This window comes from Lytechinus pictus, chromosome 5 (assembly GCF_037042905.1).
Source record: "Lytechinus pictus isolate F3 Inbred chromosome 5, Lp3.0, whole genome shotgun sequence".
NCBI lineage: Eukaryota > Metazoa > Echinodermata > Echinoidea > Temnopleuroida > Toxopneustidae > Lytechinus > Lytechinus pictus.
The window spans coordinates 21,622,564-21,694,652 of record NC_087249.1 but is presented as its reverse complement, the minus strand read 5'-3'; the positions used below and the strand labels follow the sequence as shown (position 1 = coordinate 21,694,652).

Genomic DNA, 72,089 nt, shown 5'->3' with positions numbered 1-72,089 from the left:
ATATTAAAGGGGGGAAACATTGCATAAAATGTTGGCATTTTTCTTTTCTTCACAGTCCTGTCAACTTACTGGACTCGTATTCCGATCGGCTTGCCTTCGTGTGTGCGTTCGGTATCACGTGTATAGGTATCCTTGATCTCTTCACCGGTAATTATTACGTCGAACCCAACTACGATGACATGCCCGAGATGGTACGAGGTAAGCATCGTTTACGGCCACCTCAAGGGAGTTTCACAAAGATTTGGATTTAAATACAACGAAAAAAAATCAAACGCAAGTATAAAAATGCGATTTGTAAAAATGATGTCAACTTTTGACAGTTGCAGTTCAAACAGTCAACATGGTTAATAAGCCATGTTCAGGGGGACATTGATCACCCCTCATAATATGATTTCCATGCAGTACAAAACAAGATATATTTATAAAAAAAAGGCACAAAATGAAAGAAATAAGGGTGTAAAAAGAAAGGTATGAGTTGTGTAACTTATATCAAATGATCATAATAACGTCTTATGAACCCAGGGTAGCCACTTCAGTTAGAAAACTGCTCTACCAGCGGACCTTGCATAACATATCTTGTTATTATTACCCTTCTCCAATCTAAATTCTGAGCGCCTCGCAAGAAGGTATAAGGTCCCATTTGTATAGGTCCTTGGTATGACTCGGCCGAGGATTCTTGTTATTAATTCAAACATCACGACACATTTCATACCTTTAGGTCATAATGCCCCCCTCCCATCTATACCCTTGTGCCGCCCATTGTCATTTCCGAATAATTTACTCGACAACAAAATAATGCAGTACACTTGTTTCTATTGACGAAGCAAGGGGAATACATTCAGTTTTTTATGCAGAGAAAACTTGATAATAATTAAAAACAAAAAATATCACAATATTATATCGACAGAAGCGAATGATTTTGTTAATCATCAATCCTATCCACAATAATTTCATCAGGTGCTGTACGTAGCTGCATGGCCTATGTAAACGTGTTTGCCATTGGACTAGCTCATTATCCAATCATGATATGTCTAACAGTACAAGCCTGGGTGGTTAGTGACGTCATCGGAATACTTTACACATTAGAATGGTAATTCTTATTTTCTGAAATTCATGTCGCTTAATGCATTTAATGTTAATGAGTAAAAATTAAGTGTGACATATTACATGTATTTACTCACAGTACTGTTCGTAAGCTTATTTTACTTTCGTTTAAAAATGACAGGCCTAAATTAATAATTGCAAATAAACCTTAATTTCGGACGTGATGATTAATGAATTGAATTAATTGAATATAAAATAGGCAGTTGAATTTTGTGCTGAACTCAAACGTTTCATATATCAATATGTATCATAATTTATGCTAATGTATACAGGGCTAAGTCAAACCTTGAAACATTGCCTAATCATGATGCTTTCTCTATGCAATATGCATGGTTTCAACGTGAATTTCATGATCAAATGATTGTTTATAGTTGTGTACAGCTGACACTAAAATGCTAATGTCTCCAATACCATTATTTTGTGGTTAAAATGTATTTTTGAATTCATGAGAAAAGTTATGATCACGAAGTCAGAAAATACTAACGGTTATGCACTTTTCTCAATTTTTTTTCAGGGCATTTTTCTATTACTACTCTTTGGCGGAATGCCCGTGGGGAGTGAGTATTTTCTATTCAGATATATTTAATTTCTTTTTTTTTTGCTGTAACGAGTCCTGTAGCTCGTTTTGCATAAAGGGAAATAACGCCTTTTTTTAATTTGACAATTTTGAAAGCTATCGTTGAGTTGAGATTTGTTTCACCTTCAAACGATTTATTTTCTTGTCCCATATTCTCTATTCCTTTAAAAAAAAGCAACATAGAAATTGTATTTATAGTGAAATCTATTTTGCCCGAAATATTCATGTCAAAGTCGCGAAATTGCACCTAAAATTACGAAATGTCCATAAGATATTGAAATGATAATACTTATTACTGAATTTTCAACATTAGGAATCTGACGAGGGCAATGTGAACAATCTCATTCTGTTACCAATCTATCTCTGTTACATCATTCTACTGGTTCTCTTCATCAAGAGGATGTACAAAAATTACACGATCAGGAAAAAGGTTAGACAGGTAGGTAACACAGATCTGAAGATGAATGAAATATTGATGATGATGATGATGATGGTGATGGTGATGATGATGACGATGATGATGGTTTTGATGGTGGCGATGACGGTGATAATGATGATGACGACGAGAACCAATGACGATGATGATGATATCGATAAGGATGACGGAGATGTTGATAATCTTCATAATCATGATGACAATCGATCTTTCATAGGTTATCTTGTTAAAGCTCACTGATATGTTATTCGTTGTTGCATAAATCCACTGTTGTGTTTTGGAGAGTTGACAAATCAATCAAGCAATCGATCAAACAATTTCAAAATTTATCAATCAATCAATCAATCAATCAATCAATACAATTAATTCTATTTTGATGATATAACGGTAATGATAAGGGAACGGCGACTCCAACGATGACGACGACAGTGATGATATTGATGCTGATGATGGTTGTGAAGGTGGTGGTGGTGGTGATAGAGATTATAAAGATGATGATGAGATGGGGGAGGAGGAGCGCTAATGATTCTGATCATGTTGATATTGAAGATGGTTAGAGCGATGTTGCTCTAACCATACATGATGCTTTGTGGAATTAATGCAAATTTCATAAGATGTTGATAACGATGATAATCATGACGACATAGGGTTATGTCGATTATGTTTGAACCTATGGTATCGATAATAATGTATTTCGTACTGAAGTTAGTGTATTTAGTTCGTTATAACAAAGCACCATTTATGTTCAATTTCTTGTATTCCAACAATCAACATTAATCGTATGTTTCAAGTCTTTTTTCGATTATTGTTGGTGGATTAATAAAGTTTCGAATTGTTGAAATTCATTTCAGAATGATTTTCTCCTTTTCCTGTACAGGGTCTGGAAGTAGAGATCCATGATTATGAAGAAGACTTCGTGAAAACACACTTCTATCAGCGAGTCAAATATTTACTAACACCAAAGGATGAATGGGAAAGGTGTCTATTCCTTACGTTTCATTTTGACAAAAGAAGACAAAGTACAGAAAGAAAGAGAGCAAGATGGGAGAGAAGAGAGAAACAATGGATATTGTGACAGTGAGAGAGGGGGAGGGGCGTGTGTGTTTATGTGTGTATGTGGGGGGGGGCAAAAAGGGAACGAGTTTGGGATTTTTAACCAAACGATAAGTTACCTTTCGGTGAGCGCAACGTGCATGCTATGTACATTTATATATTATATATGTATATATTATCTATCTACATGTATTTCAATATAAACAAAGCAGTCTTTTCAGAATTGATTTTTCGTATGTATGACATCTAGGTTTTTCGCGATTTATTTTCAGAGACAAGAAAGAACCTGGATCATGCCGGAAGTTTTGGAACAGATTCTATGAGGATGAACCAGGTAGGCTTGTTATGTATATAAGTAGTGGTCTTGGGTCTACTGATAGTTTCAATGCAACTTCAATGGTAAAACGCAAGCCCCCATTGCGTGTTTCTAATTGCTGAAATTTGTTTATGCTTTATCTTATTATTAGACTGTTTGATGGTACAGTGTAACTCCAGACTAGAGATGCTGAATAACAAGTTTGGACCTCACTTTCATTTCAGTGGTCATTGAATATAAAATAAGCCTTGACTGAAAGATATTGTGATTTTGTTATTATTAGTGTGTGAGTGAGATTGTGAGAGGGTGAGGGTGCGTGTGTATGTGTGTGTGTGTGTTTCATTCCTTTACCATACGGACCTAAAAATGACAAGACGAAATATCTGAATGAGACACACGCTTCCCCAGTAATTTGCCTCTATCTATAGATGTAAAACTATCTAATATATTTTCTTTTCCCCCAGGTTTTCGATTTTCCCGTCGTATCATCTGCACCATAGCCCTGAGTGGACTGTGTTTATTTTGTGTAAGGAAACATTGTCTTCTTTTTATTTTTCATATAGCTTAAATCATCTTGATGCTGTATATACAGGGAGCATTATTACAGAAAGGACACAGCTATGGTTCCAAAAATATTTGAACTCTAACGTCCATATTTCTCCTTAATTTTTTTTCTTGAACCAGCAGTAAATGTTATTTGAAATTATTCTACTCATTTTTCACAGCAAAAACTGTGGTGCTAACCGGTGTACATAGAGGACCACACCAGTTATTTTACACCGGTGTTGAATTGGTGGTGTTAGTTTTACACCTATAGGTGTCATTACAACACCTTTGGTTGTTACATTTACACGCTTTGGTGTTATTTTTAATCTCTAGGGTGTAATTTTAACACCTCGGGGTGTGGTCTTCTATTAATACCAACTGGTGTCAGTTTTAACACCGCAGTTTTTACAGTGTGCGGAAAACGGAAAAATCTTTGTAGTTGAACAGGCCTATACCGACAATCGGTCAGTACATTCTCTCCTAGTTGTTCTTGTTATCCAAATGTTTTGTCATCATTTTTTTTTCATATTGTTTTTTTTTTTTTCATTTTTCATTCATATTGTGTTTTTTTCTTAAAATTCTTTTAAAGATGGGACAGCGATATTTTACTCACCGTATGAAACCATCATTATTTAATAATCATTTCCTTTTTTATTCTTTTATAAACAAATAGGTTGGAATTATTTATGAAGCCAGCGGGGTTTACCTGGAACGATGGGCTGCTGAAACATTTGTAGAAAACGGATCACTGTATAACTACCTCGTTGAAAGCAATAGCACCGATTCTTTCTACACGTTTAAGGAAATTGCAGATTCATTTGCCTGTAAGTGAATGATTTAGCGACTGATGATTTGTTAAAACAATATTGTAGGTCATTGGTTAGTGGTTGAGTAAGCTAAACCTTATATATCCCCTTTGGCAAAACATTATCGTACATTTTGCCCCCCCCCCCCTCCTCCCCAATACATAACTCTTTTTTCTACAGTTTTTTTTTTTGGAGATATGAATAAATGCTTTACAACGATTACATGCTTAGAAAAAAGTTCGAATTTTCGCCTTTATGGTTTGGGAACTCCTTTGGGCTTGTGGAGGTACAATTTTCTACCTTCCAGATTTAAAAGGTGCGAAATTTCACCTTTACACTCTAAACATCAAGGATTTGAAATAAATCCAGATCGGCTGTGGATAGTGACCAGCCGAATGTTGGATTTATTTTCAATCTTTAGGATTAACTTTCAAATCTCAAATCTTTTAGCTTTATATTAAAATCCACAAGGTTGAAAATTAAATCTAATATTCGGCTGGTCACTATTCACAGCCGATCTAGATTTATTATAATTCCTTGATATTTAGAGTGTAAATTTACAAGTTTTCAGACAAAGTGTTATGGAGAAGATCCTTTGCCCGTGTTGCCCCTTCACTTTGGGATACCACCGATTAATATCAAGAACTCTTGTACACCCAAGTTAGAATCCACATTGAAAAAATACTTATTTCAAAAGGAGTTTTGAATGAATTAGTGCAACGATTGCCAGCAATTTTTTTTTCTTTTTTCTTGCTGTTAACGTATTCTTCAAATAGCTTGCCAACCCTAACGATAAATGCATGAAATTGACATAAAGGCATGACATTAATCATTTTAATTCATGCACTTCAGTAATAAATTTAAATACTTATACATGCGAACCTGGAGAGTATATAGGCCTAATAATTGTTTATCAATTAACAAATCAGTTTGTTTTGTGAAAAGTGAGTTCAATCTTTTGTTTGCATCAAAGGGCCTATAATACAAGCAATGTAATGATTTTGATATCTAAGCTATATTTCACAAGTTTTTCATGATACTCTGGTTCTGAATTATTTCCATGCGAAACCTTGTTGCTGTGGTTGTTATATTATCATGATTATGATTCTTTGCATTTTTTTAAAAAGAAAAATCAATAATGGACATATGTATTAAAATCAAATTAAATCAAAATCTCATTCATGTCACTCTTTTATTTCTACAGATTCATTTTCACCGACAACATTCGTAGCGATGGGGGTGATGATCTGCTATAATATGGTTACATTTATTGCATATAGGTAAATATATTTCTATAAAACAATTTACAGGACTATTCTGTAATAATGTTCCGCTCAGTCTGCATGATCTTCTCATATTCTTAACAGAAATATCAGTTTGCATTTAAAGACCACTTTGATTGGAAAATCTTCTGATGAATACGTAGACGTATGTTTCCCTCAGCCTCGGGATACCCTTTCGATCGATCTTGATTTGATTTGATTGATTGATTTATCTTGTCTAATATTGATTTATTTGATTTATCTTGTCTAATATTGTAACATTGTTCAATACAGGAGAAACACTCTCAGGTTATGGCGAGGGGATAAATCATTTTGCCCGAAAGAGGACTTTGGGAACACAACCTTAGTGGTAAGCCGAAAACTGAAAATGATAAATAAAAACGTGAATATATTATTATCGATGAACAACTGGCGGATCCGGGGGGGGGGGGCACATTCGGCCCGTGACCCCCCTTTGAGAGTCATAATCAAAATTTTAAATGTAAATATGCCGTTTTAACACAAGTGTGCCCCCTCCCATTGAAAGTGAGGTCTTGTTTTTTTTTTCTTGTCAAATGTTCATTGGGAAAATGTGCACCCCCCTTGGAAAATCCTGAATCTTCCCCTGTGATGAACAGGTGGTTTGTAATATGGAAATGATGTAGTTTTATTGTCTCGCCTGCATAGCAGAGCGAGACTATAGGCGCCGCTTTTCCGACGGCGGCGACGGCGGCGTCGTCAACATTGAAATCTTAACCAAGGTTAATTTTTTGAAATGTCATCATAACTTAGAAACTTATACATAAAGGTAATCAAGTATTACTGAATAACCTGCCTGCGTTTCAGGTCACATGACCGAGGTCAAAGGTCATTTAGGGTCAATGAACTTAGACCATGTTGGGGGAATCAATATCGAAATCTTAGCCAAGGTTAAGTTTATGAAATGTCGTCATAACTTCGAAAGTGTATGAACCTAGTTCATGAAACTTGGACATAAGGGTGATAGTGTATCATTAAAGATTCTGCCTAAGTTTCAGGTCACATAATTAAGGTCAAAGGTCCCTTAGGGTCAACAAACTTTGACCATGTTGGGGGTAGTTGTGGAATCGTCATCATAACTTTGAAATGTTATGGATCTAGTTGATGAAACTTAGACATAAGAGCAATTATGTATCCCTGAACATCCTGTGCGATTTTCAGGTCACGTGATTAAGGTCAAAGGTCATTTAGGGTCAACAAACTTTGATAATGTGGGGGTATTTTTGGAATTGTCATCATAACTTTAAAAGTTTGTAAATCTAGTTCATGGAAACTTGGGACATAAGAGTAACCATGTATCCCTGAATATATTGTGCTCGTTTCAGGTCACATGACCAAAATCAAACGTAATTTAGGGTCAATGAACTTTGGTCGTGTTGGGGGTATTTGTTGAATTGGCATCATAACTTAAAAAGTTTATGGATCTACACATGAAGTTCATGAAACATAGACATAAGGGTAATCGAGTTGTTTTGCACATGTCTGAGGTCACATTATCATGGTCAAAGGTCATGTTGGGTAAATGGACATAGTATTTTATTATCATATGAGTGTTTTCTTTTATGAATAATTATTTAATAGTCTTTTTCAAAGTCAGCACTGCTGGTATATCAAATCGCGTAACGCAGGCGAGACTTCCAGAGGCGTTCCACTTGTTATGGATTTGTCCCCTTTGTGATGGGAGGGATGAAGGATGGCTGGGAGGGAGGGAGGGATGCAGAGAGCAGGGGCCGCGGAACGGTTTTCAAAGTGGGGGCTGAGCCAAAAGTGGGGGGCTGACCATGCAAAAATCACAATCATATGGTCATTTTTACGTTTTTGTACACAGTTTTGGAAAAAAGTGGGGGGGGGGTATTATAGAGAGTGGGGGAACAAGAGAGCATTAGATATAGTATGATATAGAATGAAATTTAGAATGTAAAAGACGAGATCTTACCCCATTTTTACCACCTTTCCTCTCTCAGGTCTGTAGTCTGAAGTATTCAGGGTATCACATCGCGTTTGTTCTATGGGGTAAGTCACCATCCAGGAAGCTTTCTTTTAAGTGTGTAAGTATATAGGCCCATTTTCCCTATAATTGTAATTAGAGTGTATACATGGCTATTGTAAGAACGTAAGTAAGTCCATGACGGTTCATTTCCAGTAGATCGAGAAAACTTGAATGATTTTTATGTTAGTCCAATGAGGATTTGGTTCGTTTTTCATTGATTTATAGCAATTTTGTTTGAAATTTCGGAATATAGATTACACACAAGGTGGGTCCGCCAATATTTAACTTTGTAAAAGAGATGGAATGGTTGATTCTTATATTCGTATAATCAATCATTTCCCTCCTTACAGTTTCATTTAAACGAATGACACAAACGTATCACGGAGTTGCTATTTCCGAGATAGTAACTCATTGGACTGATATATGCTTTGGTTCAGTGTAAAAATGGCAGAGGTAATAATGGCAGAAGAAAAATTGGCAGAGGTAAATATCGCAGAGGTAAAAAATGGCAGAGGTGTATAATGGCAGGGGTAAATAATGTTAGGGGTAAATATGGCAGAGGCATAAATGACTTCTCTATCAAGAGTAATAGTAGTTATTATTCCACTGACATAATTTTTTTCGACTAGTGATGTTGTACACATCGTTTCGGTTTCGTTATCGTTAATAAACACGATAAAAAGAAAATAACACATACAGCGATATGAGGTGTTTTTTAATTCATTATTTGCCTGAAGTGCATGTTAGGCATTTCATCATATAATGTCTCCATCGGCCTAACAATGCTGTTTGTGAATTCGGAGGAGGTGTACCGTGAAGGCTTTTGAATATAAATCAAAGGACAGATATTTTATTTCATTCTATTCATCAGAAGCAAAATGAAGCTGCACCGGTCCAATTCTTTTATAACATTCATTTCAGTCGGGCTGGTTCTGTTGATCCAAAGCTTTGAGATATGACAGAAACCGTTTTTTTAACAGAAGAAAAAACTTTGTTTATTAACTGATTATTATCATTTTGGGGTTGTAATTTTTTCTGACCTGAATGAACTTCATTGTGTTGGAATAAATCTATTTTGTTTTTCATGTTTCCCCTTCTGAACAAATCCCCTTTCATTTTGGAGTGAACACTTTTTTCATGGCTGTTTAACAAACCAGCACCCCATATCTCTGTCATTTTTGCCTCTGCCATCTTTACCTCTGCCAGTTTTAACTCAGCCATTTTTACCTCTGTCATTTTTGCCTCTGCCGTTTTTACCTCTGCCATTTTTACTTCTGCCATTTTTACCTTTGCCACTTTTACCTCTGTCATTTTTACCTGGCACCTAAATGTATGCTTTAACACTCCCACTTTCATTGTACACAGACTGCATCATGCATATGACTTGTGTATGAGAATGCAGTCCCAAACAGGATTGTTGTGATGTTTCGAATTACAGTTCTATCGTGAATATAGTTTGATATTTCCTTTCAGTAAGGAGAAGTTTTATAATAACCCAATCCTTTATACAATATTATATTTTCCAGGTTTTATTCTGCTCCAGTTGACACTATGGCTTTTAACCTTCCTAACCATCTATCTTCTCGTCCTACCTATCATTAACAAGGAACGAAATTGGGCTTGGACGCTTATCAGGAATCAATGGTAAGGGAAAAAAAAAATCAGAAATATAATTATAATGATAAGTATAGTTATTAGTATAAGTGAATGTACATGTATAAGTATAAGGATTAGTATGATGTATAAGTATCTGCATAAGTAAAATTAAAGTGTCACTACGGAAGCATTATTAGCATTAATATAAGTATTAGTGCAAGTGTATTATTAAGCGTACCGTAAAGCCTTAGCATGAGAATAAATGTACTTGAAACTTGAATCAGACGAATGTGTAAGTAAGCAAACATGTATGAAATAGTATCATGTATAAAAAGTAGTACGTTTAAAGAACATCAAGATCATTCATCAGCGTGATTTAAATGAATATGGTTAAAACTTCTGGTTTTCAGGCAGATTGCAATAGTTAAGGACATATTATTAGTTGAAACTAGTAAACCATACTATTAGAGTGACTGTATAGGAGATCAAAATGATTTTTTTTTACTGTTCGCTGATCTTTTTTGTCCGTAGGTTGTCCGTAGTTGTATATATGGTTGTGTATTACAGTCAGGTGATCTCAGCGAAATTTCTATTTCTTCAGCAGCGAGGCAAAGAGCTCAGTATAGATAATAGGTGAAACATTTCATTTTATTTTTTTTGTCATATTTTCGTTCACATACTATCTTTAAGAGGGGTGGGGGAGGAGGAGGAGAAGAAAAGGACGAAGAAGAAGAAGCCGCAGGAGAAGAAGAAGAAGAAGAAGAAGAAAGAAAAAGAAGAAGAAGAGGAAGAAGAAGGAAAAAAGAAGAAAAATTAGGAAGAAATTAACTTGATCTATACCAGGATTTTGTACGCCAATTAAAAAAACATTGCGAAAGTTTAAGTAATATTTATAATGTCCCCTATTAAGAAAACGAAAGTTGAGCACTTTAACACTATCATGATTGTTTGAATTTGAATGTATTATAATGTACATTGATTTACAGACGACTTTTCCATGTCCAAGTGTATTTCTTCTTCTTTGTCAACGTCATCATCGGTTTGGCATCCTGCCTTCTTCGGATATTCAAGTCGGTCCTTTTCGGTTTACTATTGGTTGGGCGGATAGACCGGTGTTTATTGATGAGGGGATTCGAGTTATATGACTCAGGTAATCAAATGCCTCTTTAACTCTTAACATACGACTTTCACCAATTGGCACAAATTAATGCACATAACATAGAGCTGCAGTTCCTTTGATACGTTAAGAGTTAATAGACCATTAATGATGATAAGACAGTTTCAATCATTCCAGTGAGGTATCTCAGGAGGGGGCAAGTGGTTCGTGCCACGGATTCCACTTCCAGTGGTCACCCCCCCCCCAAAAAGGAATTTAAAGAGGAAAATAAATAAGGGGGCTTAAAAATAAAGTGAAAAGAAGTTTATTCTAACTAACAGCAAAAGAAGCATTTGGAAGGGGTACGGTTTCAGTGCTTTTCCCCTGGTTAAATGATGAAGGGGAGCAATCTTAGCGTTTGCCACTGAGATATTCCAGGACGTAACAAGTTTTCGTGTATTTTTTTTTACTTCTTACATTAGGTTACAAGGCGTATTTAGGATTTCTACAACTGGAAGTAGCTCACACTCATCCTATTGTGATTACATTCTGCCATTATCTTCTAAAAACCCAGAGGGATAGGAAAGAAAAGGTCTTTGAATTCACTGAAGATGAAGAAGGTAACTGCATGGTTTCTGGTTCTTTCGCAAGTAGCGTTTAATTTATTATTAGTCCTACCTAATAAACGATTACCTTTAAGGTCATCAATTCTGACTGTGCGATGATAAATATGTGACCCAAAGCCGGACCTGGGACCGTGGCTGAATCGGTTTATAACAGTCGTTGTGTTGCAGTTACACCTACTAGGAAACCGACTGGAAACCAACCAATGTGTAGTTTCACTTAAAGTTGGTAGTCGGCAAACGCCATAAAACCCATAATCAAGGTAATGGAATGAGTTAAATTGATCAAAGTTTAGTATAGATAGCCAGCGACGCCATAATCTGTCGTCTAAAGGCAATGTGCATGTCCGTCAGTGTTATAGGCAAGCTAGGGAAAGTACACTGGTGCGTGCATCTTGTCATTTGACCACAGAGTAGCACTGTTTGTTTTTAAATAAAGGTGCATATACCCTCGAATATAATAGTGATTTATTATTTTTTTCTTTGATTTTCCTTAACTTGATTTTTCAATTATGCAATTCAAAGGAATTGTGGGAAAATTATGGTCCATGAAATAAATCAATCTTTATTGATTAGTTACAAACATTATATTTTTTTAAAAGATCACACGCTATCTCCTTCATTTACTGACATATATTAATATCTTATTTCTTTCAGTTGATATTCCGATTCCAAAAAGAGTTAATGTAAGAGCGCGAAATCGTTGGTACCTTGTCTATACCTTAATACGTAACAACCGTCTGCTTGCCGAACGATTCGATGCCATACTCATCGCAAAGAGAGACGAAGTCAAGAGACAAATCGAAGAAGAGAAACAGAAGAAGGATGAGAAAGTGATGAAGGAAGCGGTGACAACGTTCATCAATGATGACGTCGTCAGCAGCGACGGAGTTGGCGAAGAGGTGAGAACGGGCGATGACGGTGGCGATGCCGTAGATGAGGTCGCTTGCATGAACTCGTCAAATTTCAAGTTGAAAGATATGGATAGTACAAGAGATGGTGAACGATTGGCGCTTTTAGATAATTCAGCCGCCAATTCAAGGACTAGCTATAATGCAATACATCCGAAATAAAAGGTATAAGCTTGGAGCTAATATACACTAAAATACATTGGCCCGTATTCTGAAGTCGGGTTTAACTTAAACTCAGGTTTAAAGTTGTGGTTTAAGTATGGACAGCCAATTGTTACATAATCACTAACAGTACAGATATCATACTTTCTACTCATTCGGCTCTCAAATCATTCATAATTGTGTAGGAAGTATAAATAGATGATTGTCTTCACCATCGAAGAATCAGGAAAGAGCACAGTAAACATATGAAACATACAACGTAATAAAAATTTTGATACTTTTGGCTTCCCATACTTAGACCACAACTTTAAACCTGAGTTTAAGTTAAACCCGACTTCAGAATACGGGCCATGGACTCTACTAGGCTCCATGATATAAGGGTTAAGCGTATAGATCGAGGCCTCTGAATTCATCTTGCTCATGAAATTCATGCAGCACTATAATATCATCGTGCCCATCACCAACATCATGACATTCTATATGCACCATCATGTTGCAGTGTTCTTTAAAAACTTGTTTTCTGTTTTTGCGTTAACGGGTACAGTTTTGTGAACATATACACTTCATCTTGTGTTGTGCGTTTTGTTGTTATGGTCATAATTGTTTTATCACTGAAATGTAAGCATTTGAGTATTATTTCATGTTGTTAATTGTCTATTGCTTGAATCGGCGTCCGGGATCGGCGTACCTGTATACCATTTTCATGTTTATTGTTACGTTTTTATTTGATTAAAGGGATGGTCTGGGCTGAAAATATTTATATCTAGATAAATAGAGTAAAATTCACAAAGCAAAATGCAGAAAATTTCATCAAAATCGGATAACAAATAACGAAGTTATTGAATTTTAAAGTTTATCAATATTTTGAGAAGACAGTTATATGCACATCGTCATGAATATTCATTAGGTGAGCTGATGATGTCACATCCCAACTTTCCTTTTACTTATGTTATTACATGAAATCACAAATTTTTCATTTTTTTCTTAGATGTGTATAAATGGTGTGTCATATGATGAAATAAGTTGCAGCAATAAATAACTAAAAAAAATAAATAACTGTATTTAATCAGTTGTCAATCCAATTATTTCAATTCTCTGTAGAAAAAAATTGAATAAACCTAATTTCATATAATAAATACAAAAGTATAAGTGGGGATATGACATCATCAGCCCACCTAATGAATATTCATAAAAACATGCCCAGCACCGTTTCATCGGAATAATGCATATCTTAAAAAAATCATTAACTTTGTTCTTTGTTATCCGATTTTGATAAAATTCTTAGCATTTTGCTTTGTGAATTTCACTCTATTTATTGAGAAATGAATATCTCCAGCCTGGACCAACCCTTTAAATTTGAATAAATCACAAATAGGTTACTTAGGTTTCTCTGAACATGATTGATTTGATAAAAGGTCCATCTTTTAAAAGTCCGTTCACTATCAAATAGGATAGCATGCACCTATCTAACTGCTACGGGTCAATATTGAAAAGGAGTCCAATGTTAATTGTTAATCTGACAATTTTAAGCATGTACTGAGAGATTTCGATTCGGAAACTTCCAGCGCTGTATGGTAAACGCAATTACAACATCATCATGACCATGGAGGGTATGGATGCCAAGGTTATATCATATTTTCTTTTAGTATACTGAGATATAATGCAGATATATTTCAAGCATTGACAGGACTGGAGTAAAAATGGGGGTGGTGGACTTGACGGTTCTGCCCCCCCCCCCCAAAAAAAAAAGTAGTTCTCAGTACGACTAAAGAAAATCATAAAAGAAGGATAATAGTAAGGAAGGGAAAGGGAAAGGGTAAAATATCATTTTGTTAAATAATAAAATCATGCCAAAATCTGTCACAAAATTGGATTTTCAATTTAAAAAAGTAAGTTTTTCGCTGTCTTCACTCGCTCACCACATCAGAATGTTTTCCACATTCGCACAGTTGTGCCGTCTTCAAATGTTTGACTCCTTACGCTACTGACAGAAGTCATTGTCGGTAAAAAGGATATGATTTTTCAAGCAATTAGAACATTGACAAAAATGATCTGAAAAGGGATTTAAAATATACAGAATAAAGAAGAATACTGAAAAGAAAACAGTGTTTGGTTATGCACTTTTACAGTAACTCTGAGAAGAAAGTTAGGTCACCCCTCCCCCTTATCAAGACTTATTATGGAGCCGATCCTGCTTAAGCTCATACACTATTGATGAAAAAAAGTTGTTACTGTTCTACCATGAAAAATGCCCCGGGAAAATGCTAGCGTAACCTAAGCGTAGTTAAAATCATGCGTAATCAACGTAGTGTTAACGTTGCCGTCAGTCTTGCCTTAATTTGTGTTAACATGGTAAAGTGATAAAGTCGATGCAATTGGTTTCATTTAAAATGGCTTCTGAACAAGTGAGGGATCAGAAAGAAGGGTTGACAAAGATGAACATGTTTTACAAGAAAATATGAAAGCAGTTGCATTTCATAATTGCTCTTGTACAGAAAGAAATGTCTTACATGCAATTCAATTAATGACGCATTTAATATACTAGAAGATTATTGGTTTGACAATCCATAAAGAATTTATGGCGAACGATGGGACTATTGTTTTTTTTGTATATGGTGACGACATCTTTTACTAATTTGATAGAATCGTTTAGTATCTAATTTAAGAAATCAAGATAACATGAAAGAAATCACCTGCTTTTCATTATTTTCACCAAGGTATATCGGGCGAGTGGTGCAAAAGATGACATATTGGTGACGTCATCTTCCTCAATAAAATAATATGGACATATGGGCTTCGATGACACAATTCTGTAGTTCACAACCTATCCCCCTCTTTCAATATTCTTCTCACTTTCATTGTCCCGTTTTTATTCGTCTTTGATTATTTGTTTTATTTTATCCCTTGGGAATCTTTTTTAGGAGTGATCCCATACTCCCTCTGTTGGGCAGCCCCGCACATGTGGAGAAATCTTATAGGCCTTTACCTTAATCAAAATTTTATAGATATTTTTGGTTTATTTCCTTGTTTTTTTAAAGAGGAAGTTCACTCTGACAAAAAGTTTATTGTAAAAATAGCAAAAAAATATTGGTGAAGGTTTGAGGAAAATCAATCAAAGATTAAAAAAGTTATTAGAATGTTAATATTTTGATTTGTGTCGTCATATGCGAGCAGATTTAAATGTATCATATGACTTAAACATTTCAATGAACTGTCATTTTCTCAAATAATTGAAAATGAGCTTTATTGTACCTTTGGTATATCAAAGGGCAAATTATTTCACATCCGATCCTGAAAGTAGAAACATTTTTGTCTTCATAAACCATTACAAAATTGAAATTCATGCATTTTATATTACATAACATAAAGCAGCTGCTCGTATTATGACGTCACAAATCAAACGTTTAAATTCTAATAACTTTCTTAATCTTTAAAGGATTTTCCTGAAACCTTCACCAATATTTGATTTTTTCTGCTATTTTTACAATAAACTTTTTGGCAGGGTGAACTTCCCATTTAAATTACTGTTGATTCACTTCATTACATTGCTTGTTTCATGTGCAGGCCTATAATGATTTTATGTTTTCATTAAAATATGCGTTATGTGAGTCAATTTATGTGTCACGAGTATTGTCTTCTTCAATTAGTTCCACATTACATGTTATATGTGTGTTATTTGTCTCAGAATCTCATTCATATAACTGGTATTGCAGTGCCAAAGTACATGTATACCACGGTAGACCGGTGGGCAGTTGTGTGTAAAACAAGAAATAATATCTGCATGCCAAGCAAGAAGAAAAAGTAAAGGGAATATAGGTCAAAAGTCACTACCATCGAAGCATTTACCCCCTTCTCCTAAAAAAAGAGTGGGCAAAGCCCCCTTGCCCATCCGCCCGTGATCATGGTGATGCTGCATGCTCACTGGCATATCTCAGTCGCATCTGTCTGATCACCATGATCAGAGAGAGAGAGGGGGGTGGAGTGGGGGGGGGGGGGGCGCGTTGAAGGTGAGGATGGGTTTGAATGAGCATGTAATGGGTGCAGGTTTGTGTGCGTGTATGTTTTGATATTTTACTAGTTGATATGAATGACATCCGCGCTCCCATATTGCAATTGAAAAAAAATAACTGAGGAAGGTGTGTTTTGTGTGAATAGGTGGGTGTTTGGGGGTGGTGAGTGAGGGTGTGTGTGTGTGTGGGGGGGGTGAAGGAAATGAAATAAAGGACTGTTACACGTGGCCGAATAAGATGATGGTTCACGACGGTTCTCAAACTCAAACTGTTTGCATCTCCGAGGCGGATGTTTGATAGGGGCGTCCCTTGCCAAACTCATCAAAAAATCTGACCAGTTGAAAAAAGTGGTCGAAAGTCGGAGGTCGAATTTATATCCAGTTTTCAAATTGGTCATGGTCTGGGGCGCTCTGCCCTATATCCCGTAGGGTGGGGCGGTGAAATAGGTTAAGATCTAAACGTTATAGATCCTCCTTAAACTGACTCAAATCAGTATATCCATACAAAATTAAAATGTCTAAAGGCACCCCAAAAAGGGGGAAACAAGATTTATAATAAAATGAGATTATATTCAAGTCAAACTAATTATTTTACCATTAATAATCGGTTCTTAAAGAAATAAATGTTAACTGAAGTATGCAAATGAAAATAAAAGCTAGTGATAGAAAACTTCCGTTTAGATATTTCAACGTGATTGATTTGGCGATTTACCCCCCCCCCCAAAAAAAAAAAAAAAAAAATAATAATAATAATAATAATAATAATAAAAAATAAAAAAAATAAAGAATATTTCATTCATTTCATTTCGTGTATTTTCCATTCCAACATTTACAATTTCTGTCGTACATATACAAATTAAAACAGTAAAACTTAATAGCAAATTTCTATGTACAATAATCATAATAAAAAAATAACATATAAACAGGTTGGAAATGGAGGAGGCTGCTAAAAAAAAGCGCCGAGCTTGTAGGGTGCTTCCTCCTAATCAAAATATTCTAGTAGATAGTATAGAAAAAAAATTACAACTTGAGCATTAAACCAGTTAAATGGATAAATGAAAATAGAAAGAGAAAACTGGGAAAGAGAATTAAAGGTCTCCAGAATCTAATTGCCCCGGCATTCACAAAACGCGTAAGTTTTTACATGTATTCAGAGAAAAGGTGATAATTATTGTTTTTCATTAATTCATGAATACAGAATTCCAAGGCAAGGGTCGTATCGGTTACATCATCAACAGCTAAAATCGAAGACGAGCGGGAAACGAACTTGACGACGACGTCGGATTACGATCCAAGCTCGGGGGCGTCACACTCTGACTCGTCACCGCTGCCGCGTTCGGGATCGCCTACACAGACGTGGTCGACGATCAGCATACTAGAAAGCCCCCAAATCACACCATCGCCATCTCCTGTGAATGAGACCAAGGCTGACGACGGCATCAAGAAAGAAAATGGGAATATGTCGGATGAGACTGGGTCGCCTGGTTCAAATGGATCGCAAGTGAGTTTAATAAAACATGAAGATGAAGTCTCAAACTCTTCGGCCAGTTCTCTCGTCATTGAGGATGAAGAGATGAACTTACCAGGCACACCTGTACGAGAACAAGAACAACACATAATGATAAAGAATGATTGATGATTTGAAATTTTGCATTTTATCATACGATCAACAGATGAAGGATATATAATAACTGGGATGAGAAAGCAAAATACTTAATGTTCGCTTACTACGAATGTGTAAAGTTAATGCAGAAATGGCGAGTCATGTTTACGGTCTACACCGGCGACTTCCCATAGAGCTTTCCCTGTGGAATATTTCAGCAATGCAAAATTGAGTATGATAGGGAAAAACATGTCGTAAAACCGACCGGCGCTGGACAATGTCAATATCCATTTATTTTCTGGGCAGCATTTTCATCAACATTTTTCGTCCGACAAGTTATCAGATGAACAACTTTTTTTTTTTAATTCGATTGGCGGAGAAGCACTGTTACTATGGGAACTGCCTAATAAATTCTTGTCAGATAAAACATCCGACAAGACCTTTTATGAAACGCTGCCCTGATCATGAATTTCATGTAATTTCAATCGCATTCTACGCTGCGGTGGACATGGTGGATTATTTTAGGGGCCTATAGACCACAATCTCGCAGACTACGGACTGATGCTAAAAAAGCGTCCATGAATTTATTTTCAGGCAAACTAAGTTAATGTTGCCATTTTTAGTTGCCGTGTACATACTGATTGAAGAGCATGGATCATCCGCAATATTAGTATATTTAAATCAGCCACAATCTACGTATTGACATTTTCGTATTTGTGTGTGTTTTTTTAACATATGAATTTATATACGACTATAATTCTATTTTGTTCACTATCATATCAGTGAACAAAGTTGGATTCACTTCTTTTGGATTAAGTGCATGGTTTGTAGCCCCCCCCCCCCGTTATAACGAAAAAAAATGTCTGTCTTTTACGTGAACCTACATGTATCTTGAAAGAGTTTCAGACAACTTTATGAACTTTTATCCGATGCCAATTACTCTAGAAATATAATGACAATAAAACAGTCACTGTGCATTGCTGTGAGATGTGAATTTTCAGAAAGGGACGGGTCGACGACGTATAGGAGTGCAAACTGCAAACTCAACTTTTGCAGCAGCTGTGTCATTTGTGATAAGTATAAATAGTTCCATTCAAATTATAGTCATGTCGAAGCTGGGGCTGACCGGTGTTTTCATTCAGTTTTATGTAACGCTGAGTTCATACGCTGCGATTCATTCTTAGATCAAAATATCTCAAGATATTGTGCTAAAATTCACCCTTTTCATACTTTACACGTTTATAACGTGTCTTAGGTTCATTTGGTTTATTTCCTCTGAATTGATTTGTAGTTTATATAGTGATCCAAATTTCAAAAAGAAGATGGAGTAATAAGTTTGATAATAAATCATTAAGTTAAAAGACTGTCACTTTTATTGTGTTCTTGTGTAATTTTGTTCGCTGACTCTTGCATGGGTGGTGCCATGTGTACATGGGAGGGGGCCACTATAAATTTCCACGTAAGTTTTAGCTCGCGCTTCGCGCTCCCATTATTGAAATATGTACCGTATTCGTGGGTAGCTGTAAACAGTCTTTAACAGGTCTGTTTCCGATCATGCTAGAACATTTATTAAAAATTTCTGCTCGCGCTTCGCGTTTGCAGTAATTATCTACTTACAAACACATCATGTTCAGGATCACAACAGTGCCCAGAATGTTGAATTTTCAGGACAAAATAAATGATAGATATAAAAAATCGCTCGCGCTTCGCGCTCGCACTTTTTTATATAAGGCTTATGAGATTATTTCATATTTAGGTTGTTTTATAAGAATAAAGCTAAGAAGTGACTGATCGGGGAAAATATAAGTGAAGATAATTTCGGGCCCCATCCCCAGTCGGATCTGCCCTTGTGACATAGTATATACACACACACAGAAAAAAATGTTGCCCCCTGAGAAAGCAAGGACCCCCCAGTGCCCCCCCCCCCCCCAGGAAAAAAATCCTAGCTACGCCACTGATACGGCGGGGAAGAAGATAAAAAGTGCTTGATTGTTGATTAGCGAATCCTATACCAATTTTTATAGGGTTCTTTCGACCACCTGTGAGATTCTTTGCACGACCAACAAACCAATATTTGTAAAAAGAACCGTAAAGGCCACCGCACACCTTACGACTGTTCGCGATCCGATTTTGGAACAAATCGCACTTTGCTCATTTTCTGAAAATGTGAATGGAACATATCATTCTATTTGAGGTTAAAATTAATTGAAAGAATAATAATATAACCATTTTGAAAGATTGCAAACCTTTATTTTGGAGTAAAGGCCAAATTAGTTTCAAATCGTAGCCAATCGTACGACTAGATATTAAATTCGCTTTTATTCTAAGAAGGATGATGGCATAGTCACAGATTTAAACATAGGTATTCGTACGATGATTTCGAACATTACACAGTAAGATATTCCAAGTCTAGCATCAAATTCTACAACATTATTCTGAAATCGGGTCGCAGACCAATCGTAAGGTGTGCGGTCGCCTTTAGGGTTCATTGGTGAAACGAAAACAGTTCTACAGGACTATACAGAAACCTTTCTCTTTGTTTTAGTTTATTTATAAGTCAGATACGGCAAAACAAAACAAAAATCTCATGTTCTAAGATGGTATACCGTTTCATTCAGAAAAAATACTTTGCAAAGATCCCCATAAAAAAGAAGAACCATAACAATGTTAACTGCCCGAGAGTGCTGGCCGGTAAAACCTAAGACTGTTAGCTCTCTTTGGAAGACAGGCCTGAACCAGAGGCATTGATCAGTAGAGGGGGGGGGGGGTGGCGGTCCTTTTTCTTAAAAAAATATGTGATGAACAAAATGTATCACCCTCCACGAGAAGCATTTTCCCCGGCCCGTGCAGAGAGAGAGAGAGATACATAAATTTTTTTTTTTGGGGGGGAGGGGTGAGAGGGAGTCAGATAGGGGGAGAGGTTTTTATTAAACATCTCACTTAGCTTTCATAAATGTCAACTCCCACTCGAGTGACTATCTATAGTATAACGTTATTATAAGCACTTTTTTATAGCTTTGATACATCTCTCGCTCTTATTTTCGAAATTTTATTCAATTATTTTTCCTTTGTTTTACTAGCTATGCCTTTTTGTGTTCCTCGTATTTCTCGCAATGGCGGCACCAGAGTTTTAAAGGGGGGGGGGGGGTGGAGAGCAAAAATATTTTGGTAGCGTGGGCGGAGAAGAACGCAAAATCGAAAGCGGCATTGTGCGACTCAACAATTTTTCCTTCATTTTTGATAATTTCACAAAAAGTAAATATTATTGTTGTCACAATATTTTGTTATCAATCCAAGGCGTATATTGTAGAGTGTGAAACCGTGACACGACAATTAGTCCGGCGACGATTGCTCCGGGCTTTATTTCGTCTAAAATAGGGTTAGGGTTGCAATAGAGTTTTATGTATATAGGTTTGGGTTTAGCATTAGGATAGGGTATAGTATTAAATCCAGGGCTGAAGTTGGTTATTCAGTTAGTGTGTAGAATTTGCAGTAGAGAAATTGTCGCCGGAACAAAATGTCATGGAAACATGCAAAACAATCAACAGTTATCAACTCACTTTAACTGACAAGGGGGAATATTGGATATAGGGTCTGCTTTTTGTCACGAACTGGATACTATTTTATATCAAACAAATACGTGCATATTGAAATGCACATCTTTGATCAGACTTCAGTAATTTATCAAGCTGATTTGAAATGATAAATGAGCTGAAATCGGACATAAAAAGCACCATTCATTTGAACTCGTGAAAAGCGTGCTGCCTAAAATGAACTAAAAGGGTTTTTAGCCTTTGCTGGAAATCATGAGCTGAAGTGTTCAGATTCTGCCCTGAAAATGGAACATTTCAACTTCGGAACTATTTGATATACTAGTAACGTGTATGAAATGTATGATGCATGTAACTAAAACAGCATAGTGACCGCGCGAAGCGCGAGCTGAAATATATATTTTAAAATGTAATTTGACTTGGCGATGATACATAATTTAGAACGCCTTGTAATCTGCATGAACGGGATATAATTCGAAAGTGCTGAAATGCTGAAAGTTTTGCTATTGCCGATTATTCCCTTCCCCCTTCAAATTCCTCGACCACTAGCGTAACTAAGGGGGGCAGGGGGCAGACTGCCCCCATGACGAGTCACAGGCAAAAAAAAGGGAAAAAAGCGAAAAAAGGGACATAAAAAAGAAAAGAGGAAAAAGGAAAGAGAGAAAATAGAGGGAAGGGGAAAAAGAAGAAAGAGTTTAAGAGAAAGGGGAAAACAAAAACTGGCCTGCAGACTGTCGGAAAAAATGATAAACTGTCGGGCACACGGGGCTGTTCCAACTGATTCGGTTGTTTAGTTCCACCATCTTTGTCGGTAAATGTCAGTTAAAGTAACTGTACACTTATCGGTAAATTGTGATTTTTACGCAATGCGACTTTTAGAGCTCTCTGTACCGATAGTGAGGACGGACTGGGCTAACCAGGGACAGAAAAAAGGTAGAGAACAACTATTAGGTAACATAATTATAACAATAAAAATTTCGCTCGCGCTACGCTCGCATCAATTTTTTAGTTGGATACCTAAAATAAATGTCTAGTTTTCAGGTTGAAATATCAACAATTTTCAGCTCGCACTTCGCGCTCGCGTCAATTGATTTATAGTTAGAAACCAATTTGTTCACGGTTACAAAAAGTGCTTATAAGATCAGTTCTTAGGCCGGAATATCAAAAATTTTAGCCCGCGCTTACTTATAACTATTCAGGTATGTCCATCCTGTTCATAGTTAAATGAAGTGCTTAGAATGGCCGGTTTTCAGGTCGTAATATAAAAATTAAAAATATATCATTAGAAACCAATTTGTTCACGGTTACAAAAATTGCTTAGAATATCAGGTTCTTAATTAGGTCGGAATATAAAAAATTTCAGCTCAAGCTTCGCACTCACATAAAATTCCATCCTGTTCATAATTAAATTAGGTGCTTAGAATGTAAAGTTTTCAGGTCGAAATATCAAAAATTGTCAGCTCGCGCTCACACCAATTAATTGTCTTTAACTCCAATCTTGTTCATAGTTTTAAAAAAAAAGGTGCTTAGAATGTCCACTTTTCAGGGGGAATATCTCAAATTTTCAGCTCGCTCTTCGCGCTTGCATCAATTAATTATACAGTTAGAAACCAATTTGTTCATGGTTACTATAAAAGTGCTTAGAATATCCAGTTCTTAAGTCGGAATATCAAAAATTTTAGCTCGCGCTTTGCGCGACTGTTCAGATACCCATGCTGTGAAACTGTTTAGAATGTCGAGTGTCCAGTTAGGAATATCAACATTTTTAGCTCGCGCTCCTATAATTTTGTAAGGAAGATACCCATTCTATTCATAATTAAGTGCACAAAAATAATGTATCGTTTTAGGTCTAAATTTTTAGGAAGAAAATCAACTCGCGCTTCGCGCTCGCAATCATTATTTTTATTTTTCAATTTCAATTCCCTCAACCTTCTGACATTCCTGCCAGTAAGTGAGTGATTTTCCCCACATCTAGTGATATATCATGTTACTGTCGCATATATTTTCACGCTCATATTTATTTTTTATGAGTAAATGGATGCATTTATTTTTGTTTTGACTGTGTATATGGAAATAAAACAAATGCAAATCAATACATGAATACAACTGATTTCAATGTCGAATACTTCTTTTATAACGTCTCCAAATGAGCAGAATTGGGAACATAATGTAAACACCTTCAAAGAGTAATAAAAGAAGTATTTTAATATAAACATTGCAATTACCCGCCGCCGCCCCCCAACCTCCCCCCCCCCCCCCCCCCCCCCCCTTGGTCGGCCAGATAAAGCGGTTCGCCTTTTAGTTTTTCGGATTTCGATTGTTGTTAACCGATAACCGGCGCGGCGCGGCCGGCCCGAAAAAAGGCCCCGATCATATGCGTACCGTACCCCTACCTGTAATTCGCTCTGGGGTTTCTGACTGATTTGAAAAGACGAAGGCGCCTTGTAAGGTAGGTTAATCTCCTGATTTAAAGGGAGAAACTCGATTTTGGATTTCAGAAAATTCACCTATATATTTGATAGATTTAGTTATTCATTCTTGAACGATGAAATGTGTATTGAAAGTATAAAAATTTAAAATGTTCTTCTCCGAGCCAAGCCAAGGCCCGCAGGGCAGGCGCTCCGCGGGCGAAGACGGGGGAGCTCGAGAGCTTGAACCCGGTCCGCTGAAGTGTAGCAAGGCCGGGGAAATAAACTTTCGAGAAAGTGTTATTTTTCATGTAATTACTCTGTGAATAAAACCATACCTTAAATTTAGGTGAAATGATGATAAAGGGCCAAAGAAAAACATTTTCGAAGCCTTTATTTTCTCAAAACAACAATGAACAACAACTGAACAAGGTCAAACAACGTAGGCCTATATATCCTAGTCACGTGACTCACGTATTGTAATTTGTATGATGGTGGGCCCCAAGTCTGCGCACCTAACAATTTGAGTTAAGATTTAACATGAATTTCTTCTTATTTCACAAAATCTTTTGGTTAATAGTGTTCCTTATATTATTAAGAGTAAGTGTACCAAATTTCTCATTAAAAAATGAAAGAAAATATAAGATTTTCTTGAAAAACCTTTGGGCAGTCATTTTCAGATTGAAAAAAAAATGGTACCCCATGTCTGCGCACTCATTCACTTTGCACACGATTCGGGGATTTTGATGACAAAGGCTGCATTTTGACGCCGTCACATGAAATGCCCTGAATTCATTATTTTTCCACCATTTTGAGTCGGATTTTTTTATGAATACCTGTCTATGTAATGCATGTGACATGTGTAAAGTTCGTGCTCGTTGCGTATCTTCTTTTACTAGAATCGCGCAGATACGCAGGTGCGCAGACTTGGGAGACCGCGCAGACATGGGGGAACTGACCATACTATTACCGGACACTATTATGATTCCGGACGCGCATATTACTGCGTTGGAAAACAATTTCGTACCGTAAGACTTCCGCAATTCAATTTCACAGAGCAATACATAGAACAAGATTGCAAAAACAAGGCGAAAAAATCCAACTTTTACCTTATTTATCTCTTAAATGACAGAAAATGCTTAAAATATATAACATATAGTTTTGCATTAACGATTTATACAATTTATTTTCTAACGGAAATATGGGCCTGATTTTCCGAATTTCAATCTCAATCTCGTCCACCCCTTCGATCGAATGATGAGGTGTGGTGTATTGTGGGTGATCGTCGACGGCTAGTTCTCAAGGTACCCGTGCGCGAGGTTTACCGTGAGTAGAGCCGTCGATCGGCAGCGCATCAATAGAACTTGATGAGCGTCACGATACGAACGCGAGCATATTATCATTAATGGAAAGTGCCATGAAACATGCAGCTAACAAGAAAAAATAGAATAAGTTATCGTACACGAATTTATTACCAACATCTGCTCAGATTCGATATAAAAAAAGCAAATAAAAACTTAGAATTTACTCATGATATGATATAAGAAAAAATCACACAAATTTGTTCTTACATCATATAAATATAATCAAGGATATCTTTACCCGTCCGGCGCGCGTCCGGAATCATGATATAATTTGTCGCGCACGAAAATAATTGTTTTTCGTGGAGGGGTATGCGGCAAGTGCGATGCAAAGAAAATGGTTGGTAAATATAAAATAATTTTATCATATTCATAATTTTCATAATATTTGGAATAGCAAGTGTGAATTTGTCTTGATTGTATTTCCTCTAGTTGTCATTTTTAAAGCACTGAAATAAAGGTGTCCGGCAATAGGATACACTGCCATACTACTACTCACTACATGTACTATGTAGCCGATCATTCCTAATCCTAGACCCAGTCATGCCAATGACTGACAATGTCAATTAATGAAATGAATTTTAAAATTTTCCATCTTTTCCAACAGAAAACATACCAGTAGTTTATATTTTGGTGCATTTCAGGCCAAAACGGAATAATATTTATTTTGGTATAGGGCCTAGGCCTAGTTCTTTTAACTTTTATATATTTTTATGAAATAAAGACAAAATCAATGAGCCCCGTCGGGCACTCATCCTACGAATGAGGAATCCGTCGAGGGGATTTTGCATTGTTAACCCCCTAATGGTGGCTGCACGATAGCGAGCCGTAAATTAAAAATATTTAAAAAATCCTCGAAACAGACGGCTGCCAGCTGTTTAGCGTAGGCGCAGTGTCCATAGCCATAGGAACGATAAGAATCGATTTTGTGAGAGAAAATAAGGATTAAAAAATAAGATATTCATAGAATTTCTCAAAATTGTAATGATCTGGGGAGTGTTTCATCAACATTTCCATCCGACAAGTTGTCAGATCTGACACCATTCTCTGATGTTGATTGGCTGAGAGGTACTGTTACTATGGTAACTGTCGGATAAAATGGGACTTGTCGGATAAAACGTCTGACAAGTCCTTTCATGAAACGCCCCCCAGAACCAAACTCCACTGCGAAATAGCTGTTCATACCAAGAAATCAGATAGGAAACGGCTTTTGAACAAATATCAGTCATTGAATCATGTGCTGGAGCTCGTGATGGAAGTAGCGAGACGATCAACCAGCGTGATGATATTATAGAACTGACTTGAAAGAGTAAAAATATTTCGCCAGCGCAACAAGAATCGGCCGTAAAATCGGTGTATGGCGGGTGGTCAGTCCTAAAAAGGGGTGCAAATTAGCAAATCTGAAATCTTTGGTGAAGGTTTGAGGAAAATCCATTAAAGATTAAGAAGGTTCTTAGAATTTAAGTTTTTAATTTGTGATGTCATAAACAAGCAGATGCACATATGTAATATAACATGCATAAATTCAATATTTTAATGGTTCGTGATGACTTTAATACATACATGTATTTTCATTTTCATTTTAGGAACGGGTGTGAAATGATTGTATATTGATATACTAAAGGTACAGTAAAAGCCATTTTCAATTTTCTGAGAAAATGACATTTCATTGATTTTTTACCAAATTATGTAGGGAAGCTGCTTGCATATGGTGTCACGAATCAAATAATTAAAATTCTTATACATTTTTTATTCTTGATGTATTTGTCTGATCAAACCTTCACCATATATATTTTATTATTTTTTCTGCTATTTTTACAATAAACTTTTTGTCAGGGTGAACTTATCCTCTAAAAACTGCTAGCTACATGTAGGTACCATCATGATCATTAATAGTGATTCCAAGTTTGACTTCTGTAGGTGTGGGTGGGGCATATTGCTAATCTGGCCGAGCAAGCCCTACATGTTACATGTAGCTAGTAGCTACGCACCTTTAAAGGTAAAGTCCATCCCAACAAAATGTGAATTTAAATAAAAAGAGAAAAATCCAACAAGCAAAACACTGAAAATTTCATCAAAATCGGATGTAAAATAAGAAAGTTATGACATTTTAAAGTTTCACTTATTTTTCGCAAAACAGTTATGTGCACATCCTGGTCGTTATTCAAATGAGGGGACTGATGATGTCATCCACTCACTATTTCTTTTGTATTTTATTATATGAAATATGAAACATTCTAATTTTCTCCTCAATGTCATGTTCGACAACGATTAATTCCACTTGAACATGTGGAATTAGCAATGTTTAATACTATATGGTTCAGTCAAGTTGGTCCTAATTGTCAAATCTGTAAAAAATGAAATATTGTATAATTCAAACAATAAAAAACAAAAGAAATAGTGAGTGAGGGACATCATCAACTGTCTCATTTGCATGTCGCCAAGTTGTGCATATCACTGTTTTGTGAAATAAGGCGAAACGTTAAAATGTCATAACTTTCTTATTTTACATCCGATTTTAATGAAATTTTCAGTGTTATGCTTGTTGGATTTTTCTCTTTTTATTTAAATCCACATTTTGTTGGGGTGGACTTGTCCTTTAAGGACATGCTTGCTATAATTGAATAATTCAAAGTTAACCCTAAAAGAGCCAGATTATTTGGACCCATCTTGCAGCCGAGGGGGGGGGGGGGAAAGGGGGCAGATTCCGCCCCCCCCCCCCCCCCCCCCCGAGATCTCGGCCTATGATCGTGCGAGCGCTGCAACAATTTGCATGGTGGTAGTCTGCGATAAAAGGCTGTATGGTTAATTTTTTTCAATAATAAGTTTTTTTATTCAATGAATTAATTATGCTAATTTGCTCTAATCAACTATTATACAGCCCCAAAACTGCTAATTTTTTTATTCACAGACTCTTTGTACATGTAGGATCCCGATCAAATGTTTAAACAAATTTGGTATCAAATTTTTTCTCTTGTATTTTATTGGTTTTTTAAATTTCTTATGTATTTCTTTTGTTTTTCGACTTTTTGTTTTTCAAATCTGTTTTCGATGGAAATTGTTGCAGACTTAATTCTGATCATAAACAAGACAAAATTAATTTCAAAGAATAATCAGTAAAAGTAGAATAGGCCTATATATGAATTTTGGCTAAATACACAATCTGCATCGTATTTGTACATGAATTCACGTTTTTAAGCAGTTTTGGGTCTGACATGCACTTACATAACCGCATACCCGGCATCGCAAATTTGGTCTCAAAAGTTGTGTAAAATTTGAAATTAAAAAGTTAGCAAGCGGCACGGTCAAAAAAAATTTGTGCGGCGGATTTATCGCGAAAAATGTAGAGGGGGGGCGGATTCCGCCCCGGGCCTTTTAGGGTTAAGAAGTAGCTCATGTATATGTACATGTAGATCTACATGTACTCATCATGGCAGTGACTACCAATTACATTATTTCATGTACATGTATGCACACAGACATCACTCACCATGTCATATTTCTGAATCACTCTGAGGCATTACTGAGATTTAAGAAGCTGAGTTTAGAATGAAGCGCCAAATTCAAGAGACACACAAATTTTGTTCTGCGTTCAGAAAATAATTGGAAGCTGCAAAAATGATTATTATTTCCACACTCAGATTCCCTATAAATTATACCTATACTTTGTAAACTTTAACTTATGTGGAGGCAGAGGTTTGTGTGCATTCCAAATGAATCTACCATGGAGGCTGGAGCTGCTCCACTGTGGAGCAGCTCCAGCCTCCATGCTAGATTCATTTGGAATGCACACAAACCTCTTTCCTGTGCAGTAGCAAATTAACAATTAAATGATGAAATCTTTACAACAGAATTTTACTCACATTTTGAAGTACAGTGTATTTTTTGCTTTCTCATTCTGTTTCAGAATTCACTTACAAACCTGTAGCTGTGAATCACATGAATAAGATCAGAATGAAGAATTCTTGTGACCTCAAGTGAACTCCATCTTATTTTGTGTATGATCTGCCCTGAAGACAACAATCATGAGCAAAGCAAAAGTTGAGAAGACGGTTTATACTGTTCCAGGGTATGTATTATTCATTTTTGTCTCGCCTGCATAGCAGAGTGAGACTATAGGCGCTGCATTTTCGATGGTGGCGGCAGCGATGGCGGCATCGTTAAAGGTCAAGTCCACCCCAGAAAAATGATTTTATCAAAATCGGATGTAAAATAGGATAGTTATGACAATTTAAAGTTTTGCTATTTTTTCACAAAACAGTGATATGCACAACTCAGTGACATGCAAATGAGACAACTTTGAAATGTCATAACTTTCTTATTTTACATCCGATTTTGATGAAAGTTTCAATGTTATGCTTGTTTAATTTTTCTCTTTTTAATTTATTCAAATCAACTTTTTGTTGGGGTGGACTTGTCCTTTAACATTGAAATCTTAACCAAGGTTAAGTTTTTGAAATGTCATCATAACTTAAAAAGTATATGAACATAGTTCATGAAACTTGGACATAAGGGTAATGGGGTATTACTGAACATCCTGCCTGAGTTTCAGGGCACATGACCAAGGTCAAAGGTCATTAAAGGATCAATGAACTTAGACCATGTTGGGGAATTATTATCGAAATCTTAACCAAGGTTAATTTTTGTCTCACCTGCATAGCAGACTGAGACTATAGGCGCCGCTTTTCCGACGGCGGCGGCGGCGTCAACACCAAATCTTAACCTGAGGTTAAGTTTTTGAAATGACAGCATAACTTAGAAAGTATATGGACCTAGTTCATGAAACTTGGCCATAAGGTTAATCAAGTATTACTGAACATCCTGCCTGAGTTTCATGTCACATGACCATGGTCAATGGTCATTTAGGGTCAATGAACTTAGACCATGTTGGGGGAATCAACATCAAAATCTTAACCTAAGGTTAAGTTTTTGAAATGTCATCATAACTTAGAAAATATATGGACCTAGTTCATGAAACTTATACATAAGGTTAATCAAGTATCACTGAACATCCTGCATGAGTTTCACGTCACATGACCAAGGTCAATGGTCATTTAGGGTCAATGAACTTTGGCCGAATTGGGGGTATCTGTAGATTTACCATCATAACTTTAAAAGTTTATGGATCTGATTCATGAAACTTGGACATAATAGTAATCAAGTATTACTGAACATCCTGTGCAAGTTTCAGGTCACATGATCAAGGTCAAAGGTCATTTAGGGTCAATGAACTTTGGTCAAATTGGGGTATTTGTTGAATTACCGCCATAACTTTGAAAGTGTGTTGGTCTAGTTCATAAAACTTGGACATAAGAGTAATGAAGTATCACTGAACATCCTTTGCGCATTTTAGGTCACATGACCAAGGTCAAAGGTCAATGAACTTTGGCCATAATGGGGGTATCTGTTGAATTACCATCATAACTTGGAAAGTTGATGGATCTTTCTCTTGAAACTTGGACATAAGAGTAATCAAGTATCACTGAACATCCTGTGCGAGTTTCAGGTCACATGATCAAGGTCAAAGGTCATGTAAGGTCAATGAACTTTGGCCACGTTGGGGGTATTTGTTGAATTACCATCATATCTCTATAAGTGTATGGGTCTAGTTCATAAAACGTGGAAATAAGAGTAACCAAGTATCACTGAACATCTTGTGCGAGTTATAGTAGTTTTCAAAATCAGCACTGCTGCTATATTGAATCGCGTGATGCAGGTGAGACGGCCAGAGGCATTCCACTTGTTTGAAATGTTGTCATCACTTCTAAAGTATATGGACCTAGTTTATGACACACCTGGACATAAAGGTGATCGTGTATCACTGAAGATCTTGCCCGAGTTTCAAGTCACATGACCAAAGGGGTCAACAAACTTTGACCATGTTTGGGTATTTGTGGCATTGTCATAACTTTGACATTTTATGGATCTATTTCATGAAACTTAGACATAAGAGCAATTAAGTATCCCTGAACATCCTGGGCGAGTTTCAGGTCACATGACCAAGGTCAAAGGTCATTTAGGGTCAACAAACTTTGATAATGTTGGGGGTATTTGTGGAATTGTTGTCATAACTTTAGATCTAGTTCATGAAACCTGGGGCATAAGAGTAACCACGTATCCCTGAAAATCTTGTGCTTTTTTCTGGTCACATGACCAAAATCAAAGGTCAGTTAGGGTCAATGAACTTTGGCTGTGTTGGGGGTATTTGTTGAATTGGCATCATAACTTAGAAAGTTTATGGATCTGCACAAGTAGATCATGAAACATAGACATAAGGGTAATCAAGTATGAATGATTGTTTTGCACATGTCTTAGGTCACATGGTCAAAGGTCATGTTGGGTCAATGGACATTGTATTTTATTATCATATGAGTGTTAATCCCCCCCCCCTTTGGTGCTCCTGCATGTACATTTAAACAAACCACAGCCTTGTTCACTGTATCAAAAAACAGTTAAACAGACCTTCATTTTTGAGGAGCGCGATCGCGCCGGCGCTCCTACCGTGCTCCTAAAAAAAATAAGGAGAGCAAAAAATCGCGCTCCTAAAAAAAAAAAAAAAAAAAAAATCCATGAAATGGCCAATTATTTTGATTTAGTTGAAAACTATCAGAAAAATGAAGAATATTCACCTCTTTCCCGACTCTGATTTGAATTTAAACTCGGTAAATATTGTAGTCCCATATGTAGATTTTCATGGCAACACCATGGAAGTCAACATGTGGGACTACAATATTTACCGAGTTTTTCTGATAGTTTTCAACTAAATCAAATAATTTCAAGGAATTATGGAAAATAGATGGCCATTTCATGGATTTAAAGATGTAAAATATCAAATTTTAGCTTTTTTTTTTTTTTTTCTTGAGCAGGAGCGCAATATTGTGTAAACGTATTGACCCAGGCCTAGTTTCACCACAGATTAATTAATAGCTACATAGCTATTGCATATACGATGTTAAGAAAATCTACAATTTGTCATACATGTATTGAATTGATTTGAGCTCCTCAAGGAGAGCGATGCTGAGGAGCTCAATTGAACTCCTCAAAAAAATAAGGAGAGCGATTTATTGAGCTCCACGAAATTATAAACATGAAGGACTGTTAAAAGTAAAAAATAATAGCTTTTTAAAATTATGTTTTATATTTAACAGATGACTTGATAGTATACTGTGTACATGTTTATTTTATTGATTAAAGTTTTGTATATTTTGACTTATGATAAAGAGAAGTGCATGTACATGTACCAATCATTAGCCTGCAGATATGCATTCTTATGTAAGCTACAAAAATCTGATTACATTGAGATGAGTACATGTCTGTTAACATACATTACAATTATATCAAGTACTGTAATCCCAATTCTGTAAAAATCCATGTGTCTGGGCATATCGAAATACATTAATGATTGGTTACACTGCTGTTGTGAACAATGGAAGAAAGGAAAGGGTACCAGCTGATGTTTTTAATATTTTGTTCGAAATTGATATGATAACTCAAGGGCATTTCTATCATATTCATAAGCACATTATAAGGTTAGAAAATTTCAATACTAGTGATTATTTTTGTATGGATGCACGCTACTATTAAGAAACCAGGGGGGTGTTTCACAAAGATTTAAGTATGACCTAGAGTCGCACTTAAATACCAAGTTGCGTACGGTATGAAAGGCTTGACCGCATTGGTCAGCTCGTGTCAAGAGGACGCGCACTACTGCATGTCTATCAATAAGATCGCGCGTTGCATATTATGCACGCGTCGGCATTTAAGTGCGACTTCAGTCATACTTAAATCTTTGTGAAACACCCCCCTGATGCCACAAATTTTTTTACAATTATGTGTACAATTACATTGTATTATAAAACATACATGTCATGTAGAGTTTGAAATTAGAACCATCCATTTATTGAATAAATAAAATAAAGTAATAGCAAAATGTTTTTGAAAAAGCTGAAAGTGAAAGAACCTCCTCCCCCCTCAGCTGCTTGCCTCCCCCCCCCCACCCGAAAAAAATCCGGAATGATACAAGAAGTATTGATTAATGACAAAATTAAAAATCCACTTTTTGCATGCTTGCACAACAAACAGTCACAAATTGTATTATCGAATGATTTATTTGAGTGTGTAAGTAAACATATATTTATAGAGGTCTGAGAAATAATACATAATTGGTGACTACAATTATAAGACAAAGCAACAAACCACAATGTGCAGTGTTTAATTACCCCCCTGTGGTCCAATATTTGAGAAGGATGAAAGATTTTGAGTACCATTTTGAGCTGCAGGTACCTGTTAAACTGTTCACAGTTGCCAAGATTCCTATTGTATTTGTACCCCTACTCAACAGTAGCTTTAGCCTATAGAAAAGCTGTTCATTCAGTAGGGGGATGAGGTCGAAGGGTGTGCAACAATAGGGGTGTGTTTGCACTTCAATAGAAGAGGATAATAGAGTGAAATTTCTCTTTGAAAGTTATTGACTTGTGTTGGGGGCTGGGGGCTTAATTGTGTCCTAGTACTGTCTATGTTTTCCGCTGGCCTTGAAATGAATATACATGTATGTGCCTTTATTGAAATATTTCTTCCATGAATAGGGAATATTTCTGGCCATGGGAAGTACAATTCATATCTTACATACAGTACTGTACATTGTAATTATATCATGAGTGTGCATTATACAATGATGTTTCAACTCAATGACTTGAGGACCTTATCTGGGGAGCTTTCCATGAACGTGTTTTTTAATTTTCTATGATAAATTTGCTTTCAGCCAATCAGATACAAAGATGTCAATAGCTTGTAAGTGTTCTCAATGAAAATCAGTTGCAACTTTATATAATATGTATGAATCGCTTCCCTGAATTTCTTAAGTTCAAAAGCCATTTCGACCCCTTGTAGCCAATTGGTGTAAGTGCTAAACATGAAAGTTACATGTTATTGTAACTGCCATTCTTTCTGCGCTGAAGTTCTGATGTACAGTATGTGCTACATGTACTGCACTACATGTACATGTATTGGATATAAACTGTGTTGAAAATGTTATAGCATAGCATGTATGCTTACTATTTGAAATCCATCATCATATATTCAAGATAGCTTTAGATACATGTAAAAGATAGTAAGATACCATCATCAAAAGCTTTGAAAGTATAGAAAAGGAAAGCAATAATTGAATTACACTACTATGTCAATTAATAGGATATGATCTGTATTGAAAGTAAGCTGCTGACTAGTCACCCCCAATATATTTTCCAGCTGTTCTTGTATCCAGGAACACGACAGACAGATACCATTGCTTATTAAAAATATAGAAAATGAAAGGAAATTCTGAAACACAAACACCAGAAGTGCATGCAAGGTCACATACCAGCAGTTTGTGGTGGAAAGGAAATGAGATGAAATAGAGTCCCACACACCTGACTCACTATTACAACTCAAATTCTATTACTTTTTGAAAATAAAAAGAAAGAAAAAAAAAAATTAATGAATTACCATAAAAAAAAATGATTTATTGTAATTAAAAAAAGTACTGTTATGTTCAATAATATACTAATACATTAAATTTGGCTTGACAAAAATATACAGCACTTCTTTGAATCCACCTTATTTGTGATCAATTAAAATACGATGTCAATTACAGCTGACACGATTGAGGAAAAAATTGTACTCTTTTTTTTTTTTGGATAGTCATACTCGGTCATCCAAAACTTTGTGCATATACATGTAGCTTCGTGAAACAACTCCCAGGTCATCTCCCTTTCAAAGTACTTGTACAATATATGTACTGTATGCATGTAAGTTACATTGTATCTGTTAATTGGTATTGGATATCTTTTACCCTCATGGGGTCCATTGGAGAAGAATTACAAAGTAAAACAAAAATTAATTGCAAATTTATTTTTATCCAATGAGATGCAAGCATATTTGACTTGCATTAGATATTTTTGAGTTGCAATTGATTGCAGCTCTTTTTGCAACAAGTCCCAAGTAGCGCATGTGCACAATGGACCGTGAGATCTCAGATTACATTAGTAAGACAATATCTCTACCAGTAATAACACATTATATTTTCATGAAGGAGTAAAAAAACTGGGGCCTATTTCCTGCCATGTTTCTGGACATATTGTAGACATTTATCATACAACATACATGTTTCCTCACGACTGTCAGGAAGCTTACATGTATTAAAGTTGTGAGCATACACGCATCTGAAAAAAAAACCTTCTTCCTTGGTAAATTTGTGATTCACTTGATAAATTTTCATTGATTTATTTGGTGCACTAGATCCAGGATGGCTACGATGTTGTACTCCTTGGATAAGCTGAACAGTACGAGCTCAGAGGATGTGGATCAGTTACGATACATCACAGCAAAGATACAGCACTGTCTCAAAGATCATGGTAAGATCAAGTATGGATTCTCTTCATCAGTCCATCCTCCCTCCTTGTCCAAATAAAAACGGACGAAATAAAGGATTAATGAGGTATCTATGTCTACTTTACATGTATAATCCTTATAATTACACTATATTTTTACAAGGTGGCCATCTTTGAAATTGGCTGCTGTTTTTATATTGAAATAAAAACATGGCCAGATTCAATAAAATGACATCAGATCTGGTTTTTCCACCTCCACTTCTTATTAAGCGCTTTGTAACTTGAAAAAGCACTTAATACGAAGTAATTATTATTATTGTGTTCAAGTAAGTGAGCTGAAAATGCTTGACGCTGACAGAGCTCCAGCATGTGTGGATTGTCAAACTAAAAGGCCTCCTTCGTTGAAATTTTAGAATAAAAACAAATTATAACATTCTAAAATCTTGATTTAACTGCTGAACTATGAATTTCTAAGAGCATTGTGACATTTCATTGTACAGTATGCCCTTCAGAACAGGAGACATTTGTAAATTTTGTATGCCAGTGCCCATATATGTACTTTAGTCTTACTCGTACTCGTACTGATTGACCAGCGGGTTGAATTCCACTTTGCATATCAAAGCATCTACATGTACATGTATGGCCTAGACACTGCCAGCGAACTCATTGATACACAGATATATTGTTACCATAGTGGTTGTAATGTATATTATGCATGTTTACATTCTCCCTGATTGCTTTACTCTTTACAGAGAAGGTCAGGAAAGAGGTCATGTCCAAAACAACCAATGGCTTGGAGATACTCTTCTCAACTTTGGAGGTAAGCTGTGGAAGTTGACTCTAAAATCAAGCAGAAAGCCCCCAATCTAACTCACAATAAATAATATAAAGTTTGGTCTTAACATGTCGGTGTTGGTGTTTGGTTGATTTTTACTTCAGCATAGTTCCTAACTTAACGTGAAGCTGGTCTTTGGACAAGTTTCAATCGGTGTTGAGCTGTCAATAATATGATTTGGATCAAGTTAACTTGTGCTTCCAACACCAACACTGAACTTGAAATCTGTTGTGTACTGAGAATATAATGCAGGCTATTGAGTTAAACAAGCATCAGAAGAGCGTCATGTAATAAACCTTATGATTTATTTTTGTATATTCCTGAAAATTTCTTTATATTAAAGTAAAACATACAATGGCCAATCAGGTCTAATTCCGATATGTCTTGAATGAGGGATTTAAATGCACATCCAGTGCTGTTATACCCCGTCTCTTGATAAATACTTGGCACTTGGGAGACCCCTTTAATACAGAAAACCCTTTACTGTTCCTTGGTAAAGATGACAGTCTCCCTCTAAAGACAGGCAGGTTTCATAAATATTAATTTATATTGAGTCTTAATGAACCCCTGTAGAGTCTTCAAAGGATACTTTCTAGAATAGTGACATGTTTGAAAGATCTTCTGATCTCACTTTGAACTGGCATTACTTATAATTCAGCATGGTTGTAAACTTAGATCTAAAGACAGCCAGTTACAAAAGGTTTTTCTTTTGTGAGACCTTGTGATAAGAGCCCAAAGTATTGTGGCGAGAGGAGCTAGGCAGGTTGGTTCTTCTGGATGACCTTTGTACAATATTTTTTTTTAATCCCATCGTTTTCTCTGCTTTTTACAGAGTTCAAAAGACAGTCAGGTGTCTCTCAATGTAACATACAGTCTTCTAGAACTCCTGCAATCTATCAAGAGAGCCCAGAGTATGGTGGCAAGAGGAGCTACGCAGGTTCTTCTGACTGCTCTTAGTACAGCTTCCAAGCAACAACCCACCTGCGAGGAACTCATCGTTGGCCTCCATCAAGTCATGGCTAAAGTTGGTCCTAAAGGTGATGATTATACCTTTCTTTATAGCACCTAACCTAGACTTTACAAGGGGTCATTTTCATAAAACTTGTTACAATAAGAAATTTACCATAACTGTTTAAAAAGCTACTGAAATCTTCAATCTGATTGGATGATAGTATACTTGTTGTAGAAATGATACGTTTGTTATTATAATAAGTCTTTATGAATGGGACTCAGAAAACCCCACATATAGCTGGAAAAATGTGGAATGATTTTAAAAAGGATACCGGTACCTGAAATAATCAAATTGGGTATTGTTTTGTGTTGTATACTTGTGTATGAATATGAGACCATCTGATATTCTTCAGTACCCTTGAATACAGTAGGTATTGTTTCCCACCAAACATTTTTATCTTCTAAATGATCATTATACAATTATTATTTTTTTTAAATAGATCGGAAATTTGGTGTGAAGGCTCGTCTGAGTGGAGCCCTACCCATTACATTAGGGATTGTGAGAGTTAACACAGGCAACCTAGACCTGGTCCAGCCGATGGTCCAAGTCCTCAAGATATACTCCACAAACTGTGAGTACAATTTACATGATCTAGTTTTGATATTTTATTTCCTCTAAATCTGCAAAAAATTTTGTGTGTGTTCAACTGTTTTAACCACTCTCCTAATGGCCAAAACTACCCATCTCTTGGCAGTGGACCAACATGTAGGTATCGGCTCATCTGTCATGAAATGAAATATCTTCATAATGTTGTAAATAAAAGTGTCAATCTGGTATCATATTTATGAGAGAATACCACTTCTACTTGTTTGTTCACCCTCCTGCATTATTCTTTCATGTATCATATGTAAACCTTTCATGTATAGCTGTAGAAGTGGTCACATATTGAAAGTTCTTATTCCCTTTCCTTTGCATTTGCAATGGGTGCATGGTGTCTAAACCATTATGATATTCTCAGTTTCTCTCCCTCTGTAACTCTGTAAGCACTCTGTGATCCTGGCAGAGACAGTGATGTCCCACCCCATCTCCCTCAACAATAGGGACTCTTATCATATTTGACACCTCTTTATATTCTTCCTCCATATATGTACCGGTAGCTGTCAGTTATATATCAGTGTAATACACTTCCTTCCTACTTCCCAATAGGGACTTGTTATATATCTATATATCCTTCCTCCATTCTCTTTTCTTGATGCGATATCCTGCGACCTCCGCCCAACTCCCCAGTAGTGATTGGTTTTTAAAGACATATTCTTTCATGGCATATCTAGCCTTCCTTCTTATCTGTCTATTTCTCTCATCTTAGTGATGCCCCCCCCCCCTCACCCCAAGAGTAGGGTCGAAACATAGCTCACATATCTTTCTATTCTCTTTCCAAAGCTCTCTTCTCATTTTAGTGTGCTTTTCCTGCCACTTCCACTCAACAGTAGGGACTGTATATGATGTGATATGTATATTTCCATTCTTTCTTCATACATATCCTGTATGACTGTTAATTCTTTCATCTTGGTGCGATGCTTTGCCCCCCCACCTCAAAAGTAAGTACTCGTCATATCTCACGTGTCTAATCTATTCTTCCTCATTAGCTACAGGCTCTCTGATCTCAGCACAGGCAGTAATGTCCTGGTCCTTCCCTATTTCTCCTTCCTAGTAGTGATTTATCATTTGTCTATTATTCCTCCATAGCTGTTAATTCTTCACATCTTGGTAAAGCGGGTGCAGTTAGCTCTCTCCTCAAGATCATCTCTGTTTGTGGCAAGAGGCATCATCCTGCGCTAAGGTACATATATATATGTATCAGTAATCAATTGCATTTTGAAAATATCAGCAATTCCCACTTTCCTTGCTTCCATTGCATCTTTGTGTATTCACACATATGCCGATCATATGTTACAGAATTATTTTATACAAATATTTAGAACCAAATGTTTTGCTCATTTAACATTTGTTGGTGATTGGATTGTACAAGTGTAAGCTGTAACTCACACTTTGCCTTATGTCTATTAAACGCATATAAATCTTATGATTTTCTTCTTTATTTGATATGAAATATCTTCACAACATTTAGGCCTTTGTGTACTAAATTGTAAACGGCTGTTCCTGCCTTCTTTTTTTGCAGGAGTGCTCTAGAAGCTCTAAGTCTCCTTGTAAAATCAAGTAAGTGCATTTTATTTAAATTACTCTGCCCTTTAGGAGACTTCGTATTCTGATGCAATTTAATAGTTACTATTATATATGTTCTCTGTTTTACATGTTATCTTTATGTACAGTTGACATTGTTCAATAACTTGTTTCATACCATATGAAAAAATAAACTCAAGTTTTCGCATTGAGCCATAGTTTTATGAGACATTGATGAATTCGAAGACAAGAAGAGGAAGACATACTCCAAGCTTTGCCAAATCTCAATGAAATAAGTTTTCAATTTGTCTTGTGTTATTGTTCTAAACCTAAAATTAAAAAAGAAATAATTCATTACTCTCAGATTAACGAGCATGATGTGCATTGCTTTCCACTTGTTTTATCAGAACACCAGAATGGGAAAAACATGGAATCCATTTCCAGCAAACCAATTTCAGGCTTCCAGAGCAAATGACACAGGCCCACGAGTAATTTCACTTTCCATGTATAGGTGATACCAAACGTAATTATGACAATGCTTGCCATAATCATTCCTATTTACTTTGCTACTCCTATAGAAAGCAACTCAGCTCGTGCAATCGGTCAGGGAGGTATGCCCATATTGGTACACGCATTCAGTGAATGGCAGAAGGCTGATGTCAGAAACAGACATATCAGTATACGTAAAGGAATACTTAATGTCATTAAGAACATCACCACGCTCAGTAAGTATTATGCTTTTCTTTCTGATTGCTGTTAAACTAACCAGAGATGGTTTTTGTTTACTTTGGCAGTTAGTCCCTTTTTGTTGATACAAATTGAGTAGAGACAATATAAAAGTTTGATGAGGCCACTTAGTTTTAATTAGTAAATAAAGAGGCTTCAATAACAAATTATAATTTTAATTGTTGTCCATGGGTATAAAAGTTTGATGAGGCCACATAGTTTTAATTAGTAAATAAAGAGGCTTTAATTCACAAATTATAGTTTTAATTGTTGTACACATGTGAAATCTCTTTCTAGCATTATTTTCATGGGTGAAATTTATACACTTCTCAGGAAATGCCATATTTTTCCTTGGTCATTTTATCCTCTACACAAATATTCCCTTATAAACATGCTCTGAATGAAGGAATTCGTTGGCGCACCAAAACCTGACAAATGTTAAGGTAAAAGGATGCCCTAAATGGGATTTAATAAACCAAGAAATATATCAATTTTTCTCAAATTTTCCTACATTCTACATGTATATTCTGACTCCAGAGACATCCACATTCATTATTTTTTTGCGTGCCCATATGCATTTTGCATCTCAACCAAAATAAGCTACCCTTTATAAGCATTTTCTGGTTATGCCCGTGTTCAATAAAATATAGTTGATTGACCCCCCCCAAAAAAAAGTCTTAGCCATGTAAAATAAGAGATATAATCAAATTTGTAATCAAGCTAAAAAAAGTTCATTGTTAGCCTCTGACAATCTATGAACAAAGGAGGAGGAGGAGCTGTGGTGTAGTGGTTCTGACTCTCGCCTTGTAAACAGAGGGTCGTGTGTTCGAATCCCACCGTGGTCTGGCGTCCTTTGGCAAGGCGTTAATCCACACTTTGCCACTCTCGACCCAGGTCCTAAATGGGTACCCGGTAGGATGTGAAAGTAATTGTAGCTTGTCCAGTACTGTGTGCGCCTCACAGGCAACTGACTGGAATACTAGTACTCCCTAGGGGTCAGAGGATGTGCATACATTGTGTGCGGGAATGACTGATTGAATATAATGACTGGGGTAATAATATATCTGTAAAGCGCTTAGACATGTCGTTCTGATGTATTAACCGCTATATAGAAACAAATTATTATTATTATTATTAATAAAAAGTTACAATCACTTGTATTATGTCAGCATTTCGTGATATGGCACCTGTTGCTGTCAGAATTTTATTTTTATTTTATTGTATTTTTACTTTACTTTCCAGAATCAGGGAAGAAGAACTTTTCAGATTGTGATGGTATCAAGGTGCTTTTCAATGCTGCTCTCTCCATGGCAAGTAGCTCAAGTAAGTACAATGTGGCTTGTATGGAACCCTAGTATCAAGGTTTGATAATCTGTTAAGTCCCCAATGCCTTTTTAAAATTTTACTTTCAGAGATGCTAACTGTCCCAATTTGGTATCAGCTTTTATTTGGTGGGACAATGCATTTTTCATGGGAAATTGTTTTAATTGAACCAGATTACTGTGCATATCAAAACAGTACAGGTTGAGATTCAGTCTTTTCACTTGGAAATTAAACCAACCCATTTTCAATCCATATTTTTGTTTTATGCATGTACAACACAAGCAGAAAGGTTGAAAATGCTGTTACTATCATGCATTACAAACCTTTCCATTTTCTAAATGTATCAGTGCTGTTAACAGATATGGATCCATGTATTCCTTGGTCTATGGCAGCACAACAATATCAATTTGATATCACTAGTGGGACATGCAAGCTGTGTGATTTTTGACTAGGATGAAATTGAAACCACGAAATCCATTCTCGAATCTTGTGTAAAGTTCTGATTTATTACATCTTCCTTATGTTGCAGTTGCTATTTCTTAGTGTTCCTTTCATTGCAAACAATACAATCACAGTAGTAACACCATCGATGATATACAAACATATTGTTGCTATGTTTTCATTCCTCAGGCAAGGATATTGAGACCATAGTGAATCTAATCTGTATCATTCTGCGGAAGTGTTTCCCTAAGAATCGTCTACCAGTGCCTACTATTAGGAGTAGTGTTCCATTTAGTCTTCCTATTGTTCCTGAGGGACATACACTCTTAGAACCTACCAGTGGTGATTATTTTCCAGTTCTCTTATTCTCATATCCCTTATTTTTAATTCTCATACATTTAGAGTGTTAATCCTATTGTTACTCAGACTTCACCCTTGTGGAATCCTAACAAGAAAGCAGTGACCTGAAATGATTTTAAAATGCAAGCTTTACTATGGATTATGTGCATTAATTTTTCTTGTTAGTGTTGATACATGTAGATAGGGTCTGGTATTTTTAATGCAACTTTTTACAACTGCTAATTCAATTCAATTTCATTTTCACATGGAAATTCATTTTGCTCACATAAACATTTGTAATAAAACCTTACATATTACATATATCACATGCATAGATACAATTATACAAAATTGCATTAGAAAGCGACAAATAGAAGGGAATTCTTCAAGACAATGTTAATGTTTTTCCACTAAAGATGTAAAAGTAAAGACGATTAGTAAAGAAGATTGTACTGTAGAAAAGAATCAGGAAGGTAAATTAAAAATCTCTTTGCAGGTGATGATGTCATCGATGAGAGCGATGATCAGGATGATGATGTCAGTAGTGGTGATGAGAACAAAGATGAAGAACCACCCAAGGTAAGGAGCCATTCATCTCATACACAGACATTATCACACATTTTGTAACCTGATAATGAAGCACATATAAAGTATTTTCGAATGATCATGAATTGTTGCGATATTAGCTTTTGTAGCATCCAGTTATCTCTGATTTCAAAGGTTTGCTTTCATGGTATTTCCATGGGCATGAATCAGAGAAATACAAACATAAAGAGATTTTGTATGGGCATGTACACATAAAGCAGTTTACACATCGCAGACAGCAAACATGTGTCTCGTATAGATTATATATTTGACTTATTTATTATCAATAACCAATGCCTGTGTACAGATTTGTGCATTGCTTGAAGTGTGATAGGCTAGAAATACATTCATTGAGTATTATTAAATGCATAACCTATTTATTTTTCTTCCATAGAATTGAATTTTTATGTAGAAGTTACTGTGATGTGATTTATAAAATTTACTAGTTGAAAGTGAGTATATAAAAAAATTTAATTGTTGTAGAGACATTTCATTTCAGAAATTTATCACATACCTTGTGATCTTTGTTAATGAAACTTTTTTTTTTACAGAATGAAGTTTTAGAAGGCGGAGAAGGAGATAAGCAGACATCATCTGAGATGCAAAAGAGAACACCTGAAGATCTCGCAGCCTACCTCAAGTTCTTCCCTGAACTCACTGATTTTGAAGAGGTAAAGATGGATTTTTATAGTGAAATATTTCATGATTAAAAAATATATTAAGATGGAAGGAAATGATACTTTGAATCATGGTTTAGATGTAGTATTGTCCATTCTTTGCCATTTCCATATGCAGTTTATTTCATGTATCTACCCACTATAGGAGGCATTAAGTTATCGGGTCATCCATCTCTTCATTTTGCAATAAAAAATTTTAAAAAATGAAAGATTAGTTTCGAATTTGGCTCAAAGGAGTGATGATGGTCCGATTGGGTATTAGTGTATCAAATTCAAAGCCAGTTTAAACTTGATCCATTCTGTAGGAGTGATAATCTGATTATAAATTACAAAGATATTTGAAAAATTTAGATATTAGATTTTTGTCTTATATTACCTTACAATACATTGTTACTAATATTTTAGTCAGATATTAATCAACTTTCAGTACTTAGCTTTACCAAAATGATACAATTATTTCTTTGAACGTTTGACAAGGGCGTTTTACTTTATGAAAATTGGTATATTCTGTTATTATCTTCATTAGATGACATACAGCTTTTTTGTGTATTTCACTAGCATATGGTGGAGCCTGAAGAAGGAGAAGCTGAAGACACACCTCAGGGTCCTGGGACCACCATCCATATACCCACTGCCAAGTCGGATCTGCCAAGAGGAAACACCAGGATGGGTGCTACGCAAAACCTCAGGGAGAACCGTTTCAGTTTGCCAAACCTCTCTAAGTACAGCAACCTTGTCACAAACTATCACTCTGGCGATGATACAAATGTTGATATGACAAAGCATCAATCTAGACAGGTCCCTGGCAAGGCCAACTCCAATGCTTGGTTTTCTCAAGACAATGAAGACACCACCACCTTTGCAGGACACTTTAACCTAGGAGGGTCAGCCATGAATACAGAGTTAACCCCAGATTCAGTGCCTTCATCATTCAGAACTAGTGCCCCTAGGGTATCTGCTAAACAATCACAGTCTTTCCATAACCTGAGGCGTAGCCACTCGCCGACCAAAGGAACAAAACATGGCAAGTACACCAGTCCCGAGCGACATATAAACACCCATGGTTTGTGGGGCATTGGGGACGAGCACCCCACGGAGAGTATTGACTTTGTGAGGTCTTCTATGACAATCTCAAGGATGACCCTACGCAGTCCAACCGATGGCCCGAGTTCGAACAGTGAGATCTTGATGACGGAGGAGGTCAGTTTGGATGAAGTTAAACCTGATATGTATGGGGACACGTTAGCAAAGACAAAGCGGGTGCTTCCGTTCCGAAGGATAGCCCATCCAGAAATACATGGGCATTCTAGTGGAGATATGTTGGAAGAGTTTTATGACAAACCAGCAAGTGTACAAAGGTGAGAAAAGTTCATCTAGGTAAAAGCCATTTTATTTCCCCAGTTATAAGCATACCAAGGTTTCCTGTAACATGAAGGACTGCTTAGATTTGCAACACATTCTGTCATGCAACTGTTCCCAAAATGATGTAATGCATATGCAAGAATTATTCTTAATCGCTTTATATTTATCCAGTATCTCTCAATGCTTCTGGCTCAATTTATCATCTGGTTATACATGTTGCTTTGTTGAAATGTGACATTGCAGCGGGAAAGGACCACAATGCTTGATTGCCTGAATGCACTTGCTTTAGATTTAAGAGAGATTTGCAGGACAATCCAAGGATACAGGAGAATGTCCAGCACAACCAGAGGCCCGTCTTACAAAGAGTTTTAATAGATCCGATCAATCACAACTATGGGAAGCCAGCAGCGTCAACATACAAAATGCATGTTTGTTTAAGAAGTTTTCTAGATATGATGTAATCCACATCATATTTTTTGCTGCAGGAAATTTGCACAATGTCCTTTGTAAACAAAGAGAAGCACACTGAATTTTTGAGACATCGATGGCTGCATGAATATACTCATCATTCATGCAGCTATCGAAGAGAAGGACACTGAATTTTTGAGACATCAATGGCTGCATGAATGTCTCAAAAATTCAGTGTACTTCTCTTTGTTTACAAAGGACATTGTGCAAATTTCCTGCAGCAAAAAATATGATGTAGATGGATTTCCATATAGTTGAGTTTGATCGGATCAATCGTAACTCTTTGTAAGACATGGCCCTGGTCAAGGGAAAAATTTGTGTCATAGGCATAGCAATAGCATCACAGATCTAAAGCTGCCTGTGATATCATTAGTAAAAAACTGTTATTGAGATAAATGAATTATGTGAACTTTTTGTTGATTTGTGTTGATAATTTTTTTGTAGGTGCCTTGCATTTAGAAAGAAATAACAGGATGATCTACCTGGATATAGCAATGGAGAATACCATCAATGATTTCGATGAACTATTTAATCATTTTATTATTCCTTTGCAGGTGTCTTGTCTTTGAAGACATTGATAGAATGATCCACCCACATAAAGTAATGGAGAAGACTGTCTTTGATCTAGATGAAATTATGAAGAATGGGGCCACACGTTTCACCCCAGGGAACAATGTAGCACACAAGTAAGACTATTTACCTATTGCAGAAATTTTTATTATTATTAGACAATAGAGGGATTATACTCAATATTTTCCTGGTCTTCATTTCGCTTTATATCAGATGGAGCGGAATTGGAGGTCATGATTCATAAATTAATGTTTGTACTTTATGCTTTTTCTGACTATTAACTTCCAGGATTGAGCACAAATTAGTACATTTGATTAAAATTTTTGAAATAAGTCGCTTCTGCTGTTTATTGCACTAAAAGTATAAAGGCATCAATATATTTTTAAGAGGATTTCAAGGATTAAACCAGCTATGATTTTTGTTGTTTATTGTAGCTCTAGATCTGGTTCAGATGGAGAGACAACAATTTTAGCTTTCAATTCCTTGTTTGAGTGTGGCAATCTTAGAAGAGCTATTCAGGTAAGAATAGGTTAATTGCACCCTATTTAAGAAAGAAAAAATAATTTGATATTGCGTGGAGCAGAACGCCAAATGCCGAACATGGAGAACATAGAATTTTAACCATTCTTAGTTTTTCTTTCAATATGATTTTCCTATTTCTTGGTAATTTTACTACTTTATGATCTGGAAAATATTTCTTTCTTTCAAATTTTGAGACAAAATTATCCTTATTATTCTTCTTGACTGCTTGAAAGGTCTGGGGTACATTACTTTTTTTTTAAATATGAAATATCCACCTTGTATTCAATCCTGAAATATCCATCCATTAGTCCATTGCTGAAATAAAAAACAAATCAATTTATTTAAAACCACCAAAATATATCCCACAGTAGACAGACCCATATTGGTCTTGCCGAGACTCTGGCCATATTAGATTTCTTTAGGAAATATATTTGGTATCTTTCTCAAATTTAGTCAATAGCCTATTGTATCAATACATGTAGGTTCTTTATCGAGTCTTAATCTACGGTAACCACTTGGACTAGCCATTTGGAACAAACTTTTCAAAAGTTCTCAACAAAGTAAGGATGTCATGATTCTTTCCATACAGGTCAGGAAGCATGAGTATGATCTAATCTTGAGATCTGATATCAACAGTAATCATCATCACCAATGGTTTTACTTTGAGATATCAGGCATGCAGACTGGTGTACGTTATCGATTCAATGTCATCAACTGTGAGAAGGTCAACAGTCAGTTCAACTATGGTGAGCCTATCATTCTTTTTCCATTCATTATTTTTTTGTTTTGATTTTCCCTGTTTTAGAATAAATTGAGCCCAAAGAGGTTTGTTGGTAAAAGCATAGTTACAACTCAGATTCATATGTAACTGGCATGCCTCTGTATTTATTGTTTTACTCCGCAAGGCTTGAACAGATCACTATGTATTTTGTCTCAAATCAAAGAGAAGAATTCATTCTTACTGTTAATGTTAAGATTTATGATCGAAACATACGTAATGACTGTTGAATTTAGCTTTATAGATGTGTTCCCATTTCGATGGGATGCACTGTATATCCACATTCCTGACCATCCTTGTATATCATCTCACACCAGGCATGCAGCCAGTGATGTACTCCGTCCATGAGGCCATGGAAGGCACCCCACACTGGGCGAGGGTAGGGTCAGAGGTCGCCTACTACAAGAACAACTACAGCCGTAGCACCGCAGCCACCGGAGGTCCCAAGGGCAAGACCTACTTCACCTTTGCCTTCACTTTGACCTTCAAGCATGAGAAGGACATCTGCTATCTGGCCTATCATTATCCCTACAGCTACACCACCTTACAAGTGTGTATAAAACTTTTTATAATTGATTTTATTCCCATGTATCTCATAAAATAAACGCATATTATACAAATGGGATACTGAATGAATGAGAAATATTTTGAATATTATAGTAATTCTTTACTTCTTAATTCAGGCAAGTCCTTATTGTTCCATATGACATGGTGATCCAGCTTTTTCTGCTTCACTTTGCCTTGACATACTTCCTCCACTATCTTGTACGTTTTGGAGCATATCTATGATTGTTTTTGTTGCCCTCTCTCTGCTTATCAGTCCTTTTTTAAATTGACTTGTGATTGTTCACAACTGGGCGTTGTGGCGTGCGCCTGTAATCCAAGCTGTGGGGAAGTTACAAATTGATGCAGAGGTTCGAGCCCTGGTCACGTCTTTCGGATGGTGACGTTAAAGGTCGGTCCCAGACGTAAATAATCATATCTGATTGATACACGTCTGACAAAACTCAAACACACACACACACACACACACACACACAAGTTTCTCACAATACCCCCATCAGTCTACTAGTTCTATGATGCTATTGTCATAATTCTCGATCTTGTTTGAAGGTTCACCTGAGTAAGCTACAAGCTAGTCTAGGAGAGTTTAGTGATATCTACTTCAGGAAGCAGAGCCTGTGCCTGAGTCTTGGAGGCAACGAATGTCCAGTCCTCACCATCACAGCCAATCCTACAACTCTAGACAAGGAGGGTGTCATGCAATTCAGTAAGTATAGGTTCTGATTTATCAGTTTATCACATGTGTAGTGTGTCATGACACAGGTAGAAAGGAATGTATCGCACATCATGAGTTTGAAATACCTTGGCCTTGGATATTGAATCCTCGGTATGGGCCCTGGCCTTGGTCTTGAGGATTTTGTAGTGTTTCTTTTCAAACAGCAACATACAGCAGCCAATGGCTGATATATATGGGTTTACAAGAGGTTCGTAAATAAAATTAAAAAAAATAGAAAAAAAAATATGCAGATTCACTTTTACTAGTAATTTGAAACTGAATTGATGGAGGGTAATTGTTTCATTAATTATTATAATAATCACTTTTAAACAGTCACTGATAATGTATTCTAAATATAAACCTAGTACATGTCAGAAAAAAAAATTACATAATAAACAGATTAATTTACTAGACAGATGACATCCATTAATGTAGTATAAAATTAGATATATTTGATAGAAAAATTAGCGATTAAACTTGAATAAATTGAAAATAATTATTCAATTGAGTAATTGACAGCCCGCTGAAAGTTCTGCGTGTCGATGGCAAAGAGTTAATGTGACCTGCTTGGGATCTGATTTCAGGGTGCCGTAGGTACATCTTCCTATCTGCTCGTGTCCATCCTGGAGAGAGTAACAGTTCCTACATCATGAAGGGTGTTCTTAAGTTCTTGATGAGTACTCACCCGACAGCTCAAGCTCTGAGGGAGATCTTTATCTTCAAGATAGTACCAATGCTCAACCCAGATGGAGTCATCAATGGAAGGTATTAAAGTACTAAGGATTGTTTAATTCTCAATATGTTATAGTCTCATATTGGCACCTCATGATGCACATGAATCACACAAAGCTTCAATTTAGCTTGCATTTTATATATTCTTGTTAGGGTAATGATCACAAAATGAATTTCAAAACAGTGCATTCTTTGAGTTTGCTTGTGTAAAATAGAATTACATGTATGTTCCAAAGTTATATAGTGAGTAAGAGTCATTGCTTAGAAATTAGCAAACTAGGGGTCTTTTCCAAGCAAAGAAAATACTCATGCTTGTGTGTATATATCTTTGTTGGTGATTTTCAGTGCACATGATTTCGGCCTATTTTCCATTATTTGTTAATGTTTGGTTTAGTCATAACTTACAAGATCCACATGTCGATGAACGATGATAAATTGACAATTATTTTTTTATATTGTAAGTCACAAAATGCAATAAATCATTTATTGCAATATTTCTCTTAACCTGACCATGCAACTGATCTGTTCCTCATGAAAACCATGCAATGTGGAAGTTAGTTGGAACATTGCACAAAATTTGACAAAACTTCTCGTAATGGCTGAGTGATGAATACTTTCCCATCACCATACTTCAATGTCAATGTAAGATCAATAGAGAATAATGCAGAAATTAGATCAAATTCTCAACCTTTTTCACTCCAGCCATCGTTGTTCTCTGAGCGGAGAGGATCTGAACAGACGCTGGTTACTACCAATCAAAGAGCTTCATCCAACCATCTACCATACCAAAGGATTGCTGCAGTATCTCCATCTCATTGAGAGGAGTCCTCTGGTATATAACACATTCTATTACTTCTCTATCTAATAATATTGCAAATTTATGATTGGTGTCTGCATAGAGTTTGTAACCTTGCAAGTACCTTTTTAAAGGTCTCATTGTCTTCCTGTCAATACTTTGTACAATGTTCATATCATTGTGCTTAATTTGTGTTAAATATTTTTTATGTTTGAATGTTGTGAGTTTTGTTGATTATGTAATGAATAAAAGCTGATTGAATACCATACCCAAGTTATTTCCAAAATGAAAAAAAACATTTTAGGGTATAGTTCTTAAGATTCTTCCAAACTTTTGATTGATGTCGCATTTCGTCCTTAATGAAAAGCTCATACAAGTTTATGCCTTTTGGTAGGTTTGCAGCCCACGATTTTTGTGTCGTGCATTTTAATTCTTGTTTAGTCCTCTTTGTGTTTTTTTCTAGTATTCTCTGTACATCTTTTGCAACAGCCTTTAGGAAAGATTTTTCTTAGGAGTTACTAAATTTTTTAGCCTGAATTATAAGCCCTGCTAAAGTTTACTCTTGAATACAGTGCATAATCATACCTTTTCACTGCTAAAACTTGTAAAACGTTTTAAATTATGAGTTGCTATACACTAATTTGAGTATTATGTTTCTTTAGTCCATACATTTTAGTCTCCATATGACTTGTACGAACCTTCAACAAATTTTGTTGGAGGTCATTGTGGGTATACGTGTAAATGATATGAGAAAAGTAGTTTATCCTTGCACTAAAGTACAGTCCGATCTCTCTTATCCGGACATGTTGGGACCAGCACCAATCCGGATAAGGGATTTATCCGGATCTGGGAGACCCAATATTAAATACACGCAGCTGCCGCCTCAGCTCCCCAACGGCGGTAGCTACACGTTATCGATTGTAGTGGGCACGCGTACAGACAGTATTCACTGCAGTGTCAGTGCAAATTATAGGCAGTATTTTTACGGAAATGAAATCGATTGATGGCCAAAACTGTTGGATAATTTACCTGCTAAAATGGTTGAGGTATACATCGAGCATACCTCGAAAGAAAGAGAATGACTCGATGAAACAAAATTTTACAATTAGATCATCGCGGCGGGTATCGCAGCCTCGCCTTTGTTATACTGACTGTAGGCTCAAACATGATAGATGGCGCTGTCCGTATTAAGGCCTTGTGTTAGCTAGCGAGACATGTGTTGTTTTTCTTGGGAAACAAAAAGAGAACGTGATGAAATGTTTGCGCTGCGCCCTGATTTACTTGAAAAATTATCCTGCCTAAGTTCTTTCGGTGATTTGGGTGAGATATTTTCATGAAAAATAATGTTGTTGTATGTAGGCTACATTGGAAAATATATAAATCAAAGTGAGTTTGCATATAGGATTGAGTTTAGATTAAAATCTCATTTCCTCACATACTAGATTGAATTTTTTTTTAAATCGCGGCAAGTGTGCGTCCGGATAATAGAGAGATCCGGATAAGGGGAGGCCGGATAAGAGAGGTCGGACTGTATGTACAAAGCTGGTAGGAAGTTATTTTTATGAATCTGTATTTTATGGTTTTATGTTATGAAATGCATTTGTTATCTATGACAGGTGTACTGTGATTTCCATGGGCATTCAAGGAAGAAGAATGTATTCATGTATGGTAACAGTGCTGCCATGTCATACAGTCCTGATGATCTGAACAAATTTGGTATCCAGTCTGGGGTATCGGGTGCTAAAGTGGAAGACACCAGCTACAAGGTAAACTTGGAGGTGGTGTTGATGATTATATGATGGTGATTTTAATGATGACGATGATGATGATGATGGTGATGATGGTGATGTTGGCATTGACGATATGGGAGTCTATATTTTTACCATGTTGGTAATGACCGAATTCTGCTATATTGTAAGTCGTAATTTTCATTCTTTCCATTTTTCCCCACAGACCCTACCTCGTATTCTGAGCAGCCTAGCCCCTGCATTCTCTCACAGTAACTGTAGCTTTGCCGTTGATAAGGGTAAAGATTCTGCCGCCCGGGTGGTGGTATGGAGGGAGATGGGCGTGGCCAGGAGTTACACCATGGAAAGTACATACTGTGGCTTTGATCAGGGCAAATATAAGGTAAGTCATTCTAACATGCAGCATCAAAGCATTCAAGCACTTTGACTTTCTTTGCTCGGCCCGTGTGTGTTATTTTCTAACACTATGTTGTCAAAGTCATTTTAAAGTGTCATGGAAACCTGTATGGGATGGGAAAAATAACCACAAGACACCTAATCATTGTGACATAAATGAACAGAGGTATATATACTTATCATGAGATAAAGCTTGCTATTTACTGTATTGCACTCGGTTTATTAGCACTGGACGTGGGGAAGCATGTTCATAGCTTTGTATTTTGTATTCTCCCTCATCATATTTACTCGGCATGCAGAGACAACAAATTGTTGTGTCGGTGCAGGAACGCCCTTGGCGTCACACTTCCATGCACCCTATCGGTGCAGAGAAACCCTTGCGCACTGCCTTTATGCACGCAACTAAGGGCGTTTCTGCGTGCGTGCAATGCATGAAAGTATGGTGTTAAAGGCGTTCCTGCAACAACACAACGAAATGATGTACTGTTGTATTTTCCATTTAATTCGGCTCTCTGACTTTGCATTCAAAGAGGATTTAGTTCAGTGTACAAGTGTGTAACAAAATACATCATAATGATGTAGGGCACTAGATACAGGTCAAGAGAATGTACTAGTGCCCCAAATAATTATGTCACAGTGAGTCAGCACAGAGTACCTTAATATAGACATATAAGAGAATTCCCTTTCAAAAGGTTAAAACATGTCCTTTTCAGACAGCGGCCGCATTGAAATCTTAATCAAGGTTGAGTTTTTGAAATATCATCATAACCTAGATAGAATATGGACATAGTTCATGAAACTTGGACATAAGGGTAATTAAGAATCACTGAACATCCAGCATCAGTTTCAGGTCACATGACCAAGGTCGAAGGTCATTTAGGGTCAAGAACTTAGACCATAATGGGGGAATCAACATCAAAATTTTAACCAAGGTTCAGTTTTTGAAATGTAATCATAGCTTTGAAAGTATATGGATCTAGTTTGCGAAACTTGGACATAAGAGTAATCAAGTATTAACATCCTGTGCGAGTTTCAGGTCACATTACTTAGGTTAAAGGTCATTTAGGGGCAATAGAATTTAGCCATGTTAGGGGTATTTGTAGAATTGCCATCGTAATTTTAAAAGGTTATTGATCTAGTTCATAAAACCTTATTTTCATATGAATGGTGTTTTTTGTGCATAATTATTCAATAATTGTTTTCAAAGTCAGCACTGCTGCTATATTTGATAGCGTTATGCAGGCGAAACTGCCAGAGGCATTCAACTTTTTGTAGATTTGGATGACTATAAAAATTGACTGGTTTTAATGTTTTTAGGTCTAAAATGTATTACCCTGAAAGTACCAATATTGCCCTCAGCTACTCCGGCAATACAAAAGTGTAGGCAATATGTGTATATGCCTCCTCCATGATAGTGTTAAACTCTCTTAACAACATGATAAAATTTGTTCTTTTCTCTGTAGGGTCTTCAAGTATCAACAGCCATGCTCGAGGAGATGGGTCAGCACTTCTGCGAAGGTCTTTACAAGCTAGCCCGAAGGTTTGAGGCAACGGGGACTGCTCACAGACACCTCTACAACCATACCTCCAATGTGACAGACCCAAGCAGCTCGGGGGTGACCAGTACCTACCCCTCTGCTCAGCCCATGGATGATGAGGAGGAGGAGTTGGTAGATGGAGATGAATTCTTGTAAGTTGTCTTATTTATTCTTCCCTCCATCCAGGCAGATGATGGAAGCTCTGTTTGCAGTGATTCACTTTGAAACAGACAATTTTCTTTTACAGCCCCTAAAATTTGGATTTAGATGCTTATTGTGCAGTAGAATATATGGCTCTTTACAAATTCATGTTATTTTTTTATATTATTAATATTACTTTTATACATAGCATATCTGCCTGGAAGCTAATTTTTCAACTCACTGAATAATACTGTTCAACATTTTTTGTATAGTGTTAAAGGTGGAAGGTAGTTTATTGTTTGAGGTTTGAATTAAAAAAAATGAGAAAATCAGCATACCACTGTGCAATGCAAGAACCCTTACAGGGATATGATTTTTGAAGATTTATCTAGCGGAATAATGAAATATTTAAATGATTGTACATGTATGTACATGCTTTCTGTTTGATTTTGAAGTATGCATTTAACGAGATCTATAAATGGAAAAATCCATTTTAATATTCGTTCGTCAATCTTGTTTCTGTCCCGACTCAGTGATGAGATGGAGAAAGCCCTGCCGTGCGAGAGGAAGCGAAGTCATCTGATGAGGGACCTCAAGGAGGAGCTCACACCAAGCGAGAACGAGGAGGAGGATGAGGAAGATGAAGTGGAGGAGGAAGAGATAGGAGATGTCGTGTTCGTCTACGGGCTGGACGATGATAGCATTCCAAAGATAGATCGAAACTTGGTTGAGGAGATGAAGAGGGAGGAGCAGGAAGGTTACGTATACCCAAAGGATGACGTCGTGGGCAACCCGTTATGATGGGTGTAGTGGATCGCCATGGTAACACGTCATCATCATCATCTGCCAAAGGTATAATACTGTTCCATCATTGGGATGAAGGAAGAGAATGGATGTCTCAAGCAAAGGGATTATATTTAAGATCAATTATTTGTAGGAGAGTGAATTTGAAGTCATGTTGGACGATCACTAGGGTGATACAGTCAGGATGCCAACTGTCCCTCCTTGGTAGGATTTGCATACCATTTTTGCCAAAAAAATATGTCACAAATACTACAGTTTCGCTGAATATTCAGTTTTGATTCGTCTAAAATTGTGTTTACATATCACTATTGAATGAAATATACATTTACACTGTGCATGCAAATATTCCCTCCCCAGTACCCTGTTTATATGTTCCTTGATTACAGAAATTCTCTGTGTTAGTCTTGTCAACTTTTATTCCTGTTGATCTCTGACTTAGTCAAGGGTGGTGCCGCAGGGGGCAGGAAGGTGGTGACTGCTCCCTTGAAATGTCAAGTGATACAAAAATAAATAAAAAAGTAAGAAGGGGGGGTAAGAAAGAAGAAAGAAATGTCCTGAACAAGGTGTCTTGATTGTACAACAACATGGTACCCCTATTCCTTTCACTTTAAATCCTTCTTACCACTGCCCCTATTTTGTCATGTACTCCTCTCTGCAGTAAACATGTCTTATTGCTTAATGAGAAAAATAGCCATGAATAGAACACCCACAAAAATTCTTGAGTAGTCTAATAATTGTGACAAAGTATGGTAGTATTAAGCAAAAACTCATTAGATTTGATGTTAGCGTGGGTGTCTTTAGAACAGAAATTATTGAGAATAAAGGATAAATCACCTATAGCAAATTAGTCCTGATTTTTTTTATCATGCCTTCAACACGAAATTGAACTTTCATGAAACGTATCATCATTTCCTGTTGTTTATATGGCTTCATTATGTAAGTGACCTACCAGTAAAAACAGTGATATGTCCTGTTATTCATTGTTGTAGTTGCTGAATTACTGTAAATGTGGAGATATGCATACTGTCTTCGGAGAATTTAATTCCAAACGACTCAAACACCACTTTGAGTGAAAATTAATCCAATGATATTATCAATACATTTTCACTCGTCTACCAATCTTTTAAGACAAAACCATCTACCTATAATTATGATAAAAGATGTACCTTATGATATCATTTTCTTTATTAAGTGGAATTCAACCTTAGTATTAAAATGGTTTGTATGAGAGAAGAAATGTAGGAAAGCAGAATTGTGAAAGTTGATAGAATTTAGATAAGAAATAAGAGTTATAGATGTGACTTCGTTAAGATTATGTTTATCTCAAATTCACAATTCATTCAGTGAGTAGACTGTAACAAGAGGTAGGTAAAGTTTTTTTTTTTCCTTCAGTGTTCCGTATTTTGTTATGCTTCCCCTTTTTCTCACCACTTTATCAACTGCCTTCAATCTGTAAACCTAATTGCACTCCACGTTGGGTTGATTCTTTTACCGAATACTATGCCTACTTGATCCAATTCAGACTTTCCTTGCTTTGCATTGCTGCAATCCAAGAAGATCAGGTGTGTCAACTTAAAGTTTTATTTGGCATGAGAGGGACTAGTGGGGATACATTAACATACGCTAAAGTAGCACAAGGGGATGAGGTGGCGTCAAATCAGACGTTCTGATTCCAAGTCAGACGGGTTGAATGGAAAATTAAGATATTGCTCGTCATGTTTGTTGTAGTCACTTTAAAATGCCTACATCAAGTGGGATAAAACCTTTGATGATCTTTTTTGAGTGAAATGATATGATGTCTTCACCGAGACTTTTATTTCAAGTGGATATTTTTAGCAATGTGTGGATAACAAGGCAATGATATGTAATTTTCTTGTTTCGGTGAATAAAATCCCTTTATTTTTTATAAAACATTCTCAAATGTCCTTTGGTCTTGTGATAAAGTGAGAAACTGAGAGGGATAAGGGATTTTTTTTTTTTTTTTTTTTTTGGGGGGGGGCGATGGTGATTGTATGTTGGTCAGTATTGCTCGAACAGTATTCACACGCTCCTTTATGATTCTTTTGCTTGCTCTGGAACCAGGTGAACCCTGCACAATGTATATGAGAATTGCAGGATTCCTTTAGAAAGATTTTAACTGAATTTTGTTTGTCATTTTGTCTTTTATATATATATATGCATTTCCACTAGTGTAAAGAGAGAGCCATTTGTGCCGGTTTCATATGAACTGTCGATTTGGTTTTCATGTATTTACTTGGGCTTAGTGAAGTTTTGATCCCTTTTTTTTATCAATATAATTGAGTGAACAAATGAGTTTTAGCTATACTTAGATGTAATTTTTTTTTTTGACAGGTTATTTGATAATTATAATAATGTAATAAGAACATCATATGTAACCCAAGGTAGCTACTTCATTTCTGAAAACTCTCCTCCCAGTGGGCCCTGCTTAGCATGATAATGTAATTATTACCCTGGCTTTAAAACGGCTGCCTTAAGCGGGCGAAGGAATTTTTTCCTCTCAGATACCTATTCACCTTACTTTAGACATCGTTTGTTCTTTGCAATCTGAATGCTTTCCCCAAGGGATTCCTGTCATAGCAACCGATATATGTAGTTCTGTAATTATTTACAGGTAATTGATTATGTAGCTCCTTAAGTACAAAACACCCATGAAGATTTAGTAGAGCTTTGTAAATGGGCATCGTGTCATGAAGAGTTATACCCACTGTCAAGTTGTCATGATCTGTGCTGCCTTAACAACAATGCTTCTGTATGAATCAAAACCAAAGGTTATACTGAAATCATTTGTCAATGACAACTTGTTAATGATGACGTGTTTGTTGAAATGGTGCCCTGTTCATGTATTATATCTTTTCATACAGCAAATCCTAAATTGTATTTCACATACTTCTTGTCATTTCCCTTTGATTGTGCAATCTTCAAAATCTGCATTTATGGAGATAAATAATCTTGCATAGATAATTGATTATCTCTAATAGTTTTTCATCTATTAATATATTTTGCTTCGTTTGATATATTGTATATGATTTAAAATTAGTGTGCTGTGTTAATATTTGTTTTTTTATGTTGCATTATTGCTGTATAGATTGTGTGTGAAGTATAAAGATTATGATTAGATATGAATATATATTTATTATAGTGCTAACGGGAGGAGGAAAGACATTGTGAATGGTTTAGTCATGGAATATTATACTTCAGTGCATGAGCATTAAAAGTTTAAAACTTAAAAGGATCAATAATGTAACAAGATTTCTCCATGGTAATCAGATTTCTTTTGGTTTTATGTTATTCTTTTCATTTAGGTTGAAATTCTATTGGGTTTTGTGGGGTTTTTTAAAGTAAATATTTGGTATTTTAACTCTTGTGCATTGTCTTGCTAAAGTATATTTTTTACCCTTTTAAAAAAATATACAAATGTTGAATACAAACTTGAAAAAACATTGATTTGCTTGCATCCCAAATTTTTCTTTTAAAGGTGCAGTTTATTTTCCATCATATATTTGAGAAAAATATAATTTGCTGATATCAATGTTTGATTGTAACAAGAATGTTTCATCAATTCTGTGTTGTACTACATGGTGGGTTTTGCTTGCCTAGTTGTCATACAAAGATGTCCCAGAAAATGTGTTCACTTACCCCCCCCCAAAAAAAAAAAAAAAAAAACAGGCAACAAATTGATGATTTTGATGAGGAAAGACTGACCAACATGTAGTTGTAAAGGTAATTGGCCTGCCAAATATAGACATTCTAAATTTCTTTGAAATTTAGGAGTATTTTTAGGGCAATATTTTGTTTTCCTTTGGTGCATAAGTAGTCACAGCAATCATTAGTGCTAATGCTACTGTATATACCTGTTAAAGTCAGTATACATGTGTATTGTGCTTTCATGGAAAGTAGATTACAATTTGCTGATATCCGTTTCTGAAAAGCAATAGAAACCCCTGGAATTTAGCTGTATCTTTGGGGCTCAACAAATTGAACTTGTTCTATTTTCTTGCATTGCCTTCATTTATTGCAGCCCATTTTTTAAATGTAATTATGGTATTTTTTGTCACTGCTGTAACTACCATTTAACCTTCATTTTGACTGACTCTTTGGCCCCTTAATGTGGTAAAGTTACCATTACCACAAGCCTGTGGTGAAACACACCCCTATATTTTAGTTAAAGCTATGTATAATCGACTCCTTCACTTTGAACAAAACAGACCATTGTTTTTTTTTTCTGCTTTACAATTTAATAGTAGTTGTAATTTCCTGTAGAAAGAAATTCACTCACACTGTGCTGCACGTGACCCAGCTAGGGTAATGATAACAATTGTGTATACATGTATCAAAATAGATTATTTCTATATAGAAATCGCTATATGAATGCACGTAGGCATTATCATTTTTGGAAGTATGCGTATATTCTATTTTTGTTTGTTTGTTTTCTATCTGAAATGCGTGTATAGGTTTATGAATATTTTATGAGCTGTACAAACATTCCATCTTCATTCTAATTGTATTATTTCATTAAGTGTGTGAACGGAACTGCCGCTGTATGAAATACGACTGCCTACATTAAGGTTTCACAACACAAACATTAACGTGTATATTCATTGTCTACCTTGGAAGGATAGGTGCATTTGGTATTTACAAAAAAGTGGTCTTGCTCCGGAAATGCTTAACAAGCAACCTGTGCTTTATATGATATACCTTATACGTTGCCATAAATATTTGTAGGCCATGAGGATCAATCATCTATTAGATCAGTGAAAATGATCCTTGATCCTTTGTATAGACTTCGTGCTTTAATTTTCGATTTGACTTCCAATTGTGCTTTTTCTTCATAATTCTGTACATTATATTATCCATATGCTCCAGTTTATGACCACCACCCCCCCCCCTTTGAAATTAGATTTTTTAATTACAATCAAAATATGTTAAATATTGATGTATATAGCAAACTAAATATGGTCATGATAAGATACAAATTTCATATTTTGGGATATGTTATTAATAATAAATTATATATGATTATAAAGGACTAATGTAAAAACTCTATCAGTTGGTTTCCATATGTTCTATATTCGTTTTGGGGGGCTGATTTATACAAGAAATGTGATAGGCAAGAAATGAGCCACGGTTATGTAAGGGAAGGTTACAGTAAGACGGGTCTGAGTGGAGACTGGGTCCTGCCTTACAAAGAATTGTGATTGATCCAATCAACCTCAACTATATGGAAGTCCATTATTATCATAATTTTTTCTACAGGAAATTTGCACAATGTTCTTTGTAAACAAAGAGAAAGCACGCTGAATTTTCAAGGTATCAGTGAATGAATGTATATTCATATCATCTACAAACCATTTTGAACATGCATTTTAGATGTTGAGGGTTCTTGGCTTTCCATTATTGTGACTGATCAGATCAATCGCAACTCTTTGTATGACGGGGTCCTGGGGCCTGTTTCATAAAGGACTTGCAACTGTTGTAACTTTGCCATTATGGCAACTACCATGGAAACCTTGATTCTGATTGGCTGCTGAGCCCTGTTGCCATGGTAGTTGCCATTATGACAAAGTTACAACAGTTGCAAGTCCTTTATGAAACGGGGCCCAGATCCCCGAAACACTATGCTTAGTACTTGATCATAGAGTTGATTTTCGTGATTGATTACATTGTTCATTAAGTGCAATCAAGCTAATAAACTGTAAGATCAATCGCTAAGCCTCATGTAACCCGGGCCCCGGAAGAGAGAATGTGAAGAAAGATTATGGTAATGAAAAGAAAGAAGAGAAATCAAGTACCGCGGAACGGAAGAGAAGAAAAACGGTCAAACTAGAACGACTATTGAGGGGAAATCGAACGTCGAGAGGAGAAAGGAAGTCCATTATTGCAAGGGATAAGTAAAAAGTAACACTCGAAAAAAATAAAACGTGGAGATTTTCACTTCTCTTTTTTGTACATTTAATACAATTGCTCTTTTTTGTACACAGAAAGTGATATCACACTTGACAGTTTTACCAAACCTTCACATTTTGATGTGAGTAGAAAACCAAACCTTCTTACACTACTCAAGAAGGAAAGCGTGGAGGATCTTATGTTGGATTGTTATGGCAGTCACTTTAATCAAATCGAGTAAACCCTCCTACGCGTATAAAGACTCGTCTTGAATGTCCCGATGCTAATATGAATCGATACTTGGCATAAAATCCCTGCCTTGGCCGTATAATTTGAGCAAACACTTGTTGGAATTTCGGAGAAGAACCAGCGGCAAGTGACATTGGCCGAGTTTTGAATACATATCTTCAAGAAATGGTTTTCGCGTGCTTGCCATGTTGGCGGAAGACCCTTGCTTCTCTGAAATGAGGGAGAGGGAGGGGTTCATGAATACCGTGAACCGTATCTGACAGGGGCAGATCCAGGATTTTCTAAAGGGGGGGGGGCACATTTTCCGATAAAAAGAAAAAAAAGGTTTTTCATCTAAAAATGAAAGTCATTTGATCCGCGAGAAATTTGACAAGCAAAAAAAAAAAGGTTTTCACCTCAAATTGTAGGTCATTGCGTCCGCGGAAAATTTGACAAGCCATAAAATAAAAAAGGTCCTCACTTTCAAAAGGGGGGCACACTTGGGTAATTTTTTTTTATTATGCCTCTCAAGGGGGGCGGGCACGGGCCGGCTGTGCCCCCCCCCCCTCCCCGTTGGATCCGCCACTGGTACTGATAACGCGTTTAAAACATCACATAGAATAAAGGTTCTCCTGCAATAAGTGATATTGCATGGGGGTACACATCCCCTATTTTTAATTAGCCGATTTTTTATATACATAGAATACCCTGTAGAATGTTGTGTTCCCCTCACGTACCACCAATACAGAAATTAAGATGAAAATCCATCATGCTTTAAAGTTTTTTTTTTCAATGGGAGGGGGGGGAGAAGTTGACCCAATTTCGGAGAGATTCACTTTATCATTACTTGCCAAATAGCATGATTACAATTTGTTTTCGATTAGGGAAGTGCGAGTGATTTCGAAGTGATTGACCATTGCTTTCTTTCTTTTTCTCCCCATTTTGATATCTTGGACCCGCCCTGAAGGTCCTAAATGTTAAAACGCCTGTCCAACAGCCTTAATCCTCAAATTATACCCAAATCCCCACACTCTTTAAAGAACTTGTACAATTCAACCAGAATTTTGGTACATTGTAGCAAATGATTTGGTTAATTTTGACATTTTAATTATATTGGGGTCAGACACATGTCTATCAAACGCATTAGGCCAGAGCAAAATATTGTTGGGCCATCGAGATCCGAAGTTATTCTGTGTCATACTTGCTTACAAAGTTTACAATTTATACATTTAGACATGCATGTTAACAACACTGATAATGACCTTGGTGAACTGTAGATTTTAAATATCTTAAATCAAAGTGTATGCTGTCTTCCAAGAACATCAAAATCAAAACAAATTGTCGAATATGATATTTCTAGGCTTAACAATAAAAGGTACGAGTATTAACGTTCGATGTACAATTTTTCTTTAAGAATGCATGCACACACAAACAAAATTGAAGGCAAATCATTTACATATATAATTTTATCATAATAGTGACAATAATTTATACTTAATCTTAAGGCCTGGTCACACCGCCCGAGCGTTGTTGGAGCGGTAGGAAGAGGGGGTCGAATTTCGACAACGCTCGTCACCGCTTACAAAATTGGGGGAAAAATCGAAAACATGGGCGTTGCCTTAGCGGTGCACCGCTGAAGCCAGCGTAGCTTTAGCGTTGGTTTAACGGTGGCGAGCGGTTGCGAGCGTTGGTTTAGCGGTGACTCGAGCGTTGATAGAGCGGAGTTCTGCGCACGCGGGCGTCGCACAGTGGGCCAGAATGAGTTGAAAGTGCGCCAAAATTATTTTCCGTGTTATATTTTTACTTTAACATGTAGATTAAGGGTAATTTTGGGCGTAGAATCGACTGAACATAATTTAAAGCCCATATGACGTCACTTTGATACCAAATTTTGATTGGCTGCTTAAAACCTATCTGTGAAAAGAAAAATTACGCTAAACAATGTGAAGTATATAAACTTTGTGTTATGTGTTACTTTAAGATTGATCAGAGTGAATGTTGGTTTATGCTTCTCACATGCCTAAAAAGTGTGTATGAGATCCTGAAAATAATTTTATGGCATCGAAATGATCATTAGATTTAAAAAATACTTTAAAATCTGAAAAATATTAACCGTTCTTTATCAAGCTGTGTAGACTTAATTGGTTAAAACGCAGAGTATATAACACAACGAATGTTTTACTATGATGAGGGTTTTTGGCTGAAATTATTCTCCAAGTAACTTTTATCTCTGGAAGAGGGCTGGGTAGCCCTTATATGCGTTATCAACCTTCATTTTGTTTACATTATGCCCGGAATTTCATGGAATGGAAGGGGAATCGTCCCCGCCGTGCAAAATTGCAAAAATGAACGGCAATGTACACCCCACACGGTGCGCTGCGATGACTGCACGGTATAAAAATGACTGTTTTTTAACAGGTTTTGGGGGTGATGTCTCAAGTAAAATCGGCTCTAATATAAAAACGGGCAGCTAAATTTGGTGTCGACTTAAAGCTTAGACACCGGGCGAAATGATGATGATAGAATTTAAACGGAAATCAAAACGTTTCTCGTGTAAATGCAAAAAACATGGATTATCAGCCCATTTCGATTCCAAATGAGCTCTTTATTCATTTCTCCCCGTATTTATAGCCAAATTCTGGTACCGCTCCGACACCTCCATACCAACGCTAAACCAAGGTTCATCACCGCAATGGATCGCTACTTTAACGCCCAGTACCGTTCCAGCAATCCCGTGTCCGCTCGGAAAACGCTTACAACCGCTCCACCAACGTTTGTGAACCGTTTAATCACCGGCCGGGCAACGCTGGCGAAGCAGCGGTTGTCCAGCGTTCAAGATTTCTGCGTAGGCCTAGCGGACCCAAGCACTCACGAACTTTCGTCTAGCGGTGCCAAACTTTGACTGGGCGTTGTTAGAGCGGTAGTCAACTTTGCTGGAGCGGAAAATTGCCCGCTCCTCACCGCTCGCAATATTTTGAGCAGCTCAAAACTTTCGGAGCGGTAGGAGGGACCATCAGCGGTGGCCGAGCGTATTCGGCGTTGCCTTAACGGAGGCCAACTTTGGTTAAACGGTGGTGAACGGTAGCGAGCGGTGATGATTTTTTCTCTCCGCTCCACGACCGCTCCAACAACGCTCGGGCGGTGTGACCAGGCCTTTACACACTTAACTACAATACATAATTTTATAATCACAAACAGTTGAACCAGTGCAGGCATTTAAACGTCGTAATGGATTGATAACTGAGAGTGTCACAAAATAAATTGATGTGCTTTTAACGAATCAACAACTGAAACAACACCCCCCCCCTTAAAATGAGAGGAGAGAGTGATAGAGACAATTACAATTCACCAAAAAATGACATATATCAATGTGCCATAATGGAAATGGGAGTGGCAGTTATAAACAAGAGATGTTCCTATTTAGTGAATGTGCGTTCATTTTGACGTATCGATAAACAGGGAAAGATCAAAATTTAAAGGGGTAAAAACTTGCTAACCGCCTGCGTTATCAATATAAGGTCTTTTGATAGTCTTTTTGTCCGATTTTAGATACGAGTTACAACATGGGAATTGTTTGCTGGGTAAAGAATAAACAAAAAAGTATACGCAATGCTTTAAAAACATGTGGACTGAGCTGATCACCATGTTCTGGAAACAGGTGTTTTTTTTCTAACTATTCTGTAGGCCTACGGTATATATTAAACATGATGTTTGTTCCATGTCTGTTTTGCCCCGGTTTAAATACTGGTTTACAAAGTTGCGATTACGTTGTCGTCACGTTGTGACCATTCTCAAACAAGTTTCTGACACTGTAATCTAGGCCTCTTTACGCTTGTTATACATCATTAACCTCTCTTTAACAATGTCGAATAATCCTGTTATGTGATTTGTCAAAAGTGGTGTCATAACTTTTCACCAAGGGCAGCGGGCATAGTTACCAAGAAAGATTTCCGTTCCCGTCCATATGTGTTAGCAGGCATAGTTAAAATTGCTGAGATCCCCAGTCGTTTTTTAAGAACTAGTTAATATACTCTTATAGGAGTACATAGTTGCTTCAAGCTTTATATCCACAATGCCATAAATGATTGTGGTATTGAGATAAGGATGATTTATTAAAATAAGCCATATCACAATTATATATTATTTGCTCACGGCGTACCCACACTGTTACCTTGAATCAGTTCAAACGACCTCGGTTGTGATGTGTATTTTTTGTATAATCTTGCACTTTAAATAAGATAATGTCTTTAAACTACTTTACATGTATAGTGTCACTTTTTCACATTCGTGCACAAAGTAGAACTACAACATAACAGCATAAATGATATGGATACTTGTGAAATATCTATGATGTGCAATCCAATAAAGCAGACCCCGAAAACGATTCAGTAAACATGATATGATTACATTTTTCAGCCTCATTATCCTCTTCAAATTTTCAGTAAAAAAAATGAACCGAACAGTTTTAAGCTATGAAAATACAGGGAGGGGTCGCGGGAATCTGTTTTAGGAAGTTGACATAGTTATTTTATTGGCTTATTGGAAGTTTTACACACAACACTCCACCGATTGTTGAACTATATTTTTTTAGCCTGAATTATCTACGGGGATATATATATATATATACCTCTTCTTTACAGGGCTTTAGAAAACATAATCACACATTCATTCATCATGTTCATTACGTTCAAAGTATTGGATGCATATAATTATTAAATCGCTGAATTGTGAAAAATAAGTATTTACAAATCTTCCTTTACAATCCAGAGTACATAGTATAGATACCGAGTAGGCCTATATATTCCCACCAATCTCAGATACCTTGAAAATCTATGAATTCATACCAGAAGATTATTTTCTCCTCATTTCCATGTGTAGTTTATATATAAAAAACAGAGCACATTCATATCGCCTGTTTAGAGAAACTATTGTTGCACACATAATTCGTAATTCCAGGCGCGTATCACGATTTGCACTTTGAAGAATCATTTGATGTTGAGCATCTTGCTAGTCTATTATGGGCCTATGAATGATTCTGCTTGGTTTGAAACAACAGCTTTAACTCCGAAAATAAAAACAAATAACTGTACAATATATTACACTGGATGGATGGCTTTACGACAGGTTTGAGGCTTTCAAATTAAGACAAGCCATGCAGACAAAAATATATCGCTCCCCCTCTCTCTTTCCCTCTCCCTCTCTCATTGTTTTGGGCTGTTACTTGCACAATGCGTCATTCGCTGATTCAGGTATGCGTCATTTCCCTGCGTCAAAGATTGACGTTCTGTGTTCAATGCATCCGCGTGTGCCTTCATAAAGGATTTGCCAGCTTGAGTGTACAGCATTCCTTCTTGCTGCAGGTGTATATTGTGCAGAATGACTTGACGAGGTAGCGATATATTTTATCTTGCCATGTCGACGTGAGAGCGTTATCATGTCAACATGGCGAGATAAGTTATCTTGCCAAATCGACTTTTCATAAAGTGATAATGTCGTCATGGCGAGATTCTTTATCTCACCAAGTCGGCTTCAAAAGGTTATATGTTAACATAGCGAGATGGATATCTTGTCAGGCTGACTTATAGAGAGTTATATCATTTGTGACATGGCAAGATACATACGTCCACCAAGTATCTTGCGACGTTGGCATACATACATTTATAAGTCGAATTTGCCATTTCAAAATTAAAAGGTTATTAAATCGACTAACCAAGTTTAAATATATCATCATCTCGTCAAGACGATGCTTCCACAGTATCAACCGTGTGTGTCTTTCGAAATTTAGCATGGGTAATAGCGCAACTACAATGTTCATACTTCACAGCAGGCATCATTGAGGTATTAATTGAACTACATGCGGAGGACGCAGCATGTTCTTTTTTTTCAGCGACGTAACTAATACGAAATGTATTCATGGTATTTGTTAAGTAAATATTAGCGTATTCATATATAGAAATATATTTGTATACATATTCAAGTACTATTTTACATATCAATTCTGTCCAAATAACATTGTTTTAGTCCATATTTCTATTTTTCATAAGCTTATGCATGAAGGCAAGTTAAATGTTTTGTGCTGCATTGTTGAGTCTTTCTCCTATACAATGTCAACATGCTAAACTTTGTGTTCTCGTATTTGAGGGACCGGTTTGTAAATGTTCCTATTCGGTACTGTTCCATTTCTTCCCTTGAATGATGCATTATTACTGTCCACTATCGTTTTCATGGTTTCGAAGTGAGAATTGCTTGAGGATGAATTCGCACGAGGAGCATCGAATTCGGTATGTCGTCTATTAAGTCTCCTGATGCCACTGTAGAACCCAGTAGAACAGTCTGCCCATCGTCCGTACTTACCCCTGTTGAACAAGAGGAAGATGTAAGGATTCGCCGAAGAGTTGGACGCGGCGAAGATTCCCAGAAGACCATATACAAAGCGGTGAATCTTGTAAACGTTATAACATTTCATGATCTCGACGATAAAGTACGGAAGTCCACAGATAACGAAAGCAAGAATGATGACGAACGACATTTTGAGGGTCTTACTCTTGGCGCGGTTTAGCGAGGTTGATCCCGTACTCTGAATGCGCATCTTGCCGCCACGCTGGACGAAGTCACCAACAGGTCGCCGACCGAATGAGGTGTCGTGGGCTTTGTCCCAAATCTTCTTGCAGATTCGAGCGTATGCTACGGAAATGATCAAGATTGGGATGAAGAACGTGACGACGGCGGCGTAGGAAAGGTAGGCCATGCGGTGCCAGTCTGGACGAAGTTTGAAATCGGTTCCGCATGTTTCAATGTTGCCATGTTTCTTGACACGCCAGAGGAAGAGCTGAGGGACGGAGAGGAAAAGCGCGAATCCCCAAGCTGCCATTACCATGCGCCAGGCGGGAAGTCCTTCTTTTAGAGGACTCCTGACAGCTTGGTGACGGTCAATGGCTATCAAGACTAGCATGTTACTCGAAGCCATGATGGAAACTGTCTGCATGTACATTATAATCTTGCACATGAAATTACCAGCCAGCCATTGGTAGTAGAGCATCTCGAATAAAGCTGATCCTAGAATGGTGAAGATGCATACGCAGAGATCGGCTGCAGCTAGACCAAAGATGATCTTATTAACCCGTGACTTGCGCCGTCTGTTCATCCAGAGCCACATGAACACGCACATATTCCCGAATAATCCAAGGACGAAAAGAAACCAGAGAGAGACGATACGGACGTCACGGTCAAAGGTCACAGGCCGACCACTCTTGGGTGATTCTGTCGTATTGAGGATGTCAGATGTATAGTCCGACATGGGGGATACTGTCGATGTCAACCATCCAGGAAGATGCCCCGTCTCATCTTCGGCAAGGTCCATGGTTAGATCGGCCAGATTTGTTTATTGGTCACTGAAAATGAGAAAAGAAAAGTAATCTTATGAGAAATTAAGGCGATTTATATTCTATGTCAACTAACTTATCAATTTCAGATATGTATATAGGCCTAGACGAGGAAGGTGTTGTGACTAAAGAAGAAGAACGGTAAGAAACAGAGAATTTGGAATTCAGAAGATAAAGGCTCTCGACTGACATACAGGAAAGAAAATTAAGGATAAAATGGGAAAGAGAGAGAGAGAGAGGGGGGGGGGCTGGACATGGGCTGGGGGAGAGGAGTGGGGGGAGAGAGAAGAAAATAAAATAGTTGGGGTTTGGACAGACAGATTTCCATAAATCACTATTATTCTCTATAATGACATGAACATAATCAGTTTTGTCTGGATAAAAGTCCCCAAACTATGATCTACCAGCAAGTTCTATCAAATTCGTTACTGTCATTCCTTTAATAACTAAAATGTTATTTGATATTAGTAATTGGCTTACATAATTTTTAGATAATATAAAAATCTAAGACGTTGATCTTGTTATGAACATGGTGAAACTCCCGAAAACGAAAGGACCAAAAGAATAGAAAATTAGTTCAGACAAGAGCATGTTATTATAAATTCCATTTTCCGGATATTTATGGACGGTGAATGCATTTTACATCTGTGTACACAGACAATATCAAAATAGTCCTTAATGGGGAAGGATGTTGCTTTCATGAAGATTAATATTTCTGGCGGGAGTTGTTAGAGTCATTATCTGTCTCCATTCCGAGTACTTGCCTGCGAAGAATATCATCATGGACGATAATACGCACACTGAAATTAGAGAGGGAAACCCAAAATTGAAATCTTGGAGACGGTAATCGCCTTTGACGACAAAGAATTTTGCACTTGAAATCCTCGAATAGATGGAAATGACTTAGATATGTGACTCATATATTTGTTGATGTATCCCATTTTTTGGGGTATAAATGACGAGAACTTTCCCCGCGGTGTTATCCAATCTCTATTAATTTACTTGTATTTTGTTTTTGCATATCGCAAATCAATACTATTGATGATAATGATCCAAACTTTGTTTTTTTTAAAGGTTAATAGAAATGGTAAACAAATAAGCTCAAGATCAAAAACATATCTCAGACTGCAATCTGTTCAAATCAATAATATTGATATATTCATGGAAATGTAAACACGTGTAGTAAACATGCAATGGTGAAAATGTTTGTGCCTGGCAAGAGCACTTTTATGAAATTCACATATTCCTGCATGAAGGTATTTCACAAAGGACTCAAGCTCATTTTGAGCTGAAGTTAGAATTTTAAACCAATGTTTTCTTCCAATTTGTTTAAATCAATGTTTGGGCGAAATTCACGGTGCAAAACTGATAGCTTTTCGTACATGGCAAATATACAATCGCAATTATATTTCTATATTCTTCATTTAATATCCTGCGTGCATTGTGGCGCCGAATTGTGCAAACATGGAATTGGTTATGTCAAATCACACCAAAACACTAATCTACGTTGCAATCATGAATATTGATTTCGAACCATGGGCGCGAAAATAAAAGTATAATTGAAATTCTGCTTTCGAAAATGCCCCTGGTTGATATTGACTTGTTTTCAATCTAGCTGACTCCATTGAATGAGTTTTCCATGTTTTTCTCAATGGTTTCAATATTCTTTGAATTATAGATTCCGTGTTGATCTGCTCGTATAGCATTATTGTGTAAAGCGTGTGCATGGCATATAATGTAGAAAACGTCTGCTAACAAAATGAAACATATCAAGACAATGTCATGAATGCATGCATAATCATGATAATCTCACAGGTTTATTTTCTCCTTAAAACAAAAATAGTATCAACGATTGTCGCTTTCTATATAGTGCGACAAGAACATGGCAAAGTTATTGCTATGCTAATTTTAGAACACAAGTGTGTGAGAGTGAGTGAGATAGAGAGTGGGGGAGAGAATGGGTGATGGTGGGCAAGGAGAGACAAGTCATATGGGGCTGAATGCTTGATCTCTCTATGATTATTATTCATCGAAATCTAGTATTATTTTGATGTTGGAAACATGCGGGTTTTTTTAATCAACTCGATAATGTATCTCCATAAATATCCAAGGGATAACAACAAATTATTGGGGTTTGTTGCCTTGGTCATAGGGAATTTTAATTGAATATTAATTATGATATTTCATGAGTTATTCCATTTATTTGAATTCAGCTTTATGAATTAGCTAACAAATAAACATGGCCTCTTTCTCGCATGTATCCTCATAACTGAACCATAATGCATTTGCATGTACGTTATTAGTTAATAACCCGATGCCTATTAGTTTTTTAAGGAAAAATGTGTAATACATATCATTACATAAATAAAAGCTTCCCTGAGGGTTAACATTAATGAACATTGCACATTGGCGAACTATTCATTGTTCTCTTTTAGAAATATACCAATATTATCATTTTGGGCGTGGTTGACAATATAATCAACCTGCTTAATTCACAAGGATTTTGTTTATAAAACTCGTATGCAGCACATCTCTCATCACAGATTTACATGTTCTGAAGAGTTCCGATCAATTTGTATAGTGGCCTTTACATCTAATGTTTAATTAAAGCCTTCGAGCTCATTTTATGTATCCCAAACACGCATGAAATTACATTTCATTTTATCTATACACCCTCCTCAACTTCAAGCTAATTTAGACAAAGCATAGCGGGGAAAAATATGAAAATATCATTCTGATGTGAAATAAAAAGTGAACTCATTTGCAGTTTAACTATACATGTATAGTTTCAGAAATATTCACTTTGTTTATATAACACAAAAATCTAGTGAATTGTTACTGTTAAATTGATATCACATCTTTTATCTATTAAAACAAATCATTTTCCGAATCGGCTTAACATGTAAAAGTGTTTGCAATAAATGACATCGTCCATTCATCCATTCATTCATTCATTTATTCATTCATTCATTCATTAATTCATTTACATCAATTCGTTCATTAATTCAGTCAGTCAGTTATTCATTCATTCTAATAAATATTAATTTCGCTCCATTTTTACAAAACATACTTTTCAAAAAATAAATTTTACAGAATCATTTCAAAAAATGAAAAAGAAAGAATACTACAGAAAAAAGGCGTAATACATTAAAAGCAACTGCTGGTGGCGGGAAACGCCTGTGGCACACGAGAAAAGAAAAGAGGGCTATAAAAGGGCGATAAGGGATTTCATGTTCCAGCATGGACCTATTAGGTCCATGGTTCAAGTCAGGTTTCGTAAAATCATGCTTATGTCAGTTCGCGAACAACTTTATAAACCACTCCCCTTGTCTAAAAAAAATCATATTTATGCCAAAAAGAAGACAGTAATTGTGGACCTGGGCTGGATAGGTTCGATATCACATTATCTTCCAACATTCTCCATCGATAATGCATGAGGGAAGGCAATGGGTGTCGATGGCACCGTGATAATGACCTCGAATTCAATTAGGGGGCATATTCTTTTGAAAGTCAAGACACGGAGGAGGCGGTGTCTTTAATGACATCAAGGAGAAGAGTTAGATGAC

At 36.5% G+C, this 72,089-nt stretch overlaps 3 protein-coding genes across 4 annotated transcripts in view; 2 read left to right on the top strand and 1 right to left on the bottom strand.

The window, feature by feature from the left end:
- The window catches only part of LOC129262278 (stimulated by retinoic acid gene 6 protein-like), a 24,653-nt gene extending 5,155 nt beyond the window's left edge, over positions 1–19,498 (top strand). The window contains exons 4-20 of one of the 2 annotated variants that reach the window (XM_064100020.1): positions 56–198; positions 958–1,090; positions 1,619–1,661; positions 1,995–2,120; positions 2,995–3,095; positions 3,443–3,504; positions 3,951–4,012; positions 4,706–4,856; positions 6,043–6,118; positions 6,395–6,470; positions 8,104–8,152; positions 9,656–9,773; positions 10,257–10,358; positions 10,712–10,875; positions 11,304–11,441; positions 12,102–12,346; positions 17,725–19,498. In XM_064100020.1, the coding sequence (XP_063956090.1) occupies positions 56–198; positions 958–1,090; positions 1,619–1,661; positions 1,995–2,120; positions 2,995–3,095; positions 3,443–3,504; positions 3,951–4,012; positions 4,706–4,856; positions 6,043–6,118; positions 6,395–6,470; positions 8,104–8,152; positions 9,656–9,773; positions 10,257–10,358; positions 10,712–10,875; positions 11,304–11,441; positions 12,102–12,346; positions 17,725–18,162 (2,227 nt within the window). In that variant the 3' untranslated portion in view covers positions 18,163–19,498. Of the gene's footprint in view, positions 1–55; positions 199–957; positions 1,091–1,618; positions 1,662–1,994; positions 2,121–2,994; positions 3,096–3,442; positions 3,505–3,950; positions 4,013–4,705; positions 4,857–6,042; positions 6,119–6,394; positions 6,471–8,103; positions 8,153–9,655; positions 9,774–10,256; positions 10,359–10,711; positions 10,876–11,303; positions 11,442–12,101; positions 12,521–17,724 lie in introns of both variants that reach the window. The other variant, XM_064100021.1, reaches the window with a different exon arrangement.
- Positions 19,499–24,006: 4,508 nt separating this feature from the next.
- On the top strand, positions 24,007–58,849 carry LOC129262279 (cytosolic carboxypeptidase 1-like). Its single transcript, XM_054900370.2, has 25 exons — positions 24,007–24,129; positions 29,357–29,518; positions 35,725–35,840; positions 36,569–36,636; positions 37,484–37,688; positions 38,103–38,234; positions 39,350–39,443; positions 39,783–39,820; positions 40,363–40,509; positions 41,753–41,833; positions 42,464–42,616; positions 43,110–43,192; positions 43,750–43,869; positions 44,434–45,233; positions 46,260–46,391; positions 46,710–46,794; positions 47,387–47,543; positions 47,893–48,125; positions 48,689–48,845; positions 49,439–49,619; positions 50,289–50,418; positions 51,999–52,148; positions 52,336–52,512; positions 53,990–54,216; positions 54,739–58,849. Exons 2-25 carry the CDS (start codon positions 29,475–29,477, stop codon positions 55,004–55,006), a joined length of 3,978 nt encoding a protein of 1,325 aa, XP_054756345.2. The 5' UTR covers positions 24,007–24,129; positions 29,357–29,474; the 3' UTR covers positions 55,007–58,849.
- An 8,330-nt stretch (positions 58,850–67,179) lies between these two features.
- LOC129260398 (oxytocin receptor-like) overlaps positions 67,180–72,089 on the bottom strand; it is a 9,289-nt gene continuing 4,379 nt past the window's right edge. Inside the window, exon 2 of the mRNA XM_054898383.2 lies at positions 67,180–68,532. Within this exon, the coding sequence (XP_054754358.2) occupies positions 67,257–68,501 (1,245 nt within the window). The 5' untranslated portion in view covers positions 68,502–68,532 and the 3' untranslated portion in view covers positions 67,180–67,256. The remainder of the gene's footprint in view (positions 68,533–72,089) is intronic.

What these genes read in the sequence shown, in the direction of transcription:
- LOC129262279 (XM_054900370.2), top strand. Translation starts at nt 29,475, where the DNA reads ATGAGCAAAGCAAAAGTTGAGAAGACGGTTTATACTGTTCCAGG. An exon ending in ACTCTTAGAACCTACCAGTG is followed by an intron (nt 42,617 to 43,109) that starts GTGATTATTTTC and finishes ATCTCTTTGCAG; the next exon opens with GTGATGATGTCATCGATGAG. An exon ending in GATGGAGTCATCAATGGAAG is followed by an intron (nt 49,620 to 50,288) that starts GTATTAAAGTAC and finishes TTTTCACTCCAG; the next exon opens with CCATCGTTGTTCTCTGAGCG.